Genomic DNA, 71,591 nt, shown 5'->3' with positions numbered 1-71,591 from the left:
AGGGCTCACGGCAGCACAGTGGGAACAGCGACCTCCTGCTGCTGTTCTGAGGATTAGACTGGAGCGTGCAGGTGTTCAGAACACGCTGCCCCCAACTATGCGGCTCTAGCACGTTGATGTGTTTGAGTTAAAGACACCTCAAGGCCAACAGCAGCCACAAAGGGCGCCGTGACCTTCTCAGAAGCAGGAGCTGGAGCCCCCACGGGGAAGCGTCCCCCATGCACCTGCAGGAAGACGGACAGATGGACAGACGGTCCCATCAGCAGAGGGGAGGAACCAAAGCAGGGAAATCTGGCAGACACAGCGTGTGGACAGTCCTTATGTCCTAGCCACGGCTCCACCGCTGACTGCCGAGCCAGCCCCCTTGCCTGGCCACGTGCTCGCAGCTTACTACTCTTTGTCCACTCGGCATGGGAGCGTTTGACTCCAGCTGCTTCTCTGGGTCTTCGTTTCTTTATGAGGGCTCCCAAGTCATGAAAAACTTACATTAAGTGTAAGTGTGTGGGCTTTTCCCTGCTCCTCTGTCTCACATCAGTTTAATTCTCAGGCTCAGTCAAAAAACCCTGAGTGGGTAGAGGTAAAATTTTTCCTCCCCTACAATAGCAAATGAATGAAGTTCCTTGAATGCAGTGGATGCAAAGTTATACATACACAATTATAACTTATATATAATGTTAAAGACAATGTACATAATTGCTATATAAATTATAAATGCATATGTAATTTTACCCATCGATTTGGATGTTTTTATAACCACTGCTGCATGAGGTTCATGCTTCCTGTCTGCCTAGACTCTATTGTGAGTAGAATATCTGGGCAGACAGAGGAAATCTCAGAAGCAGCAAGAGAATAGGGCTCGTCACATGGGAAGCACCCACCACAATTGACAGCTGACCTCTCATCGGAAACCACGGAGCCAGATGCCGCGGGTGATGAAGTTCTGGAAGAAGAGACCTGTCAACCAAGAATGCCATACCCTGGAAGACAAGAGCAGGAAGTCAGCAGGTGCCCCCGTGCCCACCACCTGCTGCACTGACAAGCATTTCTCGCTGCCATGATAGGCATCGTCTGAGGGTCTCCAGCCACGGACTCTGCCCCCCAGTGGTTCTGGTTCGTCTGGGCTGAAGCTGGGAAAAGAGGCCCCCATGTCCACCTTAGTGCAGGAGGACGTCTCCGGATGCTGGTGTTGGGGAGGCTGGGGCGGGGGCAGGGGGCTCTTAGCCTGTGAGGTGCCAAGTGACCCCCATGCATGTGTCAGTCCCATGCACGAGGCACCAGGCTGTCAGTACTGCCTGCAGTAAACACCCGGCTGGCAGGTGCCCGTACAGCAGTCCATGATTACAGGAACATTTCAAATAGGGCATCTTAGTAAAATTACCAGCGCTACCCGAAACCCAGCTCTCTGACCCAGCTTAATCTTTCCAAACAGTGTTAGCCTCAGATATGTAGGAACCGCTGTCCACAAATGTGGTTTTCCTCCTTCTCGGCCCTAAACTGTGTCCTTCCAGAACCTGCATGCTCAGTGCAGAGGCAGCGCCAGCTCGGCCGGGACTGGCATCTGCTGCAACGACGTGTGGCCCCAGAGGAAGCAGAAGAAACACGACCAGCGCTGCCCACAAAGAGCCACGGCCTCGCTCTGTGGATGAAGCAGGATGCGCTTCTCTAATCGAGGAGGCAGCCCACGAATCCAGTTAGCAAGTCATCGGATTTGAAGGTTTAAAACGTCACGCTGGAGAGGGCAGAGGGAATCCTCAAATGTGACACAGCAGGTAAAACAGAGCCTGCCGGGGAAAGAGAGACAGTTACCCGCAAACAGCGGGACGACAACGAGCAGAGGCGGCGACTCCACCTCTGCTGTGCACTTGCAGGTCTCCCACCTGCGGGCCTGGGCCTGTGGGCCGGCGACTGAGCGCTCGGGCGAGGTCGGGGCTGGAAGCGCCTGTTCACCTCGGATCCAGCCAGAGAGCCAGGAAATCAAGTGAATCTGCCGGGGGCAGGAGTGGAGGGAGAAAGACAGAGGGAGGGGAGGGGAGGGGGAGGGGAGGGAGGGGTGGGGGAGGGGAGGGGAGGGTGGAGAGGGGGAGGGGAGGGGGGCATGTGGGACCCTCCACGGGACCAGGGTTTTACTCATTATTAGGCTGCCGTGTTCATGGGGAATCAGAATGAACAGCATCAGACCTTTTGGGGGTGATGTCACACAGGACCTTTAGTGACTTTGGGGCAGGCTCACTGTTCCGTCTGTTCAGCCCCTCCCCACCCCACACGACCCTCCCCCCACAGCACCCCCCGCCCCGTGTTCCTGGTGGGACCGACCCCGGCGGTGCCTGCCCCAGACTTGACACTGGCCACTGGCCCCGCGCCTGGTATTTTCTGTGCACAGTGGAAAGCTCCCCTCTGCTGTGCGCTGTCACACGGAGGCGATGCATGTGTCCTTCTGCCATACAGGGAAGAGGCCTGACCTCGGGAGGAGCTGGGTCTCCCGGTGGCACCCCAGGGCTGAGGGAGGGCAGGGGAAAGCCGGTCCCACCTGCCCGTGTAGGCTTCAGAGCCAAGACCGCCAGGGCCGCTCCACTTCTGTCCTTGCCAGTTAAGTGAGGCCGTGAAGTCCCCTTTTCCTCAAGCGGCTCCGAGGGGGTTAGGCTTTTCCTCACAACATAAAGTGCTCCAGTAGGGCAAGGTGGCCACAGAACCCCCCTCAGACCTGAGCCACCGCAGGCCCTGGGTCCCACGCTGTCCTCCCTGTGGGCTAAGGGGCCTGGGGGTCAGGGCACCTGTGCACTTGCCCTTCTGGGCCAGACCCCAGAGTCTCCCGACCCAAACCCAGGCTGCACCCAGGGACAGCCCTCGTCACTGGGTCCGTCTTCCAAGGGACAGAGCACCTGCAGGTGTGTGACCTCCTGGGCTTGAACAGAGTCGGGTGGGGGGAGTAAGGGGCTGGGTTTCCACTGGCCTCTTCCAGGACTCACAAATACTGGGAGGTGCGGGAGGTCAAAAAGCACGAGGTCAGGACCACGACGCCTTCCGCAGGTGAGCCTGCACAGGAATCAGTACTTGGAGGAGGACACGGTGCAGCCAGAGGCCGGCTCTTGAGACGTGGTGATGTTCTCTTGGATTTTTTTATCTAAAAGCAGAGCAAAATATCCCCACACTTGCAGGGATGACACAACCACCCCTGGAAGAAGTCAAAGCTGGAAAGGACACCCCCAGGCAGGAACCCCCCCAGTCAGCTCCCAGAATGGGCCTGGCCCCCGGCCCCCAGCACCTCCCTGCCAGCCTGTCTGCGCTGGGCCCCCAGGACTTGGACCTTCCCCTTCCCTGGCAAGAGGACAAATTGACCAGCGACCACTTGGTGTGGGTGTTTGTGACCATCCCACCCCCCGCGTCAGACAGAGCTTGCTCACGCAGCATCTTGCCAGCCAGGTCAGGTACGGGGAGCTCCTCACGGGACACTGAGTGGCTCCCAGAATTCACAGGAGAGATAGAGAGGCGAGCCCAGAGCTCATTCCCCAAGGACAGGAGCTGCCCCTGCCACAGAGCAAGCTCACGATGGCACAGGGAAGCCCTAACACAGCCTGGGATGCAAGCCCCCCGGAGTCCTCCAGGGAGTATCTCCAACGCTCTGGCACCTGGGAGCGGGCCGCAGGCTGTGGGGAGACGTCCCCGCATGTGTCATGCCCCCATAGCCCTTCTCCACGGGGCCCCGCTCAGTTCACTGACCACACCCGGCCTCCGCACGGGCTCCAACAGGCCTGTCCCTGAAGGCCACAGGCGTGCGCGGTTTGTGGAAAATGGAGCGCAGAGAAGCAAAGGCTGAGTAGGGCCTTAGATGCAGTGGGGGAGAAAATGTCCACGTCCGGGTAAGAGGACATCCCACCTGGAGACGTTTCCCTGGCACCTTACTCAGGGACATACCTGGCTCCTTCTCGGCCTCACCCCTCCTGCGTGCTCTCACCGTTCCCAGGAGCACCTGGACTCAGGACTTTCCCTTGATCCTCTCCGACTGGCTGATGACGAAAGGCGGCTCATCACTGTCCCCTGCCACAGTGTCTCACGTCCACCTCCCCCGGGATGTCCTTCCTGAGGGTCATTGGGTCCCTGTCAACCACCGGGCAGCCCATGCCCAGAGAAGCTACAGTGTATGTTTTATACACTGCATTTGTGTGTAACTTATGCATAAAATATATTGTTTTTAAACTGTGTTTGTCTACAAACAAAGGACGGATACAGATGCAGACCCAGCTGGGGAATGTTTGCCTATGAAGGGAAGAAAACGGGGGTGGGAAACACCGATAAAAAGGAACAAATAAATGAAAATCAGAAGCCAGTGTAGGGTCTTGTACAGGACAGTGATGGTTCATGTGCCCTGAGCCAGGACGTGCGGTTAACTCAGCCCTCTGTGTCTGGGGTAAAAGAAAAGTCCAAAATTATGAAACACGAAGACTGGGGACTGATCTTTTTTTTTTGCCACACAATGGATTCATCTATTATAGAGTCTCTTTAAATCACAAGCTTCTCCTATCTGTTAAGGTTTTTTTTTTTTTAAGGGTTTCCCGCTGAACTATAAATAATGCATCTGTCAGAGGGGGCTGTACCCGTGTGCCCTTGGGGAGCGGTTTCTTTTTCTTTCTCTTTGGGGTAATAAATGTATCACAATTGTTTGTTATCTTCATGCTAAAAAGTCACTTTTGTCTAATGTTTAGAGAGTTGGTCTCCAGGGTTCGGGTGCCTCAGAACCAGTCATGACAACCCACTGCAAGAGGGAGAGAAATGCCAGAAATTTAGTCAATGTTTATCCTACGAAATGAAACTTTTTTCTTTTTTCACTGCATGACGGATGCTCTGCTCCTCCTTTCTCTGCACATCAGGCTGCCCCGCCCCGGGTGGGGCTGGTGCCCGGATGTCCTGGACGCGCCTCCCCTGGCACAGCAGAGGCAGGACGGACGCATCTCCCGCGTATCTTCCACGGTTGACATGAGGATTAAATACAGCCGTTTGCACGGAAGTATCTTGTAAGACGTAGAGAACTTTAACACTATTATCAGATGAAGTCATATGAAACTGTCTATTTTGGAGGTAAAAGCAGTTGGATATTAGCAATATCATATGATTCAACCTAACAGTTGTCACACAGTGCTTGATTCCTAGATGGGACTTGGAGATTCCACGGTGGCCACTCAGCTCCCTGCTTAGGGACAGAACATCGATCCCCACAGCTCATGGGACTGTAGCTGGCTGCTCTCGCCTCAGGGCTCTCTGGTGAATCCCTTTCTAGGACTTGACCTCCATGGACAAGAGCCTCCCTTAAGGCCACCTCTCTGTACTGTAGGCAGCCCACTTCCAAGTCGGGCTGATCCCAGAGGTTATGAGCAAACCACGACCGGCTGGAACTCCCTGTCCTGCCCTTGCACTGTTGCTGGCATGGCCGTGGTGGCCGTGCACCAGAAGGGGGCCGTAGGGTGGGCTAAGCCGACTGTCTGCGTCCATCCCCCTGCCGTCTTCTGGCTGGACTTTCCCAAGGGCTTCACTCATCCACTACCCTGGACCCTCCCTGGCCTCTCCCTCCAGTGTCCGGGTGGTCAGACGCTTAACAGAGTCCTGGGCCTGGCTCTGGATTGCATCACTCAAAATGCACTTGGACAACCCGGGAAAAGGCACCCTCTGCACCTTGTGGTCGAGGTCAGCACAGACCTCGCACCTCCACCTAATGAGCTGGACAGAAAATAGTGTGTGTGTGTGTGTGTGTGTCTGTGTGTGTGTGTCTGTGTGTGTGTGTATTTAAATTCTCTTTGTTGATTGCTAAATAGTGCCTAAGCCTCCTCCCTTGGTCAGTCTAAAATCACTGAAAAGGACAGATTGTGAAGGTGGATGAGCACAGCCTTAGGTCATCATCCCAGGAGCTCACCCTATGCCCTGCAGATCAGCTACATGCAGCCCACGCTTGCTCCCCAGACATTTTGAGGGAAGCCCCAACGCTACCAGAAACACTTGGAACTTGACTTTTAAAAGAGCCCTAAACCCCATGACAGCTCCAGAACAGCCCAAACCTATGCCAGGTCTTCTGGAATAATAACTACATGAAAGTGGAACAGCGGCTTTAGGGAGGAAGAAAGCCGGAGTAGAAACTGTTGTCTACCAGAGGCAGTGAGGACATGTTCATACCGTATACAGGTATGTATGTGCATGTGCATGTACACATAGGCTACGTGCAAGACACTGTACTAGGGCAATTAACTATAATGTGGGGGAATTATAGACAGGTTAGTAGGGCCTAAATTTGGAGGTATTTGAAAGCCAGCTGTCGAAAAAAGAATACTCAACATTAAGTCACCACCAGAGAAAACTGAAATTGATTTGGAATAACAGTAGAATTTACCCCACAAATAAATACTAAAAGAAAGAGAGAAAATTAATTTCTAATGATTAAAAAACCCATCAGTGTGCATGTTTCACAAACAAGAAAATTCAGTTGGGTGACTGAATTTAAAATTAATGTACGGAAATAGCTAATTCAATATCCTTCAACACGTACAAATCACAGCCAGGTAGAAGATATATTAAAGAAAAGAGTACGTTACAACAGAAAATAGAAAAATTACTTTAAAAAACTTAAGGAGAAATAAGTAAATTCTATATATGTAAAAAAATAAATAAAAAAAAAAAAACCTTTAAAATGTTACTATAGGACACACAGAAAATATCCTGAGCAGATAAAAAAGTATATCGTATTCTTGAATTGGGAAACATCATAAATGACATTTCTGCCTAATTTAGTCCATAAATAGCCCATAAAAAAAAATCCCAATAAAATAAGATTTTTCTACTAGATAAGCTGATCCTAGAGATCATTTATATAGAAATATAAAAACAAAGCAGTCAGGAAATTTCTGAAGAAAAAGCTATAATGGGTCATGCCAGCCAAATACTGATATTTTATAATTAACTGTTGCAATGGTGTGGTACTGATGGAAAATAGACAGGCAGATAAATGGGACAGAATAAAAAGTCCATAAATAAACCCGAGCATAAGTGAAAATTTAATATATGAAAAGAACAGCCCTCCAAGTCAGTGCAGAAAAGGAGGTGCTGGAACAATTGGGCGACCATCTGGGGAAAAAACAAAATTGAATTCTCTCCTCGTATCTTACACCAGGATAAATATGGATTTGAATTTTTATTATAAAAAATTAAATCATGAAAGCACTAGAAGACTCCATGGGATACATTTTTAGTAATCTTGGCATAAAAAATATCTTCCTAACTATGAAACAAAACAGAAGCCATAAAAGAAAAGATTGATCGGTTCAACTCCATGCAAATGTTTCATAGTCCTCAGGGCACGTCAATACACTAAAGACAAAAGACAGAAGACAAACTGGAAGACACATTTGCAACGCGCATCACTAGCAGAGAGATAATTTAGCCTTATATACCTTATATATCAAGAGCTCCCTGTAAATAAAAGAAAAAAACATAATCTAGTAGAAGATGGGGAAGCGGGGCTGGCCAGTTAGCACACTGGTTAGAGCGTGGTGATGCTAACAAGCGGTCAAGGGTTCGGATCCTTGCACCAGCCAGCAGCCAGAAATAAAACCAGAAAACAAAGGAATGGAAATGGGATAGGGAGAGTGCAAACTGTTTCTCCAAAAGAAAATAAAAATAGATTTTAAACATATGAAAAGATGTTGAAATCCATTTCTAAGAAGAATGAAAATGAGAGTTTCAAGGGGACACCATTTTTTCACCTACAACAAGGCAAACATCAAAAAAACTGTTCCTCTGTTATGGCAGCAAGGATGTGGTAAAACACGTGCGTGCAGGTGGACATGTCCATTGGTGGTACCCATCAAAATGCCAAAGCTCATGTCCTTGGTCCCAGCGATGCCACCTACTTCTGTATATACATTATAGTGGGAAAAGTTTAGGGCCTGCCCGTGGCTCACTCGGGAGAGTGTGGTGCTGACAACACCAAGGCCACGGGTTCACATCCCATATAGGGATGGCCCATGGCTCACTTGGGAGAGTGTGGTGCTGACAACACCAAGGCCACGGGTTCGGATCCCATATAAGGATGGCCTGTGGCTCACTTGGGAGAGTGTGGTGCTGACAACACCAAGGCCACGGGTTCATATCCCATATAGGGATGGCCTGTGGCTCACTTGGGAGAGCGTGGTGCTGACAACACCAAGGCCACGGGTTCAGATCCCATATAGGGATGGCCTGTGGCTCACTTGGGAGAGTGTGGTGCTGACAACACCAAGTCGAGGGTAAAGATCTCCTTACCGGTCATCTTTAAAAATAATAATAATAATAATGATAATGGGAAAAGTTTGGAAATGACCTAAATGACCATCTACGGGGGTGATGTCATTAGCTCAATGACAGGCCATGTGGACCACGGAGCACCATGCGGTCACAGAAGGAATGAGGCGACTCCTCAGGACAGGGAATGAAGCAAGGCAGAAAGCAGCCTCTGGGGTGAACTGGAATTGCTTCTGACAATGAACTAGAACAGGGGCCTTAGCACAGGTGCTCCAAAAAGCCCGTGGAGAAATAGAACCGAAAAATAGTACAAATCTTTTCACGAAGAGTTTGAAGTGCCCTCGTGTGCAGAGACCATCTGTGGAAAGACTCACGAGAAACGAGAAGCAGGTTGCCTCCAGGAGCAGGTGACTGGCTGGGGAGTGGCAGGGACACTCTGCCCTTCAGCTGCGCGAGGGCGTCATCTACTGGACAAGCAAACGCTGAGTGAAAGTGACTGAGAGACGAGGAGACGCGGCCCCTCTGGAGAGCTTCGAAGTGCCCAGCCCAGCAGGGGCGTCGCCTCCTGCCAAACAGAGGGACCACCGGGTTGGGGGAGGATGCGGCGGTTCTGGGACCCCTGGTGACTCCACAGGCCCGATGAGAGAGACCCTCAGGGGGCTCCAACACTGCACTAGTGAGGGCTCCAGTGCAAAGCCTCGGGTGTTATTACTGCTGCTGTTGTTTTATTATTATTATTGGGACCCACAGTCCAGTTTTTATCTGCAGAAAAATGGGTTCTCTGATATTTAGGAAATCCCTCCCCAACCCCATCAGCTGGAGCCAAACTCTCTAAACCGTGTGATTTTCCATTCGTGTCCTCCCTTCCTCGGGCTTCATCCCAGCTCAAGGCCACCTTGCAGCGCTCCTGGTCGACTATGGGCTCCGCCCTGGAGGGCTCCGTGAGAGAAGGGGGCTCTGGCTGCTTTTGCACTTGGTCGTATTCTTGGTGCCTCGCAAGGGGCCTGGCACACACGTGGCATCCAGAAAACATTCGGTAACAAACGGATGAATAACCTCAAACGCTCTGTGAGCTTCGCCCCCCATTTCGTCCCCGTCCTTCCCTTTACCTGGTGCTCTTTGTCTGCATGACCTGACTCCTGGCTCCTCCTTTGCCAGTCTGTTAGGAATGGTTACATCACCATCGTCACCTCCGCCACCTTCCGTGAGCCACTCCCTTTGTGTCAACAGTCTTACTGCTGGGTTCCTGGGGGGATGGGATGACTCGGAGATTGTCTCTGAGGACACCACGTCCACTGTGTCAGTGAAGAGACACAGGGAAGAGCTGAGGTGTCCAGCAAAGCAAACGTGGGACCCTCCCTGGGTTTGGGATGGTAACTTAATCCCAAACCAGCCCCAGCTCCTGCCTCAACAGCTCAGAGTTGAATGTGCACAGGGAAAGGATGGCCAGGATGGGCCAGGGGCTGCAATAGCAGGTGAGGGACAGTCCCTGAAGAGGCATGCCACCGAGATCATGAGCAAATCTGCCTGGAGGGCATCCGCCAACCATCCGAATCAGAATGATCTGAGAGGCTTGTGGAAAACGCACATCCTTGGGCCTTGCTCCCAACCTCCTGGGGCAGACTGCCCCTGGCGGGACCCCTGGACTGTATTCTAAACACCCTGGAAAATTCTAGTGCAGACAGCTGAGAATCACACCTGACGAAACACGGTCCTAGGAAGCCCATAGCCCGTGCTTTTTTATTTTGAAATAATTTCAGACTTTAAGGAGAGATTCAGGATAGCACAAAGGACATACTAATCCCCTTCACTAACCAATTATTCACATTTTACCAATTTGCTTCCTCTCTATATCTATAATAAAAATAATAAAATTATTATTATTATTTTCTGAACCATATGGAAGTTTCAGGGGCATCATTCCCCTTTACTCCCAAATACCGGAGCATTTACCTCCTAGAAAAAGGATATTCTATTAGAAAATAACAGTATAATTTTCAGACTCAAGAACTTTAGAATGTATACAACTATCTGTTCTAAAATCCATATCCCAATTTCTGCAAATGTCCAATAACATCCTTTATAGCAATTTTCCCTGATTCAGGATTGAATCCAGCTACAGAACATATTGACTTGGATGTCCCCTCAATGGAACATGACTCAGCCTGTCTGTGCCTTTCCTGAGACAGACGCTTATGCAGGCCACTGGCTTCGTAGCAAGTGCTCAGTTAGGATGTGTCTGCCATGTCCTCTGCAGAGACCCTCCAGGGCCTTATGCCAAGTGTAGGACAGAAAATGCACAAAGAAGAGGGGATGAGCTGAAGGCAAGATCCTGAACCTAAAGCCATCTCACTGTGATGATCACGGCTGACCACAGCAGCAGAGCAGAGGACACGTGGACCTGTCACAGGTCAGAGGGCAGGAACCAGGCTCCCCCAGCACTGCTGCCCTGAGATGCTATTATTTTGAGGTTACAGCAACTGAGGAACAAAGCTGTGCTATAAGTAGCAGGCAGAAAAATCACTCCCTGCAGGCAGCTAAACTAGAAGGTCAGGGACCTACCTAATATTATATTCCTTAAAACATAGACCATCAACCACCTACCACCCACCATCCACCTTCTAACATCTGCCATCCATCATCCAACACCCTCCATCCTCCATTCATCAACTTCCATTCACCACCCGCCATCCACCATCCATAACACACAATCCATCATATACATGGCACCACCTACCCACCATCCTCCATCCTTCATCCATCATCCACCACCCACTATCCGCCATCCTCCATCCTCTATCCACCATCCCACATTATGCATCATCCATCCTCCATCCCGCACCCACCATCCTCCATCCAACACCCACCATCCTCCATCCTCCATCCTCCATCCTCCATCCTCCATCCTCCATCCTCGAAACACCATACTCCACCCACCATCCTCCATCCACCATCCTCCATCCACCATCCTCCACCCTCCACCCTCCATCCTCCATCCACCACCCTCCACCCTCCACCCTCCATCTTCCACCCTCCACCCTCCACCCTCCACCCTCCATCCTCCGTCCTCTATCCTCCACCATCGGTCATCCATCCAGCATCCTCCATCCTCCATCCACCATCCTCCATCTGCCATCCTCCATTCACCATCCTCGATCTGCCATCCGCCACCCTCCATACTCCATCCGCCACCCTACACCCACCTTCCTCCACCCACCAACCATCCCCCACCCACCATCCCCCATCCACCATCCCCCATCCACCATCCTCCATCCTCTATCCTCCATCCACCATCCTTCATCCACCATCATCCATCCTACATACACCATCCTCTATCCACCATCCTCCATCCACCATCCTCCATCCCCCAACCTCCATTCTCTACCCTCCATCATCCATCCTCCATCACCCATCCTCCACCCTCCATCCCCCATCCTCCACCCATAATCCCCCGTCACATCCACCACCCAAATTCCTCCATACAACATCCTCCTTTATCCATCCTTCACCCACCATCTTCCATCCTCCACCCACCATCTTCAATCCCCCACCCTACATCCTCCATCCACTACCCAACATCCTCCATCCACGATATTCCATCCTACATGTTCAATTCTCAACCCATCACCTTTCATCCTCCAACCTCTATCCACCATTGTCCATCCACCATCCTCCATCCTCCATTATCAATCCACCACCCTCCATCCTCCACCCACCATACTCCACCCACCATTTCCCACCCTCCACCCTACATCATCCATCCAACACCCAACATCCTCCATCCACGATACTCCAGTCTACATCCTACATCCTCCACCCACAATCCTCCATCGTCCACCTACCATCCTCTATCCTCCATCCTCCACCCACCATCCACCATCATCCATCCACGATCCTCCATACTCCATCCTACACCAACCATCTCTCACCATCCTCCAACCATCCTCCATCCTCCATGCTCCATCCTCCTTACTCCATCCTCGACCCACCATCCTCCATCCACCATCCCCTTTCCACCATCCTCCTTCCTCTACCCTCCATCCTCCACCCTCCATCCTCCATCCTCCACCCACTGTCCTCCATCCTCCACCCACTGCCCTCCATCCTCCACCCACAGACCTCCATCCTAGATCCACCAACCTCCAGGAACCATCCTCCATCCTCCATTCACCATCCTCCACCCAACATCCTCCAGCCACCACCAACCATCCTCCACACCCCATGTCCCACCCACCATGCTCCACCCACCATACTCCTCTTACCATCCTCAATCCTCCATCTTCCACCCACAATCCTCCATCCTACACCCACCATCCTCCATCCTCCAAACACCATCCTCCAGGCTCCACTCACCATCGTCCATCTACCACACATCACCCTACACCCACCTTTCACCATCCTCTATCCACGGTCCTCTATCGTCCATTCACCATCCTCCGTCTTCCACCTTCAATCCCCCACCCACCATTTTCCATCCTCCACCCTCCATCCTCCACCCACCATCCTCCACCCATCATCGTCCATCTTCCATCCTCCATCCTCCATCCAGCAACCTATATCCTCCATCCTCCACCCACCATTCTCCATCCTCCATTCTCGACCCACCCTCCACTATCCTCCATCCCCCATTTTCCATCCTCCACCCTCCATCCTCCATCCACCACCCGCCATCCTCCATCCACGATACTCCATCCAACATCATCCATCCTCCATCCACCACCCTCCATCCTCAATCCTCCACACAAAATCCTCCATCCTAAAACCACAACCCACCTTCCTTCATCCTCCACACTCCATCCTCCACCCCCCACCCAACATCCTCAATCCACAATACTCCATCCTATATTCTCCATCCTCCATCCACCACCCTCCATCCTCCACCCTCTATCCATGATCCTCCAACCACCATCCTCCATCCTCAACCCTCCATCCTCCATTCTCCATCCACCACCCACCATCATCCATCCTCCACCTTCACCCGCCATCCTCCCTCCTAGATCTTCCATCCCCCATCCTCCACACACCATCCTAAATCCTCCATGCTCCAACCGCCATTCACCATCCTCCATCCTCCATCATCCATCCTCCATCCTCCCCTCAGCACCCACCATCCACCATCCTTCATAGTCCATCCTCCATCCCCCACCCACCATCCTCTATCCACGATGCTCCATTCTACTTTCTCAATCCTCCATTCACCACCCTCCATCTTCCGTCGACCAAAAAAAATCCTCCATCCTCTCTCCACCACCCACCATCCTCCATCCTCCATCGACCATCCTCCATTCTCCACCCTCCATCCTCCCTCCGCCACCCTCCATCCTCCATCCGCCACCCTCCATCCTCCATCTGCCACCCACCATCCTCCATCCACGATACTCCATCCTACATTCTCCATCCTCCATCCGCCACCCTCCATCCACCACCTACCATTGTCCATCCACCAACCTCCACCCAACATCCTCCATCCTTTATCCTCCAGCCAGCATCCTCCATCCTCCTGCCAGCCTCCTCCATCCTCGAACCTCCATCCTCCACCCACCATCCTCCACCCTCCATCTTCCACCCACCAACCACCATCCTCCACCCATCATCCTCCACCCAACATCCTCCATCCTCCACCCACCTTCCTCCACCGACCATCCTCCATCCACCATCCTCCGTATTCCATGCTCCAACCCAAATCTCCCACCATGCACCCACCACCCTCCATCCTGCATCCTCCACCAACCATCATCCACCCTCCATCCTCCTCCCACAATCCTCCATCCTCCACCCCCTATCCACCATCCTCCATTCCTCATCCTCAACCTACCATGCTCCCTCCTCAACCTATAGTCCTCCATCCCCCATCCTCCACCCACCATCCTTCATCCTCCATCCTCCATCCTGCATCCTCCATTCTCCATCCTCCACACACCATCCTCCATCCTTCATCCACCATCCTCCATCCTACATCCTCCACCCACTATCCACTATCCTCCACCCTCATTCCTCCATCCACCACCCACCATCCTCCATTGACTATCATCCATGCCCTATCCTCCACCCACCATCCTCCATCCTCCAGCCATAATCTTCCATCCCCCATTCACCACCCACAATCCTCCATCCTCCATCCACCATCCTCTGTCCTCAATCCTCCATCCTCCATCCTCCATCCACTATCCACCAACCTCCATCCTCCATCCACCACCCAGCATCATCCGTCCTCCATCCTAACCCCCCATCTTCCATCCTCCATGCATAACCCTCCAGACTACATCCACCAACTATCCATCATCTTCCATCCCCCATCCTCCACCCACCATCTTCCATTCTCCACCCACAAACCTACACCCCTTCCACCACCCACCATCCTCAATCCAGCATCCTCCATTCTCCATCCTCCATCCACAATCCTACATCCACCATTTTAAATCCTCGATCATCCATCCACCATCCTCCATCCCCTATCCCCCATCCCCCACCGACCATCCACTATCCTCCACCCTCCATCCTCCATCCACCACCCACCATCTTCCACCCACCATCCTCCAAGCCCAATCCTCCAGCAACAATCCTCCATCCCCTATTCACCACCCACCATCCTCTATCCACCATCCTCCATCCTCCACCCACCATCTTCCACCCTCCAGCCTACATCCTACATCCACCACCCATAATCCTACATCCTCCATCCTCCACCCCCTATCCATGATCCTCTATCCCCCATCCACAGCCCACCATGCTCCATCCTCAACCCTACATCCACCATCCTCCACCCTACATCCTCCACCATCCATCCTCCATCCTCCACAGTCCACCCTCCAACCTCCACCCTCCATCCTCCATCCTCCGTCCTCCATCTTCCACCCACCATCCACCATCATCCATCCTCCATCTTTCATCTATGTTCTACCATTTACCATCCACCATCTACCGTGTACCACCCACCATCCGCAGCCAGCCCTGTTTTCCCGACCTGTTCTTACCACCAGACACATCCACCGCACTCCGCTCCGAAGTCACTGAATGGTGCCCCAGGAGCAGAGAAAAAAATGAAAGAGAATCTTCAGAGAGCAAGACAAACATGATTTTTCATCCCTGGTGCAAGAGTAGTCCCAAGGCTATTTACAGCTTCCTTCAAAACGTCAGCAGGCACTGGATGACTTCATCTGTTTACCTGCATGGAGCCCAAAGTCCACGTCCCGGTGGTGGCCATGGCTAATGTCCCTGTCCTGCACTCACCCAGCATCAGTCCTGTTCCTGCCCGTGGTCAAATCATCTGCCCCTCCCCCAGCCCCTGGCGCCTAGAGAAGGATGGGGTTGGGAGGCCTGACAGGAGACCCGTCCAGACGACCTCCCACCTAGTGTAAACTGTGGTATTTAAACTAAATTAGCAAGGGAGTCAAGGAGAGAAGCCGCGAAGTAAACACACAAATCCTCCAAAACCGGGAGCCCAGTTGCACATTTTCTTTGGGGCAGGCCAGCTATTTGTTCTTTTGGCGCGTGTGTAGTTTACTTATATGGGAAAGAGAGCTTGATTTAATTGTGTGTGTGTGTGTGGGTGTGTGTGTGTGTGTGTGTGTGTGTGCACACGCCCTCACATGTGTGTGTCCATGTGCACGTGGGAGGGGGCCATAGAGTCTCTGCAGCTGGTCAGAATTTGTGCTCTCAAGTCGGAAGATAGACCAGCAGTCTGAAGTCGATGACCGAGCCTGGGGTGATCTTCTTTACGAGTATTTGTGTTTCTGGAAAGTGTAAAAGTACCCACTGCTAAATGCCTGCTCTGACCGCGGAGGTGCTGGGCAAAGCTTTAAATATTTTGGACAACAACCCACCATAAGAAATACATTTTTATTGTAGCCCAGTGTATAGCTCACACCCACACACGTGCATGCACACACACACGTATCTCATGAAATGTCTACCTCACCACATGTGAAGCAGCCTGATATTTTTCACGCCATTTTTCATATCTCATTTTCCCTTGAGTTCTAACATACTATAATAAAGCTCGCAATTCCCGAACGTAGACTTTGATGGGTTTTTTTAGTGCTCTCTAATCTTTTTTTTATAAACAACTTTATTGAGATATAATTTATATACATTCTCCCATTTAAAGTGTACAGCTCAATAGCTTTTAATATATTTCCAGAGTCTTGCAACCATCACAATAATCTAATGTTAGGACATTTTCATCACCCCAGAAAGAAACCTCATCTTCAATATCTATTGTATTTTACATCTTTTTTTTTTTTTAATTGATCTCAACCCACCAAATTTATTTCATCAGCAGGTCACCACTGCAAGACTGTAAAGCCAGGGTCAGATGTTTTAGTGAAATGTCTCGTTTCCTCCTCACAAGCGTCCTGAAAGATGTGTTCACCACACCAGGTCTCAGAGAACTGAGGGGCAGAGAGATGCATGACTTGTCCGAGGCCACACACTCTGAGGACACAGCTGAGAAGTTCCCCTCAAAACTCCCCACTTACAGAGACAGTGAGAGCCACATCTGTCCCCTGAAGGGTGAGTGCAGTGGCCACATAGATGTGATGACAACAAGCAGATCTTGCTCCGGAAGAGCTCCACGGTGACATTTGTGACTGGTGGGGCCGAGTGCCACTCACGGTCACAGAGTTTAGGACGTTCTCTGTGTTCTTATGCAAACAGAGTGAAAGACAGCTGTACTTTATAGTTGCTGAGAGCTTGCCGTCCCTACAGACTGACTCGCTGTGTTGCCAGGGCAGGGGAGCTGGCGTGTGTCCACTGCAAGGATGGGCTGGACGTCTGCATGCGGGTGTGAGGAGAGCTCTCTCTGCAAGACAGACTGCAGGGTTGAAGGGCACAGGCTGATCCCCTAACAGAACAGTGCTGGTCTTAGTGGGGACTGAACCCCAGGAGCCCAGGACACTGACACTGAGAATCGGTGACAGGGCAGGGTGCGGGTTAGGGCCGCTGGGCCCAGGCCAGTGGTGACTCATGGCCAGACTCCTGGGCACCCTGAGACCCGGGGCCTTCGCTGCCAGAGTTCCCTAGGAAATATGCTCCTTCGAACTTTTCGAAGGTCTGAAAGAAAGTGTCTCTTTTCATGAGTTCTGCTGCTGGCAGAGGAAGTGACTGTGTGTGCGGCGGAGGCCAATTAGATAGAGGCAAAGGTCGGCTGTGCCCGCCACTGCGGACTTGATGCTGCCTGCCCAGACCAGGGTGGGGGAGTAGGAGCCCCGGGAAGCCACCCCAAGGCACCGTGCTCGGGACGAGTCCACCCTGATCACTCCTGCTGCCCTGGAAGTGGAGAGAGTGGCCTGGCCGGGCTCCCGTGCATTAGGTGCTGTGTTGTGAGGGATGTTAAGCAGAACAACCATCAGCTCCGGCAGAGAGAGGGGGGGACCGTCTCCTCCAGGGGAGCCGTATTCTCAAGTGCCCTGCCACTTCCAGGGCCACACAGCTCTCGCAGGGATCCAGCCTGAGACGAACACCTTACATGCCACATCCCACGAGATGGCCAACCCCACCAGTGTGCCCAGGACTGGGGCGCTCCCTAGGCTGTGGGGCTTTAAGCAGGACAGGCTGGTCACCCTATCCACAGGGCCCTCTCCCTCCACTGAGAGACCCAGGCTCTCACAGGAAACAAGCTAAGCTACCCCTGTGGATGGAAAGCCTCCAGACCAGCTACCCCTCACTTGAGGTTTAGAGGCATGGAGCCTTCCACACCTGTCCCCAACCAAACCACCAGCGTCCACCGAGGCCTGAAGGGTCCCCTGAGCTGAGATGAGCCAAGCTGAGACGAGCCTGGGCACGGACCTCTCGTCCGATGCAGCTGGGCTAGGCCACCATCCCAACCACCCACCCCGCTGGGGCTCCTGGGCCCCTGGACTGTCCCCGCTCGCAGCCGCCCAGTGAGGTGCCCAGATATGGTGAGCTTGTCCACACACTCCAGGTCTGTGCGCTGAGCACGAAGGATGCTCTTCTGAGGTTTCATTCCTGCTAACATCCCTCAGCCCTGGCAGTTCCAGTGGCAGTGGCGGTGGGTACGGTGAGGGGCTTGAGACTAATTTTGCTTCAAGTGACCGAAACCAGATGAGGTTTGTAGAGCGAGGGGAGTGGCAAAGGGTTTCCGTCGTCTTCCCTCTCCCGTGTCAGGTACGAGCCTCCCCTCGTGCCTGGCCATGATGGCCTCGCCCGGCTAACACAGCGAGTCGGTCTCATGACAGGCGTAGGGACTGCGAGCTCTCAGCAGCTACAGTACACAACTTCTGTCCTTCACACTCTGTTTCCGTAAGTGCGCGGGGAACGTCCATGCCACGGACGTTTTCTGTCATCCTGGCTGGGAACAGCTGGCCGGAGCCCCTGCCGGCTGCTCTGGGAGCATCAGATGACGTGAGGACAGTGACCAGGATGCTTCACAGGGAACAAAAAGAAGCCACCACACTAGAGATCGGTCTGTGTCTGGAACCTGTAATTCTGGAGCCATGAGAGGATCAGGTCAACATGACCTGTTTCCTACAGGAATGCTGGGAGCGTTGTTCCCAAAGTGCAAGTGACCTTCAGACTGGGAGGTCACAATGGCAGGTAGATGGAGCTCACACAGCCTGAGCTCAAAATACAAAGACGAGAAAAGAAATGAGAACTAGTCCTTGACTAAGAGTGAAACAGTAATGAACACTGTGCATAGATGCATAGAAAATGTTTCGACAACAGCTCCAGAGCTGGCCGTGGCCCGGCGCCATCCCAAGAGCTTGACCCTTGTTGTCTCATTGGCTCTGCGCAGGAGTCCTTCACGATGGCGTTATTGATCTACAGACGTGGAGGACGGGGTGCAGCAGAGTAGAGTGACACGTGCAGGGCCGCACGGCTGACAGGGGCAGAGCAGAGAACACACGGTAAGCAGAGGGACTCGGGGACAGGCTGTGTCTGCTGGGCGAGAAGGCCAAGAGCAGAGAGGTACTTGGTCTGTCTGTCACTCTGTCTTTACTCCTATTCCCAGACCCCACCAACTCCCCCTCCCAGAAGTGGAATTTCTGTCCCTGCACCATGAAAACATGAGCTCACCCCTGAGCTGCCTTAGGCGTGGGGCTATTCCACTGTGGTTTTTAAAAGGAATTTTGCATTCCAAGGGGGGCACGTTTGTAAATTGGCCAAAGTACAGAGACGCCTGGGTCTTATCCCTTGGCTCCTAATAGCACCGAGAGGTCATTTCTCCCACCGTTTTCTGCTGAGAGATGCTGCAGAGCCCCTGCCTAACAGGAGAAGCATGTGACGAAGTTCATCACAGATGACCTCGGTGTGACTCTTGGTTCTTCTGTAAACAAAGCCTGAGAGAGTGCGGAACTGAAGAGAATGCAGAGGAATAATCGCTCCTGGTATCGATGGCAGGGGGTTCTTGCTTGATAGAGGAGCACTGAAGACCCCAAGCCTCTGCCCCAGCTGCAGGGAGGAGTTGAGCTGGGGTGGGGGGCGGGCAGCTGCAGAGAGTAAGTTTTAAAACTGAAAACGTCCAGGGTTGTAGCCCCATGTCTGCCTGCAGCTGAGGCCCTTCCAGCTGACCTTCCGACAGGGTCCCCACCGCTGTGCAGGGGCAGACTTGAGCTCTTGGCGCCGGCTGGAGCACAGACATGCTGGAGACATTCTGTAGACAAAGCACACATGGCCCAAGGAAGGAACGAGCCTTTCTCGTCCACTGCTGACTGCGCTCCACTGTGTTCACCCAGCAAAACAGAAATCGTTTCATGAAAAGTTCCCATGTCCCCACCACCGGCAAAGTCAAATCCGTCCAGAGACAGAACCTGAGCCCACCGGGGAGCTCTGCGAGGAGGGGCAGGCCAGGCTGCCTGAACAGCCCCCTCCCCTAAAGGGGCTTTTCCCCTTGTCTGAGCAGAGCAGGAGGGACCAGCTGCGGAGGAGTTCACTGGGGCTCCCCTGTGCTAATTAATGGAGGCTTCTCAGGCTCTGAGTGGCACCAGCCTCCTACCTCCTGATAATTTATATTCTTGGGGCTTTAAATCATGGTGACAACCCCGCCAGCCTCCGACCGTCAAGGGCTTCCCGGGCCCCTGCCCCCTCTGGGGCCCTGCACTGCATCTGGCACCCCCACCTGCTCCAAACTCCCTGCGCAGCGAGTCACCCACAGAGCAACGACCTTCTGTTCTCTGACTTCGAAGCTCCTTCAACCAAAAAAGTTACAAAAGTTAGAAAAAATGATTGACGTCGTGACTCACCTCCACCTCGTACCCTTGCTAAGCTTCAAAATAAGCACCTGCTGCTGTAAACAGAATAAATGCTAAATCACTCCACACTGAAGCTCTTTTTAAAAACAAATTCTAGCACAGCGCTTAAATCTGACCAGGCTGGAGGAATTTACCAATTGCCCGGGGCATCTGGCTGCCCATGATTTCCACCCCACCTTTAAATGTCACACCAAACGTTTGAAGAGTCCTGCCTCTTGCAAAAAAAAAAAGAAAAGAAAAGAAATAAAAACCACAGCGCACTAGAAAGCCTGGTTATTTTTGAGGAGCACCATATGTTTAGCTCTGTTGAGAGCGTGAAAAACAGCCCAGGCAGGAAATGAAAACCAGGCTGAGGAAATCGGAGAAAGGCCTGAAGGATCGAGGTGGCAAAGGAGAGGGCAACGAGCAGGCGACTTCTCTAAGGTCGGAGCTGCATCCCACAGCTAAGCCGAGGCAAGCCAGGCAATCGTCACACAGCCAGGAAGCATCTATTAAGCTCTCACTGTATGCCGGGGCTTGTGTTCAGAATCACAGGTCACCTCTGAGTTTATCTAGGCTCCTCTAGAAAAAGAAATCCACCCTTATAAACCTAAATCGCCTGGATGGCCATGTGTCCTGCCTGTGACACTGGGGTCCTGTCCCGGCCACAGGGAGGCCAGAGATGTGCAGGGACCCATGGGTTCATTTGGCCGGGGCATGCCCTGATCTGCTGTATGGAGCTGGACTGTCACGCCACCGTTCTCCCCAAATCTCCAAGCAGGAGGTGAGAGCTGCGATGACTTCAAAGGGCGCAGTGGTGACCACGCTGCCCGGAAACAGGCTGCAGGAGGAGCCCCTTCTGGCAACCGCAGCACCTGACGCCTCCTGGGCAAGTGACTTGAATTGTACCCCAACACCATGAAAGCTGAGCTTTGTATAAAAAGGGGGTCTGGCTAGGACCTCATGAATTTATATTCTAGTTGGGGAAATACAGGTTTAATCGTTGATAGCCCCAAACTCTCATGATTCTATGATTATTGGAATTAGTAGGAGACACATCAAACCAAGAATCACGAAGTGACCAGCCGTGGGCAGTGTAGGACTTCAGGGTCCCCGTGAGGAGGCTCAGGCTCGACCTCTGGGGGACGCGGCCAACTTTGGACTGGAAAAAGCAAAGGCTTCGCTATCGGGGCACTGTGAGCAGATACGTGACGTGGAATGAAGCTCACAGATGTCCCAGGATGAGACGGCAGGTGAGCTCAGCCCGGGTCGTCAATAGCGCAGGGTCACCAGGGGCTTAGAAGGGGAAATGAAGACTTCACAGAGGTCCCCACAAAGTACAGTCTCCACAGATCAGAGAGAGAAGATGTGAAAAAATACATTTTTAAAACTCAACAAAGTGAAAATGGAAAAAGAAAAATTTAATGTTATACGAGGGGTCTTCAAAAAGTTCATGGAAACATTTGTACTATCTTTTCATTCTGTTTTTCCATGAAGTTTTTGAAGTATGTGGTAACACATTAGCTAATTTAAAGAAATATGAGACCTAACAGAATGTCTAAATTTGGAGGTCTGTAAATACCAAATGTCCGTGAAGATTTAAAGCAGCTGAAGCTGTGCTACGCTGCTGTGCGGGGTGTAAATTCTCTTTTGGTTTTTGGAAAACCGTTTGACATCATCCACTGACGTTAGACACACACACGCTGACCCAGTAATCCCACGGCTGGGTAAATACCCAGGACAAAATGAGCGCGTGTCCACCAGAGGACACATATCTGAACACTCGTACCAAGTTTATCTCCTGGAGCCCAGCACGGGAAACAACCCAAATATCTGTTAACAGTGGGTGGATATTTCCCGTCTCTCGGCTTTTAAGGCCTTCTATGATTTCCTGTTATTTTACTGATCCAGATAAATTTCCTGTTCCTAGTACCTAAAAGCTCACGGTTCCAAACAGGTGACACCCCTCACAGTAGGAAATGACATGAATATGTTCATGATTCTGCACCTTCAGGGACAGCCGGTCAAAAGTTGAGGGACTGGAGCACAACCACTGAGTGTCAGAAACAGAGAATTAATTACCCCGGCAAGGTCTGCGGGGTCATCTGCCCGGAGTGAGGTGTTTACACTTCAAAGGGTAATAAACCTGGAACCACTCACTTCCGTTCTAAAGGGGTTAAGAATGCGGGGAGGCCAGTACTGGGATTTAAAAGAGGAAGGAATGGACTCACAAAAAAGCTAATACACACATAAAAATGTCCAAACTCACCAATTCAGAAAAAAAAAAAAAAATGCACCAAACCCAATACCATTTTTGTTTATCAACTTGGCAAAGAGTTTTTAGGATTTTAAATGTCCAGTGTTGGAAACGTAGACGTAAACCTTCCCACACTGGGAGGGAAGGTACTTGGGCAAGGAGTCATTAAATGTCTTAACTCCCGCACACCTGTCATCCCTTTTTAGGATGATCCAAAGGAAACTGGATGCTTTGCAACACTGCAACTCCAAGGAGCTCATCACTGCATTATTTTTTGATAGAAAAACCCAACAGTCCAACAATAGGAAGTTGTTCAAATAAATTTTGGTCTATCTACCCATTGTGAAATGCTGTAGGGAAATAGTTAATGACATGAAAAATGTTCATGATATATTGTCAAAGGAAGGGCAAGTTGTAAACATCATGAAAAGCGTTTGCAGACGTGGGCATCTGTGGACACGTGCACACGCAGTGTCAGAAGGTAAAATCACAATACGTTTAGTCGCAGATCTTACTGGCTTTCATTCATGACTCAAAAATCAGGGCATCCATCCTACAAAACAGAATAGGAGCCCCCAGGAACCAGCAGAACAGGGGGTTTTGTAAGGTGGGACGAGGAGACAGAACAACAGAAAAAGAAGCTGACGGGTTAACAGCGAGTTGCTTCAGGTCACTTTTTTGCAGCGGTTAAAGCAGAGGGACTTCCTTATTATGCTGGCTCAGGTAGTCTGGAATCTCCTGTTTTCAGGAAAAACAGGTCTGTTTTGGGATCTTTCTGCTTCCTTATGGTTTTGGTTTCGTCATGTGGCATTTAGCAGGCGAGACCCCACTCTGCTGGGGCCTAGGGCAGGAGCTCAGCCCCACACAGTGGCTTCCCATAACTCTTGTTTAACAAGAGGAAAACTCTGGAAGTCCCTATTACTAAATTGGTGGGAATATGGGATATTTAAATCTTCTTCCTTCTGCTTAGGTGTATTTTCTAAGTTTTCTAAAATGAGGCCTCATTAGTGCTAGATTAAGACAAATAGTAAGCACTGTTCTATGTAATGACATGAAGGTCCCAGCACAGCTCCCGCCCGTCCCTCAGGCCCAGAGCCAGCCCCCCCCTCCCCAGCCCCTGACCCCTGACCCCTGACCCCGGCTTCTCAGGCCTTGAAAGTCTTTTTTTCTGCAGAGAGAGATGGGGTGGGGAGGGAGGGGGTTTCTGCTGCTCCTGCCAGGTCAGTGATACAGTGAGATGTGATCCCACCAATGTCTCTGGATCCCTGACGCCGCCTCCATACCTGGTCAGGCTTTGCCGTGGGTTAAATAGGTGTCCGCGAGCTGGCTGCCACCTTACCACAGCGCGTGACATGGTTTCTGCCAGTGCACGTTCCGGGTTCCAAGCCACGGACTGTTGGCGGCTTTTGGCACCTAACGCACAGGGACATCAGGAGATGCCTGTATCGAGCTCCATTCAACCACAGCCCTCAAGGAGAGCTCCTCAGGAAAGGGCTGTCTGTCCTCCAAGGTCCCGCTGCCAAAGCCACCTCTTGCTACAGCCACAGCGGTGACCCTGCGATAGAAACCAGTGCTTCTGCAGGGGAAGGCCCATGGCTGCACCACGCCGGGATCAGCAGCCTGCGAGGAGCTTGCCCATCACCTGCCCTGTCACACCACCGTGTCAGTCATGCAGCACAGTGGTGACTCCAGGCACCCGTCGGGCTGGGTCTCAGGGCCTGTGCCTTGGGCGGTAGAGTCCTCCTGAGGTCAGGGCCAGAACCACAGAGAGGCTGGCCGGGGCTGACCACACTGCAGGGCAGCTGGATGAGACTGTGGCCCCCAGCCCCCAGCCACCCTTGCTGGCTCTAAAACCACCTCCCTCTGCCCCTGGCTGGCTCCCAAGGACCACTCACCCACATGAAAACAAAGCATTTCTCTGTTTTCCCCAAAGAAAGTAAATGTGGATATGAAAAGTGGGCCCGGTGTGAGAGTGAAGAGGACAGGGACAAGAGGCCAGCGTGGGGTCTGGCTGGGCGGTAAGCCAGGGGCTTCCATTGCGCATCCCCCAACTGACTGCCAGGCGATGAGTCGACACCCAGGATCGCTCTTCAGCTGATAATGAACAAACCTCTATCTTCCCGTCTTCACCCTCAGAAGGCCCCATTTTACCAAAAGAGAGGTGTGGGGAGGGTGGGAGGAATTAGGAGAGAAACCAGTGAGAGACCAGTGAAGACAATTAAGATCTTCAGAAAGACAGACGACACCTTAAATAAACCCATAAAATGTGTAACTTGATGTACAAAATTATGATCCTAACAAAGTTTTAGCTAGTGCCAAAATCAGAGCACGTCTGTTACAGACCAACGGGCATAATAAAAGCTATAACAGCACCTTGGATTTCTTCCGTAGCTTTCTTCTAGCAAGTTCAAAGCACTTCCTTCTAACTTTCATCCTCCTCCATAACATTTACAAGAACTGTTCTCGTTTAACAGATGCAAAACCAGGCAAAGCAGCGATACATTGGATTCGAGGTCTCTTAAACTTCAGATGACCATATAGCAATATCTGGTAAACAAGTCCTCTTTTGTGAGCGAACGTGGAGGGTGCGATTAATAATCACAGCAGGACGAGAGCTGTGAACCAGAGCCGTCCCGGGCGCACGTAAATCCCCACTTCCAGCACCTGCATTCCAGAGAGAGGCTGGAACGAGGGAAGCTCAGTGTACATGAGCCTCAAGTCAGGCACTCACAGACCCACCTCTCGGGAGTATGGAACGGAGAAGACAGAGGACAGAGGTACAGAAACTTCACAAGCCCAGGGTGCTAGGGAGTAAGTAGCTGGGCTGCTGGCTGCAGGCCTGGGGCCCCAAAGCTGTGAGCCCAACAGCCTGTCATTGTCACCAAAGCAGGAAGAGCCCGAAGGAGGGAAGGGAGTGGGGCAGGGGAGAAGCCTGGCCTCTGCACAGGGGGGTGGCCTGGAGCTCAGAGCCTGTGTTCTCCCACAGAAGGCAGGACAGCAGACACCGGTGCCTCGTGTCAGCAGAGAGAGCGAGGAAGAGCCAGGAAGGGTGTCACGAGCCTCTGCTGGCCGCTCTACTTCCTGCCATACAGGAGACAATGTCTGATGAGTGAGCAAGGTCGGACTCATTTCCCTGAAACGCTCTTAAAGCATGGAGTTACTAGCTCGTGCACCGGAACAGCACTCGTAGTCCTAGACCAAGGCGTCAGGAGCTCCACACTTGGACCGTCTTCCTCCACGGTGATCTGGATCCCTCCCCCAAGTCCTGTAAAATTATCACGACAGTCATATCTGTATGATTATATTATAGAGCTCATGTGCTAATTAAATGGGTTAATGCATACAGGGTTCTTAGAATACCTGCCCATTGTAAACATTGTAAAAGTGGGTGGTGATGGTGACAGAGCAATTTCAAACGGTCTAACATACATGCAGTTGGAGTCCCAGAAGGAGTAAAAAAGAAACAGAAGAACAGAAGAAACACCTGAAGATACAATGCCTAAAATTTTTCTAAGATGATTTTTAAAATGCAGATCCTAGAAGTTCAGAGAACTCCAGGCAGGATCAACACAAAGAAAAACACCCTTGACACACCACAGCTAACCTGCTGAAAACTCAAAGGCAAAGAGAGAAGTCTTGAGGGCAACCAGAAAAGTAATTACTTATACAAGGTAAAAAGTGATCATAATTATAGCTAAATCTTGGCAGAAATCATGGAAGTCAGCAGACCATGGAAAGACATCTGTCAGTACTGAAAGAAAAAACTTGTCGGCCTAGAATTCTGGAATGTTGGCCTGAAAAAGAGACTGAGGCTGAACATGTAAAGCACAGGATTTATTGCACCAGTGTGACGATTGCAACCAGAGAAACCCATAGGTCGGGTCACTCTGAGAAATGCACCCACAAGGGGTCCAGCTGAGCTCAGCATTTGATAATCACAAGAAGGGGGAAGGGTCACAGGAGAGGAGGAGGACAGCCCTGCCTTACCATTATACCCAGTTTTCTATTGGTCGTACATGACGCATAGATATGGGATTGTTACTGGGTTACATCCCACATGCAGGGATCTAGGGTAAGGGTGACAAGAAGCATTCTAGGTTGTTTTATGACTTTCTGGTGCCATCACACCTGATTCTAAGTAAAAATTGTCTTATGATAACGTTTTCCAGGACAGGTGGACGTGACTGTTGGCTTAGCCCAGATCTTCCAAGGTACTGCAGTTTAGCTGACCCAGTCAGCGCAGATTTTTTTTTTTTTTTTTTATCAATACGAAGCAAAAATGTCTTTCAAAAATGAAAGCACATGGTGCTGATAACACCAAGGTCCAGGGGTCAATCCCTGTGCCGGCCAGCCAAAAAAAAAAAAGGAAGGCAAAATAGAGCTTTTTCAAACAAGTGAAAGCTGAGACCATGTGTCGCTGGCAGACCTGCCCCACGGGAATGTTCCACGAAGCTCCTCGGGGGAAAGGAGAAGGAACCAGACGGAATGCGGGACCTCAAAACACAAAAAGAAAGAAGGACGTAGGAGGGTGCCAAATATGGTCAATATGTGGGTAAATACTTTAAAATCTTGCTCTTTCATACATCATTTTGGCTATCTAAAGCAGGATCACAAACTGTAGCCCACAGGAAAAATCCTATCTGCTGCCTGGTTTCGTACATATGTAGGTATTATCTGAGGCTGCTTCTGTGCAGGGTGAAGCAGGTGCAATAGGGGCTGTATTGCCTTCAAAGCCTGAGATGTTCAGTGTCTGGCTCTTCTCAGAAAGTTTGCCGACCTCTGGGCTAAAGCAAAAAGGAAAAACCCACATACTGTGGGGTTTATAAGGCAGGTGGACATAAACCGTATCGCAACAGAGACAGACGTATACTGGTGCATCGGGAAAGACTGTGATAGTCTGAGACGCATATGGTAGACGCTGAGCAACTGCTGAAAACTAATAATAGAACAGAAAGTGAATCAGCCAACAGTAAAGTGCAAAAGAATGCAGAAAAGAAGAAAAAAAAAAACGACAACAAGGGACAGATGTGCTAAAACAGGGGAAATGCTGTTAAATAAAAACTACAGGAAGCCGTTGTTTGGGACTAAGTTCCTGCACTAGCCTGAAAAAACCCGACTAAAAATAGAAACAGAGTCCCCACCCCCCCGCTGAGTTCCACATCACCAAACCTAAACTAAGTCAAGCAAAAGAGATAACAGCCAATGTCCCAAACAGGCCAGTTTAAATCCTCAATAGGTCTGATGCTAGAGCTCCCTCTGCTTTAATCCTTACACAAAAGAGACAGCCAGAAGAAACCTGATGCTCACTAGCCAGTTGTTTTCCGGCTGTTCTGTCCCCACCTCACAAAGAAGGCAACTTTGAAATGACCAATCCGCGTTCTGTTCTTTGTTTCTGCCTCCTTCAGCCTGTTTCTCTCCATAAAGCCAACCTCCTCTGCAGGACTCATTGGAACACTTATTCTGTTTTATGGAATGACATGTTGCCTGATTCTAGAATCACAATAAAGGCAACGGAGATCTTTAAATTTGTTGTAATTTTGTTCTTTGACGGTGCAAGACAGCAGATGGAACCCACCTGAATCAAGAACTGCATCAAACACATGGTCTAAACATTGCAATTAAAAAGCAGAGATTGTCAGGTTAGTTTTGTTTGTTTGGGTTTTTTTGTTTGTTTTTAACAAAGCAAGACCGCAACTATGCTGTCTATAAGAAACCAAGGATCTAGGAGAAGCATTGGGACACTTTTAGGATCAGACTAAATTTCAGACTGTCAGGATCAAACTCCTAGCATAGCGTGTAAAACTGTTCCCAGTCTGGCCCCTTCCTTTCAGCCTTCTCTAATAGCAACCCCCGTTATATTCTGGCTGCTCCAGTCCAAAGTCCTCCGAGCCTGACACACTTGTCCCCTCTCCATGGTTTATTCCTTTTCTATTCCTGGAAAACTCCTACTCATCCCTCAAAGCCCAGCTTAAACGTCACGTCCCCTACAAAGCAGATGGCCGTATCCCACTTTTCTGTGTCCCATGGTAGGGTACAGGCTCATCGCCTCCAGCAGACAGTCGGCTCCTTACGGGCAGTAACCCTGTGTGCTGTTTTTGGCAGCCCCAGCTCCCAGCAGTGCTGAGCACAGAACAGACAATCACTACATTTTTTTTTTTTATGTATTTGGAATCAATACACTGAAACTTTAACAAAGTGGAGTATCACATGATTGGACCTTGGGTAGAGACACTTTAGTTCTCAGAGCCTCAGTTTCCTTGTCTGTTAAAATGGGACAGAAGACTTCTAAAGCTGGGCACAGATAAGCTCTGTGGCTTCTCCCCTTGGATGCCAAAATGTTAATGAATGGAAGACGGAAGAGTATTTTCAGGTGTGGCATCACACCGCCATGCCTCAGACACCCTGGATCCCGGCGGCGTTTAATCAAAAGCGGGGTAATTTGCCTGCTGGTGGCCATTCTTGCAGAAAACGCCACTCACTCACTCACTCACTCCACAAATACACATCGAATACCCAGCCTGCGAAGTGCCAGCGACAATAGCGTCGGAAAGGCACACCTGATGCCATCACGGACTCGGTCTAGTGGCGTTAAACAGGCAAGTGTGTGAGGAATTACAGCACAGCCTGGTGGTCACTGTGGAACACATAAAGGGCCCCAGGAAGTCACGGTGCGGCTGCCAGCTGTGACCAGGGCATCCACGAGAAGCTTCGTGGCAGAGGTGACACTCTGAGTCTTGAGGAAGGAACACGCGATCAGAGCACAATGGTCAGAGGAGAAGGTGGGAGATGGGGACGAGATGGGAGGGACGAGGAAGGCCCTGTGCACAGCCCACGCGTGTCTGAAAGCGCACGTTGCTCTGAGGCTCTGGAGCGAGTCGGAGGAGTCGCCTCTTCCAACCCCCCGCGCGCTGGGCCCCGAGCCAGCCACGTGTCAGCGCCGAGCTTCCCCTTATCTCCACAATGGGGACAATAAAACCTGCTCCTCGCGGGGTCTTCTGAGGGTTAGAAAGAGAAGACAGAAGTGCCTACCTCACAGAAGACACTCACTGTGACGACGACATCACTGTTATTAAACTAAGTTGGAGTCAGGCGATGGCCACGCCAAAGAGCGCGTTGTCCTATGGCGGTGGGGGCCACGGAAGGATTATAAACAGATCGGGCTCTCACAGAGTTCTCTGCTACCTAACCTTGGAGCCTCCTGAAATGCCACCTGGAACGTTCTGTGTAAACTCATCTGTGCTTTACTTGAAGGAGGGTCCCTAGTCTTCATTAGGCTGGTCACAGTGGGGTGGGCAGGAGGGGCAGACCCGAGGAGGGGACTCAGGGAGGCACCGCAGCCCCCGCAAGGCCGTGTGAGGGCATCGCCCAGGACGGGGACCCCAGCCCCAGTGACTGCAGCCCCACAAGAGACCCCAAGCCAGAAGCCCCCAGTTCAGCTGCTCTAGATTCTTGACCCGCAGAAATTATGTGAAATGATAAATGTTTATGGTTTTAAGCCACTAAGTTGTGGGGTGATTTGTTACAGGGCGATGGATGGTGGGACATCCCCTCAACTTGTCACACCTTCATTCCTGACACCACTGCGTGCAGCTCATTGGAGAATAAGTCTTCACGATAAACTCTTCCACGATACTTTCACTCACAGACCCAGGCAAACTAACTGCACAGCCTCGTTCTTAACCACTCCTGCCCCTTCCTGCATGTGGTGATGGAGCCGTGCCTGGTGCTCTAGGATGGACGAAATGATTTCACACACAATGTCACACTCATCCTCACAGGAACCCTGGGGTCGGAGAACAGTGACTTCTGCATTTCTCCATTTTTCAGTTAATAACACTGAGGCTCAGAGAAATCGAAATGATCTGTCCAAGGTCACACAGCTGGGACTCAAACCAGGTCTTCCGGCCCCAAATTTCTTATTCCTCCTGTTCTCAGTCTGCTCAGGCCGCCATAACAAAGCACATCAGGCTGGGGGCTTAAACAACAGAAACTTACTGTCTCGCAGTTCTGTAGGCTGGAGGTGCAAAATCCAGGTGTCGGCAGGTTGGTTCCTTCTGAGGGCCCTGAGTGGGACTGTTCTGTGCCCCTCTCCTGGTTTCTGGTGGTGGTGGCCGTGCTTGGCGGTCCTGGGTGTGTAGATGCACCCCCCTGCTCTGTCTCTGTTGTCACGTGGGCCTTTTCTCCCTGGGTCTCTCCTCTTACAAGGACACCTGTCATAATGACCTCATCTCAACCTACTTCCTCATTACACTGCAAAGACCCTTTTTCCAAATAAGGCCACATTCACAGTAGCCAGGGTTAGGACTTCACCATATCTTTTGCGGGGGACACAGCTGAACCCACAGACTTCCACAAGTTACATTCTCCCTGGGCAGCCCATCCACAGAGCGTCACTGGGCTGGGCCTGAACCGTGAACTCCCCGCAGAGCGCAGCCTGGAAGACAGCAGCAGTGGCTCCCACCAGGGGGCACCACTTGACCAGAAAACACTCGAAATTACCTGTGGTTTTATTAAATTCCCATAATGAATTAGTTCATTAACTTGATTTCTTCAATTAGGGTCTTCAGACTTGATAACCCAGAGGCATTCAAGAATTTCCTGATTTTTCAATCACAGACTTCACAGCAGCTTTAAAACCCATCGCTCTCCCATACACAGCAGTGTCCTGCTAAGAGATCTACCGGATCCTTGAATCTCTCTGGAATGCCAGGGAGAGCCAAATTAGAGGGATCAGGACCTTTCCCCAGGATCCGAGATTCAAGGGAGATCATGCATCTAAGTTGAAGAGTAGGATGACCAATCTCTCCAGGGCTGGGACCAATGTCCTGTCTCTGGGAGGCAGCTTCAATGCAAAGCAAAGCCACGCAAGCAGAGAATCTTCATCAGGCAGGATGCTAACTTGAGTGTTATTTTCTATCTTGAGGGTAACCTGCATGAATGCTTAATTAACAGATGTGCTCTGAGAATTTTTGCTACCATAAACACGCTCTCGCCCATGTCTCTACACGTATCTGGTGCCATAGTTCAGTATAGAGCCTGGGCTTGGATGCTACACCATGGTTAAGTGGGGATGAGGTGAGCTGCCTCTTCAGCACTGAGAGGGCTGACGGACCCAGAGCAGAGCCTGGCTCGACGGAGCACTGTTTTCCTTGGGTTCTCCAGCATTAAACAATTCAATGCCATTTAAAGCCACCCCTCTGAGTTTTCGATTTTTTTATACTGCTTTTCCCCCCTCCTCTTACATGTTATATATGAAAAGGAGAGGTGTCTAGTTTGGTTTGGTGTGAGAGAGAAATTCGGACCTTGACGCACACCTGCTGTGAGGACCAGGGCGGAATATGTAATGTGTGCAGAGCTTTGTTTCCTCGTCTGTAAAATGGGATGACGCCTACCTCGTGAGTTTGTCGTAAGGGCTGTGTTTCATGATACGTATAAAGCACTTAGCACTATACCAAGTGTTTATTAAGTACTCAGTCCTCGGAGTATTGCACGGTACTTTTACACGGTTTTATTATAGCCTTTCCACAATTACATGGTAGCCTATAAAAGATCAGCTTTTACATATCCTGTAAAGCAACATGTTTAAAATTAGGTTCATTACAATAAATTAAATTCACATTAAGAGAGAGCACTGGGGCCGACCCCGTGGCTCACTCGGGAGAGTGCGGAGCTGGGAGCACAGTGGTGCTCCCACCATGGGTTCGGATCCTATATAGGGATGGCCGGTGCGCTCACTGGTTGAGCACGGTGCGGGTGACACCAAGCCAAGGGTTGCGATCCCCTTACAGGTCACAACCAAAGAAAAAGAAAAGAGAGAGAGCACTGAATTTTATGTCACCCTTCAGTCATTCAACAACTATGGAACGATTGGGGGTTTACTGTGTGCCAAGGGCTATTTCAGGCATGGGGGGCTCAGGGTATGCAGCAGATGCATCCCCGACCTTGAGGGTGTCCAACAAAACCCACAGGAGGCCGCTGGTTTGGACTGAGCTCCGGCACCAAGGCCCAGCAGACCAGACCAGACCAGCACGGAGCACACTTGTGCTAGGTGCCTACCGCAGCATCAAACTAAACTTGGAAACGGGCCAGTTTTCCAAACATTAGGATATTCACGGCAACCAATCTGAAGGGGCCAGTTTGCCTGAGCCGGCAGGATAAGGAAGTCTCCTCTGTTTTAACCCAGTGAGGAAAATGGCTTTGAAAGGACCAACCTGCTTTTTGTTCTGTTTCTGCTTCCTCCGTCGTTCTCTGTCTATAAAACCAGCTTCCTCTGCGCGGCTCATCGGAACGCTCAGTCTGTCGTATAGGACGAGGTGCTGCTGGATTCTAGAATCACAAATAAAAGCCAGGTAAGATCTTCTAACTGAACTCACTGTCGTTTAGTCTTTTGACAAGAGCTCATGTTCTAGATCAGACATTCAACTGCCATTGAATGCCGTGGAGAGAGGGGAGAGTGACATGGGGGTGAGGGGGCCTGGGACAAGGGGCCGCTGTCCACACGAGGATGGGAAGGCTCCCAAGGGGCCGGGCAGACATCTGGGACCAGAGCACCCCGGGAAGAAGAAAAAGCACGTGCAAAGGCCCCAAGGTCAAAGTCCGCTTGAAGCTTTCAAGAAACAGCAAGATGACCTGTGTGGTCAGAGCCGAGAGAAAGACGGGAGCACGAGGAGCCAGGACAGGCGAGCAGACCCCGGAGGGTCTATAGCTGTTGGCTGAGCTGTGGGTCTGAGCAGAGGCAGGCGTGAGGAGACACAGTTCCCTCCTCTACCCTGGCTATTTTAAGGAAAATTGCTCTCTGGTTACGTTTTCCTATTCACTTATTTACAGTCTGATAGGCCTGCTCCAGTTTCAGTGCTGAGAGCAAGCTGCAGGGGGACAAGGATAGAGAGAGGAAGGCTGGCAGGGGCAGGTGCAGGTACAGGGCTGCGGGCACACAACAGGGCCAGGAGGACTTGCTGGTGGGTCGGATGTGGGCGTGAGGGATGGGGACATGACGGGGACAGCAGCAACTGCCATTTACTGAGACAGGAAAGGCTGCAGATGGCATAGATCTGGCCAAGAAATTTGAACGTGTGGTTTTAATTTTGATTGTCTTAAAAAGTTTAATAGGCATTCGAGTGGAGATGCCAAGTAAGCAACTGTCTGCAGATGCCTAGACAAGAGATAAATCTAAGCCTCATCAGCTTCATAGGGTATTTAAAGCCTTGAGACTGAATGAAATCAATGAACGCATAAGTGACTGCAGATAAACTGACCCAGAGACTGAGCTCCGGGCCAGGGACAGGAGGAGGCAGCGCAGCCAGGGCTGGGGAGGCCGGGGAGCTGTGCGGAGAGCACACGCACCAGGGATTTGCAGAGGCTTCCTTTCCAGTCCTCCCCTGCTGATCCGTGCAGTCATGTGAGGAAAGCACCCAGGGCCAGGCAAGGAATCACCTGTAGAGATTAGAAGAATCCCCAGCACGCCTGCAGGGCCCAGGAGAGTTCCTAATCCCACTCATCACCGTGAAAAAAATTCATAACTCAGGGACATTGGGTTCAGCAGGATGCTGCACAGGGCCCAACAACAAAAGCTTAAAAACAAGACCTGAGAGCATTATCCTCTCTCCAAGTAACTTATCGGCATCCCAGAACAAAGCTCAAAAATATTTATAAAAATCACACACACACACATATATATACACACACACTTCTCAATGCCTGGCATCCCATCAAAGAATACCTGGCGTGTAAAGTAGGAAGATACCGCCCACACGAGGAGCCAAGTCGATCAATAAAAACTATCTCAGAAGTTACTTAGATGATAAAATTAGTAAAACATGGCATTCAACCCATTATGAGAACTGTGTCCCACATGCTCAAGAAGCTAGAGGAGAGACTGGGAACACAGACGCTACACATGCACGAACAGACACACGAGCTGAACTTTAGAGACGAAAGTACAGTGCCCGAGAGGGAGACACACTGGACAGGATTAGCAGCAGATTAGATACGCAGACAGAAAAAAATGCGAACTTAAAGACATGGCAGAAGAAATTATACTAAATGGAACACAGAAAGAAAAAAAGGCCGACAAGATAGGAACGAAGTACCCTCAACTGTAGAACACATTCAAGTGACCTAATATTTGTGTAATGGAGTCACCAAAGGAAAGGAGAGGGAGGGACAAAAAAAATAAATAAATAACTGCTGAAAAAATTCCAGATCTGAGAAGTTTAATGAAACTCAAGGCAAGGTCAAGAAAACTACATCAAGGTACATCATAATCAAAGTGTTTAAAAACCTATGATAAAGATAAGATCTTAAAAGCAGACAGAGAAAAAAGACATGCTGCATACAAAAGGACAAAGAAAAACAGTAGACTCCTTATCAGAAGCAAAATAAGTTGAGAAACTGTGAAATATCATGGAGTTAGAAAAAAATTGAAAAACCTATTAACCTAGAAATCTAAACCTACAGAGTAAAAAATACTCAAAAGCAAATGCTGAATAAAAACTTTAGAGATATAAAAGCTGAGAGACCACTCACCAGCAGCTCTGCCTTCAGGCAAAAGGGAAATGATACTGGGGAAATCTGATCTGTACAGAGAATGGGCCACCCTAGACATGGTGACTCTGGGTAAGGATGAAATACTTTGTCCTTTTCATTTAAATCTATTTAAAAGAATTGGCTGAAAGTGTGGTATATACACACAACACTTTGAAAACTATTTTTCCTTAAAAAGGAAGGAAATTCTGATACATGCTACATGGATTAGTCTATTTCTGTTGCTTATAACAAAATATCTGGAACTGGGTGATTTATAAAGAAAACTAAATTTACTGCTTATAGTTTTGGAGGGTGGGAAGTACAAAGTCCAGGGAACACATCTGGTGAGGGTCTTGGTGGTGGCAACAGTGACCCAGGTGTCTCACATAGCAGAAAATGGTGCAGCAGAGTGAGACTCACCTCTCATGTGCTCTTCTTCTAAAACCCTCAGAACCGTGCCCCTGCCATTTTTAATCCATTCACTACTGCACGGTCCTACAATCCAGTCACCTCTTCAAGGCCCCACCTTTCAATGACCATAATAGGATCTCCCACCCTCGACAGTCACAGTGGGGATTAAGCCTCCGTGAGGTGGCGGGGTGGGGCATCTAATCTACAGCACTACAACATGCATGATCATTGAGGACACCAGCTAAGTGAAATAATCCAGTTACAGAAAGACAAACATCATATAATTCCACTTTTATGAGGTCCCTTGAGTAGTGAAATTCTTAGAGACAGAAAGTAGGATGGAGGTTGTGGGGGGCTGGAGGAGTCGCTGTTCGATGGGTTCAGAGTTTCTGTTCTGCACCAGGAAAGAGCTCTGGAGATGAACAGTGGTGACGGCTGTACAAGAGTGTGAATGCACTTAATGTCACCAAAGTGGACACGTAAAGATGGCCGAGGTGGTACGTTTTATGTTATGTGGACTTTACCACAATTACAAAGAGAGAGAGAAAACTGGCTGCTTAAAGCAAAAGCAGCAGTGCACAAGCACGTGGGGTGCATCACGTAGGCAGAGGTGCTGCTGGGGCGGGAGGGAGGGAAATGCTTCCTACACGCTACACGGAGTGGTGTCAGGTCACTCGGAGGGCGACTGTGATAAGTTAAAGGCCTGTACTATAAACCCCAAAGCCACCACTAAAATAACCTCACAAGAAGTTACTCTAATTAGCAACAGTTTAGAGCCTGGTTCTGGTAACACCAAGGTCCAGATTTCGATCCATGTACCAGCCAGGGCCAAAAAACAAACCTAGCAAATGACAGAGGAGGTTAAAAAGAATCACAAAAATGCCTCTGTCCACTGAAAGGTCCTAGAAAAAGTGGCAACCCCTTAGCAGCAAGCACAAAAGCCATCGATGTGTCCTCTCTGATATGTGCAGCTATGTCCGTTGTCCCCAATAAATTTGTTTCAGATCAAAGCAGAAGGAGCTGCCTGGGCAGGTGGAAACGGGCAGGTGGTGGTGGTTGTCACACCTGTGCATGTGTGTTTTCTCTTTTCGTCGTGGGACATCACAATACTGTTCTTCCCGTCCTCTGAACTTAGTGTGGCCATGTGACTCGCTTAGGTAAGTGGACGTGATTCTGTCAACTCCTAGTGAGTCTTCCCCAGCTAACGCATGAGCGGTCCTGTTTCCTTCTGCTGAGAGCCCGCGGGAGACGCGTTTACGTGAGACTATGGTCAGCCTGGGTCTGCGGGGCCTGTGCTGAGCCCGGCCTCTGTCACTGGGAGTGGGCAGGTGGTCTGAGCGACAAATGAACTCTGCTGTGTTAGTCCCAGGTGTGTCAGGGGACCGTTGTTACTGCAGCTTACCATGCCTGCCCTGACTAAAGAGTCCCTGGCAACAGACGTGTCTGATCAGAGACATGACTTTGTTCCACAGTGGAAGGCAAACAGTCTGGTGGCTTCTGAGGTCCGTTCTGACTTGAAGATGTGAGCTGTTTGTCACAAGCTCCCCCAGCCTGGGTGTTTAATTGAGCTCACATTTTCAAGCCTCTACCTGCATGTGCAGAACTTGGCTCCTTTTTGAGGTAAACGCAGGTGCTCTGACTCCCTCACGGTGCAGGCACAGGTCTGCTCGTGTCCTTCAACACTTAGGGTATCAAGGAAAGTCATGTGCCACTGAGGCTGTGACCAGTGCCCTCTGCCAAGCCTAGCTCCAAAGGGCCCTGTGACCAAGTCCAAGGCCCCTCTTTGGTCATTACATGTAGGGTCCTCCCGCATCCTTGGGCATTGTCAGGGATCTGGAGGGAACAGGTACTGGAAGGACCCCACTGACCTGCGAAGGGGTCGGATCTGGTTTCAGCTGGAAGAAATCCGTCTCCATGTTCTCTTAGAGAAGTCTCTGATGTGCCAAGGCTTTTTGGAAACCTGTTTTCACTCCGCCATGAGCCTCCCTTGAAGAGAAAGGAGAAGATAATTGGAGAAAACACAAATAAATTTTGCAATAAGTTTTCCTTCCACACCACAGTACCTCAGAATCAAAGCAGTCTGCAAGAATATTTAGAACAAATTTACTTTCTGTCAAAGGTACAAGTTACTGAGATGCCAAGAATCTTTCCTAGCATCATTCAAGGATGTTGTCTCCTTCAAACCTTGGCTCTTGTGTATTTCGTGACACTGACTTTACATCTGCAAATTAAATAATCTCTTCCAGTGGTTTTTCCAAAACAGTCTTTCCCAAAGGCCTAGATCTTTGTGCTCCAATAGAAAAATGCTCACAGCTTGAAATGGCAGCTGCGGTTTTTATTTCCACTGCCCTGTCCCGGTTGCAGGGCTCTCAGGGCCCAGGTTCAGTCACTGATGCCAACTGTAACTGCATTTCAACATCTTCGTTGTCCGAAGCCGCCTGTGGCAGGAGGAAATGGGAAGAGTTTGGGGTGGCACTGTCCCCTCCGTCTTCTTCCCACTTTCCGGGACCACTGTCCTTGCTCTGAAATGGTCTGGTCAGAGTCAGTCTGCTGGGCTCAGGAGCCTCAGCCGAACCAAAGGCCAGAAAGAATGACACGAAAGCCACAACGTGTCCCAGCCACTGAACAAGAAACATGCAGAATAATCCCAGAAGTGACAACTGTCCCAGCAGTCCAGCAAGGACGTGGACTTAGCAGCAAGGACATTTACTCGCCATTAGGATCAGAGACAAGAGCACACGTGGAGCCAAACGGCCACCGGGGAAGGGTCCGATGCCAGCCTCGTGCAGGGACGAGAGAGGGACCGGAGGGACGCGCCCGGCCACCTGGAGCTCGGCCAGGACGTTTTGAGTGATCCCCTAGTATGTGAACAAGGCCGGGCCGCATGAGACACGATGTGGCCCTGGACACGCGCAGGTGGCCCCAACTCCCTACCAAAATTCTCTTTCCGGTAAACGTTTACCTTTACGTTCCCAACAGAAGGGGCGTCTGAACTCGGTCTCGCTCCTTAAAGCGAACACCCGGACTCCCACCCGGAAACGCATCCCAGCGGGGGCCAGGGGACAGTCCCCGAGGCCGCCGTCCACGGTCCCCGGGGCCACCCTGGCTGGACCCCCGACCTGCCGCCTCCCGGGGACCCACGAGCCGAGGGCGGGCACCGAGCACAGCGCTCGAAGGAAGCGCTTCCCGGCTGAGCCGCACATGACGACCGGCGACACCTGCTCTCCCGGGGCAGCCACTTCGGCAGAAGGACCGCCTTCCTGCCACTGTCGCCGGTGCACCGTCACCTGAGACCCACCGCCCTCCTGGACCTGAAACCGGCTCGGCCGGACTCGGCCCTCGGGGCGAACGGCCAGGCCGGGGACAGCGCACGTGTCACAGCGCGCCGGGTCCCCGCGCCACACCCGGGACCCCGCGACCCCGCGTCGGACTCGCGCCCCTTGTCCCCCTCCTCTTCTTCCCGCTCCTCCCCTCCCCCTCACCCCTCCCCTGCTCCTTCCCCGCTCCTCCCCCTCCTCTGGCTCCTCCCCTACCCCTCCCCCTACTCCTCCCCCTCCCTGCTCCTCCTCCCCCGCTCCCGCCTCCCCCAGCTCCCCGCTCCTCCCCTCCCCTCACCCCTCCCCCTCCCCTACCCCGCTCCTCCCCTCCCCTCACCCCTCCCCCTCCCCTACCCCGCTCCTCCCCTCCCCTCACCCCTCCCCCTCCCCTCCCCCGCTCCTACCCCTCCCCTCCCCCGCTCCTACCCCTCCCCCTGCTCCTACCTGTCTCCCTGATCCTCCTCCCCCGCTCCTCCCCCTCCCCTCCCCCCACTCCTCCCCCTCCCCATGCTCCTCCCCTCCCCTCACCTCTCCCTCTCCCCTCCCCCGCTCCTCCCCCTCCCCCTGATCCTCCCCCTCTCCCTGATCCTCCTCCCCCCTCCCTTCCCCTGCTCATCCCCCTCCCCTCCCCCGCTCCTCCCCCTCTCCCCCGCCCCCCCGCTCCTCCCCCTCCCCCGCCCCCGCTCCTCCCCCTCCCCATACTCCTCCCCTCCCCTCTCCCCCACCCCTCCCCCGCTCCTCCCCCTCCCCCGCCCCCGCTCCTCCCCCTCCCCTGCTCCTCCCCTCCCCTCACCTCTCCCCCTCCCCTCCCGCGCTCCTCCCCCTCCCCCTGATCCTCCCCCCGCCCCCGCTCCTCCCCCTCCCCTCCCCCGCTCCTCCCCCTCCCCCCGCCCCTGCTCCTCCCCCTCCCCTCCCCCCCACTCCCCCCTCCCCCTGCTCCTCCCCTCCTCTCACCTCTCCCCCTCCCCTCCCCCGCTCCTCCCCCTCCCCCTGATCCTCCCCCTCTCCCTGATCCTCCTCCCCCCTCCCCTCCCCCGCTCCTCCCCCTCCCCCTGATCCTCCCCCTCTCCCTGATCCTCCTCCCCCCTCCCCTCCCCCGCTCCTCCCCCTCCCCCACCCCCCTGCTCCTCCCCCTCCCCTCCCCGCCCCCGCTCCTCCCCCTCCCCATGCTCCTCCCCTCCCCTCACCTCTCCCCCTCCCCTCCCGCGCTCCTCCCCTCCCCCCACCCCCCTGCTCCTCCCCCTCCCCTCCCCACCCCTCCTGCTCGGTCAGGGCTGAGGTCCAGGTCGTGCGCCTGCGCGGAGCCGTTGTCCCGCAGGGCCGCAGCCGCGGTGGCCGCGGTGGCCTTGGGCACAGCCGGGCCCTCCCTCCTCGGTCCCCCGCCCCGCGCCCCTCCCCCCAGGCGCGGACGGACCCCGGCCCTGCCCCGCCTGGCCTGAGCTGCAGCCGGCGACCCGGCGGCCCCACGATGTCGCAGACGGCCATGGCCGAGACCTACGGTAAGGGGGGCGCGGGCCGCGGGGTCCCGGGGTGGCGGGGTCTGGGCTGGGACCGCGGGGCGGGGCGGGGCGCGGTCGCCTTCGCAGGGTCCCCCGCCCCCCTCGCGCCCGCGCCCGCGTTTCCCTTTCGTCGTCTGCTTTGGGGCTCTCGGGGCTCGAGGAGCCAGGCTGGGGCTCCGTTCAGGGCGACGCTGTCCCCAGCGAGGGACGCAGCGGCTCAGGGACACCTCGGCGTGTCGCTCGCAGGCTCCGGGCGGGCCGTCCCGGCTGGAATTCTGTGCTCTGCACTGGGGTGGCCGTGAGGAGGCGGCGACAGACGGACCCGTGTCCCTGGGTCCCTTTCCAGGAGCATGGTGGCAGTTTATAAATGTGCCTTGTCTCCTTGCTGCGACCATGGACACTCGGAAGCGAGCTCGGTCGGCTCAGTCTTCGTCTCCCTGCAGCACCCACACCTGCAGGCGCTGGGCAGATAGTTTTGGATAAATGGAAGCGTTCCGGTGCACGGGCTGTCACTCTGCGCTGCCTTCCCCTGCTGGCAGGAGTACACGACGTGTGCCTCGTGTCAGGGCCGAGCACATGTTGACCGAGCCCGAGTCCCTCTGTCAGGCGTGTGCTTCTTGGACCGAGTCCTGGGAGCGGCTGAAGGTCAGAAGTTTATCCCTCCAGCCCAGTCACTCTTGTCCCCCCTGGGTCCCGGGTTGTCAGCAAACACGGTGGGGGTGACCTCGGGCTGCAGGTGCTGCGGGACACAGCAGAGTGGGCTCTGAGCGGCAGCGCCAATCCAGTGACATGAAGACACATGGTTAGGACCCAGCAAGAGTTCTGAAGGAATGTGGCCTGAAAGTGTGTTAGAAAGAAACCTGTCCCAGACCCGGGTGACGGAGGTGTCAGCCCGTGGGGACGGCCCTGGAGGAAGGGCTGTGCCTCGAGCTCCACAGCCAGCAGAGAGGCCTTGGGAGGTCTCGGTCTTTCTCCTGAGAGGGTTTCTGTGCTGGGATCACTACACACACCTTCACCAACTCCTGTGACTGGGACTGCCCTGTTCTTGGTGACACAGGGTGTGACCGTTTATTCCTAGAAGGCTTAGAAAGTCATCCAGGAAGTGCTGGCTTCGTCAGGATGGTGCTGTCAGAGCTGCAGATGCTCCTGGAAATGGTGTCCACGTCGTCTGCATCTTTTTTCTCCCCTTTAACCTGGTGAAGATCCCTAGGGAGGGGTGGAAAGTCCAGAAAGAAAACCAGGTGGGGGTCATGAATGAGTAGGAAAGGACTGCAAGCGTTCAGGAGACGGAGTTTTTACTGTCACCTCTCTTAGATGACAGGACAGCGTTGATCCCATGGAGCATACCTTTGGCAAGTCTCCTTCACCTCACACAGGCGGCAGAACTTCTGAGCATTATGGATTAACTGATTAAACCCTGCTCATAAGGTTTTGGCCATTAGTATTATTTCATGGTACCTTCCAATGTGTTTTTATTTTTTAATAACTGAATTTAATCTTTTCTTCCAATAGAGGAAATTAGAGGAAACTAATTGAAAACCAACAGAAACTAGTAAGTAGAAAATGAGCTTTAGAAAGAGAAAGTTTAGCAATTGAAGCTGCCAACCTAAAGTGAAAGTCACCCAAAGCCAGGTCCTAGGCTGTCACCTTTGCTTACTGTTGGCCGTGTTTGCACGGTATTGTTCTCCAGAGGTAAAGCAACCAGGTCCTTCCTTCTGGACCTTTGCCTCTCAGCTGGCGAAGGAATGTCCGCCTAGTCTTAATACCCTTTGTGCTCTGTGCTGATTCTCTCCCTCCTGTAAAAGCAGGCTCTGTGTAGCTGGGTGGGGACGGGATGGAAAATAAACACCAGAGCTTATTTATAAATGCACTGCTGGTGAGGTGTGTCTACCTGCTTTTCCGCACATTAAAGCTGTATTTCATCTTCCGTAGACTGAGTAGCATTCAGCATTGTGTTGCTCTAAAGCCACTAACCACATGAATACTGTAGTTTTATAGCATTGTAGTAAAAAAGTGAAATCTTAAACAGATAAGTTTCAGATTGAAACCTTCGGTCTGAATATCACTCCCCTGAAACAGAGTTCTCCAGATGTCGCTAGAGTCACAACATCCTTAAAGCCACAGCCACTTAGTGTGGTTTGGGACTTTCTGAGGAACTCCACTGCAGCCATCCGAGACCTGGGAGATGGCAAATTGGCCATAAGTGATTCCTGATGTCAAGTAGTGATGTTTAGAAAGGAGCTAAAAAGTATACGTGGTGGGAAATGCCAGAAACTTTTCTTTTAAATTTAGGTGCTGAGGCAGTTTGAGAATGAGGAAAAATCTAAGACAAATTTGTCCATGTTGGAGTTTCTGCCGTCTACAATGGAAACAATTTATGAGACAGAAGGACACAATTCAAGGCCCTGTGCTAATTTTATTATAATATACTCTCAGTATTTTTATTTTGTGCTTTGTTTTGAAAACAACACAGTATTATGGTATTTACCATATACTTTTAATAATTATCAGAATATTTTCTCTTAAAAATGTTTCATTGTAGGCTATTGTGGGTTGAATTGTCCCCCCCAAAAAACATATGTTCGATTCCCAAACCCCAGGACCTGTGAACAGGATCTTATTTGGAAATAGGGTCTTTGCAGACGTACTTAGTTAAGATGAGGTCATTGGGTTAGGGCAGGCCCTAATTCAGTGACTGGTGGCCTTATGAGGGGACACCTGGTCACAGACACATGCAGAGAGAATAGGATGTTAAGATGGAGAGGCAGCTACAAGCCAGGGAATGCCAGGGAATGCCAGGGATGGCCGGCAACACCAGAGGCTGGAAGAGGCAGGAAGGACCCTCCGCGGGGCCTCCAGAGAGGCCCTTGATTCCAGGATTCCTTGATTCCAGACTGCAGGCTACTGGGACTGTGAGACGATAAACTTCTCTTGTTCCAAGCCACCCTCTTGGTGATACTTTGTGACAGCAGCCCTGGGAAACTCATACACAGGCGTTAGTCAGCACAACGTGAGCGGTGGAGAAATTTAGGCTTGATAAGGCAAGAGGGAGTGGGGGGGGTGTCCTCAAAGTTGCCCATTTCCAACAAAGTATAAAATAACTGCTGTTGGGGAAATCACCACAACGACCATTACTCAATTTCGTAAAGGACAGGACAGGTAAACGTGTCAACAGAGGAAGCGTTAACATCACAGCAAAGGACAGTTCTTTAAGTTGAACACATTTATGATTGTAAATGTTTGTATTTTTCTCATTCACTGAAAACTGGCGAGCGTTTCAAGGAGCAGAGTTTAGAAGCTGCACCAACGCTTCTCCAGCTACGGAGCACACGAGCCCCCTGGTGTGTTAAAATGCAGATCCTGATTCCACAGCTGGTGGGGGCAGGGGGGGAGATTCTGCATGTGACCAGCTCCTCGGTCGTGCAGGGACCACCTTGAATAGCAAGACGCTGTGCTACATAATGGCTCCATGCCAAAGAACTCTGAAAACAACGTTCCTTAGAAAAAGAAAAGCTCATAGTCATTTTTACAGTCACGTGAACTATAACGCATTCCAGTTCGTGCCTGTGATTTTGCTCCTGATGTTCTGGTGACTTCCAAATCTATTTCAGTTAGCGCCTTCGCTTCAAGCTAAAGATTGTATTTTCAACTCCCTACCTTGTCCTCCACCTGGGTGGCCTAGGGGCATCCAAACACAGCTTGTCCCTGATGGAGTTTGGATGTTTTGTCCTCCCAGAACTCATGTGGAAGTCTGATCCCCACTGTAGCAGTGTTGGGAACCGATTGAGTCATGGGGGCGGATCCCTCATGAATGGGTTAATGCTCTCCCCGGGGGTGGGGGGCCTGAGTGAGCTCTAGCTCTGTTAGTTCCCAGGAGTCCTGATTGCTTTTGGGTTTTTGTTTGTTTGTTTTTAAAGATGACCGGTAAGGGGACCTCAACCCTTGGCTTGGTGTTGTCAGCACCACGCTCAGCCAGTGAGCTAACCAGCCATCCCTATATAGGATCCGAACCCGTGGCCTTGGTGTTATTAGCACCACACTCTCCCGAGTGAGTCATGGGCCAGCCCGAGCCCTGATTGTTTAAAAGACCCTGGCACCTCCTCTCTCTCTCTCTCTCTCTCTCTCTCTCTCTCTCTCTCTCTCTCTCTCTCTCTCTCTCTCTCACTCTCACTTCCTCTCGCCATGTGATCTGCTTGTACCCGCCGCCTGCCACTTTCCACCATGAGTAGAAGCAGCCTGAGGCCCGTGCCAGATGCAGCTGTCCCAGAATCGGGAGCCACATAAGCCCCTGTCCTTTATAAATCACCCAGCCTCAGGCATTCTGTTATAGCGACACCAAGGAGACTAAAACAGTCCCAAACCCGGCTAAGTACTCCCTCCTCTTCCCCGGTCTTCTCTCTCTCCCGGGTGCCCATTTGCCTGGGCAGAGTTAGACCTATTTTGTTTCTTCCTCATTCCTATCTCCCGAGTCCAGCTGATTTTTAAGTCTTTCAAGCTGACTTCCACCTAGTTGAAGTTACTGTTTACCCTGGAAGAGGCAAAGGAAAGTCAAATTAGGGCCAGTTTAATGGATTTTAAGGCAAGAAAACTGGGATCCATCGCAGAGTTCTTCGTGGCAGTGACGGGAGCACTTGCCCCGAGCAGCGCAGCGTTGCAGCGCCGGGGTCAGAGGGCACACGCGCTCCCTGGCCTGGGATGCAGGGATTTCTGGTAGGGCCGAGCTGGAGGGAGGCTGGGTAGCATTTATTTTGGAGCCCAGACTACTAGTAACTTTTGCCACAGCTTTACAGGGCAGTCATGATGATTTAAGTAAATGGTATTTCCAAAGCTTTTTGAGCTTCTTGAAAAACCATTTCATGTAAGCATAAGTGTGAATTTTTACTCCTAGCTGTAATAATGGTAATATCTCTTTTATTAAGGACCACGCCACTGACTTTTTTAAAGAAGCTTTCACACTTTGGGCCTCTTTGTACAGAGTTATCCATAACAGAATTCCTTTGCAAGATTCAATATTATAGAATCACCCTTGCAGTGCAAGTGTATTAGTGAGCGTTGCTCCAAATATTTATTTGGAGTGAAAAGGAAGCTGATGTTGTTTCTTTAATTTCTTCTCTTAAAGTGTCCTCTAGAGATTGTCAGACTGATGTGAGGGATTTTTTTCCAAATTCTGATAACTCTATTAGAATATTCACTCCTCTGAAGGGAGCCTTTGAATGTCCTTTGATGCTCATCCTTGAACATCACGGCTCTCTCTGCCAGTCTCATTTCAGTAATAAACCGTGTTCCATATGTTTGAATACTTGACATTTGCTCCTCGGTAACTGTGAATACAGATTAAAAGCTAAAATGATGTGCAGGGTACTTTTAATTAAAGGATGAAAAAAATAAGGCACATCTAAAGGATAGCAAACCATAGCACAGATGTAAGTCAAATAAACACTGTATATCTACACATTTCTTCCTTTGGAACCCTCCTCTAAGGGGGTTTTTAAGGTTTGTTTGATTTTCAAACAAAGTAAGTTTATGTGGAGAGAGATTTGACTAACACAGATAAATCCATGTCGTGGGTGTGCTACCTTGAGAAATCATGCTTTGTAGCAATGTCACAGCCAGATGCTACCCTACACTACTGAGAGTGGCACGTTCTTATACGACAGTACTTAGTGCACATAGTCTTTTAATTCTTTCCATTTCTCTTATGTGTGTTTGGCATTTAAGCATCTTAAAAAGCATCTAACAATATTGAGACTTGGGGCAAGAAGAGATGCCGTGCATAACATGCTAATAAATTATTAATGAGAGGATGTGTTTTAGAGGGAGGTTTATCGTTTTCTTTTCAAATGTGAATTTCTAATCATGCAGAAAAGAAGCTGGTGAGTTAAAAAGAAAGCATCTCTCTCCTTTGTTGTAATTAAGACTATGTTACAGAGTGTGCTCCTTTAGTTACAACGTCGTTTCTGCTGTCCATTTGCTTACACCAGTCACTATGTGAGTACAGCACTCACAAAATAGTGCCATGTCTTTGCACTGCCTGTGGGGACTTTTGTAGATCTGTGTTGTTGCAGGTTAGCCAACCCTCAGTTGGGATCAAAGCAGATCTTTCTCTCAAGACTGAACTGTAAGCTCTTTGAAAGCAGGGGACTGCTTAGGTGACCTTCTGTCCCCAAGTGCTTTGAGTAGCTCCTGAACGTAGCTGGCTCCCCAAGTGCCTTTGACTTGATTGCACTGAGAGGTGATGCATTTACCTCTCAGTTACAGAATATGAAACGAAAGCCAGGATAAATCGAGAACCTGACTTTACGGCATAGTTTAGTTATTTTCTTTATGGTAGAAGTTGAACAGTTGTTACACTGTTTTAAAATAAGTATAATATAAATATAAAATATTCGTTGTATATATTATTTTAACATAAATGTAATATAAATGCAACTCTCATTGTTCTATAGACTGCATTGTTTGGATTAAAGAGGTCACACAAGTCATCCTTTCAGAGCTTGAAAATAAGGAAAATAAATCTCCCTTCTGAGAATTCCCATCCGACACCAGTTCACAGTGCATCACGGCAGAGAGCGGCAGAGGTTCTTGGGTTTCTGGGCTGCAGGGCTCCCATGCTGCCCGACTGAATGTCACTTTGTTCCTGAAGAGACAGCATGATCAAGCAGGAGTGGAAGAGTCACAGAGACAGGCTTTGGCGGTGCCAGCCACGACGGTTGGGGGCACTTGCACCCTACCCGGGACACGGCCTGGGAGCCCCCAGTGGCAGACGTGTCCCCATCATGGTGACAGATGTATCAGGTGATCTGAATTTGTGGTCATGAAGCATTCAGATGTCTGTCTTAGTAGCTACTAAGAGGATGCTTATTGAGAAAACTCCCCTTGTTCTAAATCCATGCTTAATTAGCAACCTTTTGATTATAATTTGACTCTATAGGGCCAAAGATAAAATTTCAAAACATACTATGCTTAACAGACTTTCTGTTTGAAAGATCTTGGATCCTTAGCTCTTTTGGTTATTTTATCAGGTGGAATGTTTCTGGCTGCAAGTGACAGAAAACCCAACCCAAAATGCCTTAAATAATAAGAAAATGTGATGTTTCAGGCACTTGTAGAGCAGGTTTCAGGGCTGGTTGATTCAGAGGCTCCACGGTTCTGTCCAGGACCTGGGTCCGTCCCATGTCCCCGCAGTGCTGCTCTCGTCCTGTCCGTCAGGTCGTGGAGTGGCTGTTGGTCATCAGCTGTACCTCGTCCTGTCCGTCCTTGGAGAACAGGGGGCCTTTCTTGCATTTATGAAAGTCCTTCCCCCGCCTCTGGCTGGGGCCGTGGTAGGTCAGGTGCCCACCTGGACCAGTTCCATGGCCAGGTGATGCCTTGCACGGAGCAGTTTAAGCTTGTATTTCTAATCTGGTCTCTGGCAAGGGGAGGGGGACTGGGAATGACCGAGACTGGATTAAAATAATCAAAGTCTGTCCTAGAGCTTTGGGGTTGTTTCCCTACGTTGCTTTGGGGCATTGGCTGGTAGGCAGACCACCCGCCACATCAGCTACAGTCCCCTTGTGTCCTACACATCATGCTCGTGACAGTTATCTGGTGACCTCAGGGTTAGTCCTCATTCAACGTGGTTACCCCAACCCCCAACTGACCTGGGGGACCGCGGTGTGCTCGCAGCGGGCCGGTCAGCAGCTCACCGTCCCTGTCCCTCGACTTCCAGCCTCGTCACCCTCTGAGCCGCTTCAGGCGCTGCTGTCCTAGCTGCTGCCCGGCGTCACCTCCCGCTGGTTGAGATCTTTCCCACTCTGCCCAGTCTTCACTTCAAGAGCTCAGGCTCCTGGTCCTTCTTTCCAGGGGACGAGCAGCTTCCTCTCCAGATGTGACACCCAGGGCTTTCCTCCACCTTTCCTTTCTGTGTCCTTCAGCAAAGCCCCGGCCCCGGCTACACAGCCTCTGCCCACCCTGTCGCACGGAGCTCTCTGTCACCTGGGTGGCCTCTGCATCCTGCTGGCGCTCGGCAGTCATCGGCTGTCCTTTCTCCTCTCCCGGCCACCCCTGCCTTACTGTCAGCCCTCAACGCCTCTCTTCCAGCACGTTCTCGCCCCACTGGAGGGTCAGGAGACTGTCCCCTCCCTCCTCCTGCAGCCTGCGGACGCACCTCCCGGCCTGAGCTCACCTCCTGCTCCTCTCGCCTGCACTGACCCTGCCCTCTGCTCCGGCCTGTCCCAACGTGTCAGGCCGCCTCGCCCTGCGTCTCCTTTCGCACCAGCCCCGGCCGTGGGCCCTCCACAGACAGCCACTCCAGCTGCACCTGCCCCGACCCTCTTCGGCCACGGCCTCTCTGCCTGTGCTCCTCTGCCGACTGCAGTTCGGTTCTGCCCCCACCTCAGGTGGCGTGGACGTCGTCAGGGCTGCCCACGTCAGGCATCCCCCGTGCCCTTGGTCTCGGGTTCTTTTCTCTACTCAGCCCCTGTGAGACCTGCCCCCGGAAAGCTGCACCGCGGGCTCACGAGTGTGTCTAGTTTAGTCTCTCAATGTGCAGCTCATTTCGCTGCAGGATCTGCTCCTTCCCAGAACCTTCAGTTTCTCGGTTCTGGGTGTCGATCCCGAAGCCTGAAACCGAGGATCCTTCTCAGAATGACTTCGTTCTGCCCAGACTCCAACGCCACCCGAGAGGTTACCCTCTTCTGCCAGGAACTGAGACACGCAGACCTTTGGAAATCACAAAAGCCAGGCCATGGCTTGGGGCAGAATCTAGGAAAGCAAACGTCACCTTGTCTCCTGAGTGTGACTTACATGACGTGTCTTGCAGACTCGAGGTCATTATTGGCTATCAGTTGTTGAACAGAATGTGCTGTGGCTATGGCCGGTCCCCTGTGTCAGCGGCCACCTGCCTTAGGTGACCGCCTGCCTGGGGCTCTCAGTCCTGCCTTAGCATGTGCTCTTAATCTGCTGTGGTCTGGGAGATTAGGTAACAGAGGTCGCTGGGGGTGAATGTCCACGTCAGTCAGTGCCACATGAGGTTCCTCCTGTAGAATTGATCCTGTGGCCTTGTGCTATTTCAGGGGCTTGGAGGCCAGTTTTTCCTGATCTGCATTTTGTCTCTGTTCCCGAATGGTTGACATTTGCCCAAGGCTGATTTCTAATTATTTGATACCTTTTCTATGATTTCATTTAACATTTCTCATATGAAATTTTAAAGTTCATTAGTGGGATATAGCTGTTGTAGGTTTTCTACTTTGGGATACGGTCTGTCCCCTGCCTTCCTGTTTAATTCTTTCCTGGGGAAACGCTCATCAGGTGAATGTGATTGCCTTAAATTGGATGAGGAAATTTCTTTGTGTGATTTTGAGCTCTCAAATGAGCACTCATTATAATAAACACCAAATCTAATTAAATAGACGTAATTATTTAACTAGTTCACCTTTAGTTATCTAATACGACCCACCGAAGCATTTTGCTCTTACTAACTGCTCTGTAATACGGCTGTTCACCTGCTGCGGTAAGGCTTTTTGTAGTTGTTAAGCACAGGACACTTCACGTCTAAAACATGTACGTGATATGTGATGTGTATGTCATCCACCTTCAAGCAAGGGAAAAGAAAAAGAAAGAAATCCCAGGCTCTGAAACAGAATAAATCCGTAAAAGCCACGCACATTCTACCTCACCCTGACGTGGGGACAGGAGGTGTGAGGCCATCCCGGCTACCACCCAGCAGACCTCCAGCACTCCCAGGAGAGAACGTGACGCTGCCGCACATTCCAGCCGGAACGATTTCAGAATTAATCCAGATCATGCCACATTAACCAAAAGTCCTCATAAAGCTGGGTTCTTATTACCTATGAGAATTGCCCCCTGTGACACTTAGCTTTATCTGTTTTAGCCAAACATGTGTCTCCCCAGACAGAAAATGTGGCAGTGGACAGCGTGGCTGCATCTCTGCCCGTCTTCCTTCTGTGGTCTTTCCTTCCTGAAACGCATCCTTTGGTGATTTTTTCAGTTTGGGGACGGTGCGTAGTAAACTCACAGAGTCATTGTCTAATAATATATTTTATTTTTTGTTAAACTTTCTATTTTGAGATTCTTATAGATTCATGTACAGTTTTAAGGAAAAAATACAGAGATCACCCAGTTTTTCCCAGTGGGAACATTTTTTAAAAATTTTTTATTGAATCAAAAGTGATTATACATATTTTGGGGGTTCAACATTAAGATATGTTGATCAAATCAATATTACTAGCACATATATTGTTAAAAATCGTACTTATTCTCTATGCCCCTTGTCCAATCTCTCCTGTTCCCCTCTCCCTGCCCCCTCTAATTACCCTAGATTTCTTCTCTCCCTCGGAAAGAGTAATGGTTACTCTGTCGATTTGTTGCCTAGATGATCTGTCCTATGCTGAGAGGTGTGATCAGGTCCCCCAATATTATCATAGAGCAGATGCATCTTCTGTCACTCTGGAATGGGCTTTGTGGAGAGAGACATCCTCTTCTTTATCTCTGCTGGTGACTCTCCTTGTGTCAATGCACTGCAGTGGCTGTGAACCATCTGCGTGGTAGTTGTGACGTCTAGCCACTTTCAAGGCAGCCAAGGTTGTTGTGGTGGCTGTGCTGGGCCACCACATGGAGGTGATGTTTTTGGCATGCTCCTTGGTGCTGGCAGTGTGCTTGGTTGTGGAGAGTGTCCAGGCCCCGGATCCATGTCTCGCGTCACCAAGCAGGCCCCGAGGTGCTGGTGTGGTGTGCCTGGTTGTGGGAGGGGGTTCCGGTCCCCTTCTCCATGACTTGGGTCCCTGGGTGGGCCCCAAGGTGCTGGCACGGGGTGCCTGGTTGTGGGAGGGGGGTCCGGTTTCCCAGTGGGAACATCTTGCAACACCATTGCACAGTATCACTTGATGTACAGAACATTTCCATCACCCTAGAGGTCGTTCCTGTTGACCTTTTATAGACACACACACTTTCTTCCTGCCACCACCCCTCCCACTCCAGTCCCTGGCAACCGCGACTCTGTTCTCCATTTCTATAGTTTTGACATTTGGGAAATGTTGTCTAAACGGAATCTGGCAGTTATAATTTTGGAGGATTGACTTTTTTGCTCAGTATAGTTCTCTGGAAGTCGTCCAGGTCACTGCGTATATAAACATCTCAGTCCTTTTACTCCGTGGTGCGAATGTGCCACACAGTTTGTTTAACCATTCACCTGTTGAAAACATCTGGGGTTTTTCCAGTTGTTGGCTGTTATGAATAAAGCTGCCGTAAACATTCATATGCAGGGTTTTGTGCGACCCTGGTCTCTATTTCTCTGGGGTAAATGCCTAGGAGTGCAGTTGCTGAGTCATGCAGTAGTTAAATGTTTAGTTTTATAAGAAGCGGCCAAACAAACAGTTAACGTCTTACTTAACAGGTCCTTTCCGTCCCTGGTCATTTTCTTTGCTCTGAAGTCTGCTATTAATGCAGCCAGTCCTGCTGTCCTTTGCTGAGTGTTTGCAGGATGTATCTTGCTTCTGTCCTGTATCATTACAGTTGAAGAGAGTCTCTTACAGGCGGCATAGAGTTGGGTCGTGTGTTTTACACGAGTCTGCCAGTCTGTTATCTAATCGGCGTATCTGTTCGATTTTCATTTAATGTAACTATTGATATAGCAGGACTTAGGTTCAGTTTACTTTTTTGTTTTCCGTTCTATTTCTTATTATTCTGTCTTCCTTTTTCAGCCTGCCTGGGGATGACTTGACCAGTGTTCTAGGATTCCACTTGGTTTACTTAGTGTTTTTAAATGTATCTCTGTCGATAGCTGTTTTTAGTGGTTGCTGTAGGTGTTACGTTGTATCCAGTCGTCCCTCGGTATCCGAGGGGGATTGGTTCCAGGACCTTCCATGGATACCAAAATCTGTCCCTAACCCTAACCCTGATAAAAGCGGTGCAGCATTTGCACACAACCTATGCACGTCCTCCTGTATACTCTAAATCATCTCTGTGCAACTTATGATACCTAACACAATGCAAATGCTATGAAAATAGTTGTTATATTCTATTGCTTATTAGTATATTTTTATTGTTAAATTATTTTTTTATTCCTTTTTCCAACTCTTTTAATCCGAGGTTCATTGAATCCACAGGTAGGAAGGGCCGACTGTATACATAACTTATTACAGTTAACTGTTGTCATTATTTTACCAGTTAAGGTGAAAAGTAGAAACCTTCCCTTCTTTTGCATCTCTTTATGCTCCCCTGCTTAGAATGTTCTTCAGTATTCCCTTTACGTGTTTTTAGAATCATATTGATGTTACCATTTCTTCTTAAACCGTCAAACACAATTTAGAGAACAGAGGAAGCAAAGCCACATGTTCACCTTCCGTGTTCCGAGGTTCCTCTGTTTACCCTTTCCTTTCTGTTTGGAGAGCGTCTTCAGCCATTCTTGCAGGGTAGGTCTGTTGGGGATAAATTCCGTTAATCTTTGTCTTCATCTGCGAATGTCTGACTCACTCTGTATTCCAGAAGGGTATTTTCACTGGGTACAGGATTCTGGGTTCAGAGTTTGTTTGTTTGTTTTTTTCCCAGCCCTTGAAAAATGCCGTGTCGTGCCCTTCTGGCTCCGGGGTTTCCGATGGGAGATCTGCTGTCGTCTGGGTTGCTTTTCTCTGTAGAGAAAGTATTTTTTCTCTGGCTGCTTTCAAGAATTTGTCTTTAGTTTTCAGAAGTTTAATTATGATGCGTCTTGGCGTGGATTTCTTATGTTTGGGGTTCAGTCGGCTTTTCAAATGTGAAGATTTATGTCTCTTACCAATTTAGGAAGCTCTCGTCCACGGTTTCTCTGAGTGCCTTTTCAGAGCCACCCTCTGTCTCTGCTCTGTCCGTGACACCAGTGACTCAAGTGGCAGATCTTCTGGTGCTATTCACGGGGCCCTGAGGCCCATTCCTTCTCTTTGCTGTTGGGATTGGATGCTTCATACTGAGCTGCGTCCAGCTCACAAAGTCCTCCCCTGTCCCTTCCAGTCTGACGTCGAGCCCACCCAATGAGCTCCTAATCTTGGTTGTTATACTTTTCAATTCTAAATTTTCCATTTGGTTCTTCTTTACACCTGCTATGTCTTGGCTGAGACTTTCTGTTTTTTCACTGAAGACTTCTGAGTTTTCATTTGTTTCAAGCATGTTTACGTTGCTTGTCGAAGCATGTTCCTGATGGCTGCTTGAAAATATTTGTCAGGTAATTCTACACTTCTGTCAGCTCGACGTTGGAATCTATTGTCTTTTTTCTTTCCCTGTGAGATCGTCCGCTGGTTCTTGGCATGGTGAGGGATTGTCAGCTGAAACCTGGACGTTTTCGGGTTTAAGTCTTCTGTTTAACTGGCTTCCTCGTGGGCACTAACACCCCCACCTGGCCTCCACCGCACAGGAGAGGGTGCTCCTTTAGGACTGGGGATGGGAGCGTTCTGGTCCCCTTCCCCGTGGTCTCCACTGACACTGTGGCAGGGCAAGAGAGGGCCCATTGCCCGCCAGCAGGGATGGAGGCCCCAGCTGCCCACCTGTCCTCTCTGACACCACCTCCATGGAATATTGGGGTGCCTCGCCACAGCCTTGCACGGGAGGAAGTCCAGGCTCCCCATCCTGCTCTGCATCCAGCCAGAGCTGGCATGGGTGTCACCGTGGTGGCTGACTAGAGTGGAGCAGGTGTCCTGCAGAGGCTTTCTCTCTCGCTTGGCAGCCCCTTTCCTGGTCCAGGGCTGGAGAGAACAGGCTTCTGTTGGGACATTTTTGTCTGTGCCTGTTGGCATTTCTGGGTTATCAGCTTGTTCTGCTCCAAGTCTGGGATATGTGAGGCCAGAGGAAAACCCACCACTGTGTCATTCTCAGGCCTGCAAGGCCCTGGCCACCTGCCTTCTCTCTGGCTCTCAGAGTCTTGTTTCTTTTACACGTAAGGTATGGGTTTTGAGTTGCGCTTAGTGACATTAGTAGGGAAAGTGCTTGTACTCCCTACGCCTGGAGGCTGAGGTCCCCTTGGCTCTGGGGATAACGTCTTGCTCACCACGTTCAACACTGGAAAGGTTGCTCTGTTCTCTCCTCCCAGCCCTGTGAGGACAGCGCCCCACTGCCTTCTGACCTTTGGGGTCCCCACACCCAGTGTCTTCACGGAGAACGTCTTCCCCATTCTCAGTGTTTCACGGTCTTTTCACAATTATCCGTCTACAGTAGACTTACTTATTCTTACCATGATTCAGTTATTTTTCACTCTGATGATTCCTTTTGTTTCCACTCTGTAAAACTCTCAGCTGTTGTTTCTTTTAACCGTGGCTCTCTGTCCCTGCTCTCTTGGCCTGAACCCCAAGTGCCCATCAGGCTCCGCCGACCCCCTCGGCTCTGCCCGTCCTGCTCTTCAGCCCGTCCACGGGTCCTGCGTTTCGTCTCCGTGCCTGTGATGTTTATTTCTGGACGTTCTGGGTTCTGGAAGTCCGTGCATCCTTTCAAGGCATCCTATTCTTTCTTTCAGGAGGCGGTTCTTTTTTATGGAATTGATCATTTTGAAGATGCTTTCTCGGGCTGGTCTTTTGTCAGATTCCTGAAGGGCTCGTGTACCACCTGCGGTGGCCAATTCACACATGGTGGTGGACTGTCCCCTTGAGTGTTGTGTAGTTTTAGGTATGAGCTCGTCTTCGGAGGAGCTGAGTGGTGGGATTCCCTGTATGTGGGGCTGAGGATGTGTCCTTACAGGCACGCCAACAAAAATGCCTTCTAGAGCCATTTGTATTCCTGCTAATTTCTTGGTTTGGGGGTTCCTTGTGCACATGGTTCTTTAAATTCGAATTTCAAGCCCACCCGTGGTGCCAGCCCACAACTTTCAAAGGGGAATGTTTTCCCCATTCTGCTGAGGGGCCAGGCAGAGGCAGAGAAGGTTCTTTGTCCATCTGAGCTAGTGAGGGGTTTTTTCCTAGCCCACCCCAACTCAGCTCTAGGCCCGAAGAGAACTCAGACCCAGCTCTGTACTCTCTCCTTCCGGGCACAGCTCCTGTCCCCTGTCCCACACAGATATCAAAGCCCATGTGTCTACAACCCGACACCGACAGCCCCACCCCGTGCCCCCTTGGCTTTTTTCGGTCCCCTCCATGTTCCAAGTGACTGGAGATTTCCTTTTCTTTCCTAAAAGCTCGACTATGCATTTTTTTTAACTTATGATATATTTTATCCAGCATTTCTAGATGTTTGACCCAGAAGAGTTTTCAAACAAAAAGGTTTTTTATTTACTACAAATTCTTACCTTTTTGAGCTTCAGAGTATGGAGCATTTGTTGGAGGAATTACCATTCATCCAGAAAGGTGCAGTTCAGTCGATGTGTCACCCTTGGCCATTCGAGGCTGTGGTGCCAGCTGGATGGCGGTTCCCATGACGGGATGGGCGTGGCGAGGAGCAAGCTGTAAGCCACAGTCCACGGAGCGTGTGAGCATGAGCGCTGGGGTCGCGTGGATCTGTGAAGTCACCTCCCTATGTTCCTGTGAACAGAAACGTTCGAATCTTTGAGCTGTGCTGTGTGTGATCTCTTTTCTTTCTTAAGACTCAGCCTTGCCGGCTTCCTCGCCTGTGTCTCCTCTTACCTCTGTTTACAACTCACACAGTGGACTGAGCTCTATTTCTTAAGTAGAAGAGGATTTCAAATGAGACGGAGAAGCTCCGGTGCCCTTTCCAGCTGGCAAACCTAACCATCCCCCCTTCAGTTTCCTGGGTTGTAAACGCTGTTCAGTGAAAATGATTAGGCGTGGCGTGTGTTAGTTATTTTTCCTTATTTTTATTATGGCAAAATGTACATAACATGCAATTTACATTTTAAGTGTACCGTTTAGTGGCATTAATTACATCACGTTGTTGTACGTCACCAGCATCCGTCTGTGCAAGTTTTCATCTTTCCAAGCTGACATTTGTACCCACTGAATAAGACTTCGCTCCCGTCCCCTTGCTCTCAGCAACCCCCATTCTACTCTCTGCCTCTGTGAATTTGACGACTCTGGGGACCTCATACAAGTGGAGTCGCACAGTGTTTGTCCTTTTGTGACAGTGTCCGTGCATGTGGCAGCAGGTGTCGGAGTTCCTTCCTTCATGAGGTTAGGTAGGATTCCGTTGTGTGCATACACCACAGTCTGTCCATCCGTCCACCCGTCGATGGACGTGGGCTGCTTCCACCTCTCGCCTGTCGTGAATTGTGCCGCTGTGAACTTGGGCGTGGCGTGCTTTTAAAACACGCAGTGAGAAGCTGAAACTGTTGGGATTTTTAAATGCTGACGTAATTCTAGCAGCACCCTTCCGTGAGTTTCATTGTTTATACTATACGAGTGTCACAAGAGGCCGAGCAGGCTTCACCTGAGTGATGACGGATGCAGTTTTTAAGAAACAGGTGACCAGGCTGGGCCAAGCGTCAGCACAGACACAGACTATTGCAGCTTGACTAGGGGAGGGAAGGCAGCCAGGCGAGGGTGTGCTTGGTCTGATCTGGAGAAGGGCTGTGGCATGACCCTTCCAAAGGTGCAAGGGATCGAGTGTTAAGGGTGGACTCAGCGGTAAGAGGGACAGGGAACTGCTTCTGAGCACCCGACTGCAGAACAAAGGTTCTTCACTAGCAGAAAAGCAAGTGACTCACGGAGGGTGACGTGGGCGGCTGACGCACCATCGTGCCAGTCCGTCATTTCCATTTCGTGGAAAATAATATACCAAATTAAATGCATTGCTACATGTAAAGAAGAAATGAGGAGCTTTCTCTACACTGAATTAGACAAATCTCACTCTAGAAATGCCGACCCAGACCTGACCTGAGCCGTCCCTCCCACACGTCACAGACCAGGGAACAGGCCCAAGGCCACACCCATCTGCAAGTGCAGACGAAACTCACCACCTGCGTTCGAAAAAAAGTAGGAAGGGGGCTCCTCGACGTCCACCAGGCTTTTGTACAGAAAACACTTGAAATTTCTAGGATATTTTTGCTTGCAAGTGAGTGTGCACATTTCTTTGAATAGTGGCAAGGAAAGGGACACGTTTTATTCCTTCGAAGAGTAGTTTTCAAACTTCCAACTTCGAAAGAAACTGTTTGAAGAACACAGTTTGGAAAACTACTTAATAACTGAGTAAGCCAAATAGCAAAGACATTTAAACGTGAAAAGGTAAGTCAACATGTTTACTGTCATTTTCACAGAAAACTCAGGCCCCTCTTTTTCGTGTGAACAGCTAAGGTTCCGTTCAGTTTGACGATTGTAGTCTAAGAGTAAATCCACAGCGCCCGTTCTGAAGTTGTTCATGATCTTCTTTGTCTTTCAGACTTTCTGTTTAAGTTCTTGGTTATTGGAAACGCAGGAACTGGCAAGTCGTGCTTGCTTCATCAGTTCATCGAAAAGAAATGTAAGTGACCTCCGATGGCCATGCCCTCCCGCCTGTCTTCCGAGGCTCTCCTGAGATTTGCTTCCTGTAAATCTTCCCCGTTTTTTTTTTTCAGGGAAAAAAGGTCGTAGTTTAAAAGTACGTTTAAATAACTTGGAAAGGTCATGCAGTCGAGTTTACATTGTTAGCATTTCAGTTTCCAGGGGTCCACCATGGAGTCACTCACATGGTACATTTTCCCAACGCTGAGAGAGAATGGGACATTGTAGGCAGCACAGGGGTTCTCTGGCAGGAATCCCATGTCCTGGCAGAGCAGCCAGAGAAGCTCTAGGAGTACGTTCTGGGTAAAGTAACAGCGTTTGGTCCTCATAGTGGCCTTGGATTGTAGCAAAGGAGTTCCAGGCCTCGGTTCTGTTTGGCAGGCCAGGAACAGAGGTTTAGGGCGGTTGGAGTGGGCTCTTGGGCACAGGCTGGCAGGCGCTTGACCACAGAGCCAGTCTCTTGCCGCTGACCCGCACTGTTCTGGTAAAGGAGGTTGAATTTTTTCTTCCAAATTGTGGGAGACCTGGCAAGATTGTAGAAGACTGTAGGTTTGAAAGGCGCTTAAAATAAACAGTGCATTTATAATAATGGAAAGAATTGTGGAGAGTGACCTGTCTGTTAGTGGCAGTCGGTGTGAAGGCTCAAAAACAGAATTAATTTGGTTTAATGAAGTGTGCCCTAGGCAAGCACGCATGAGATCCCCCAGACGGTGTTGAAGGGGAAAGAGGCCGCATGGGGCGTCTTGGTGGAGAGTTCTCAGGACCCATAAATTCTAGAAATCTATTCTGCTCCCACGTTCATCAACCCAGAGCTTGCTGGAGCCTCTGTTTAGGGACATGGACCCAGCGGGTCAGTCACACACCCCGTCCTTACTGAATTTCACAAGGATTCATTCTCTGGTCATCCGAGTTTATTTACAAGTTGCTGAGACTTTGCTTTGTAGGGTCTCAGAAAGGACCCCCAGAGGATGATGTTGGGCCAAGTGCCCAGCCCTGTCCCCCTTCTCTCTTCCAAGGAGAACTCCCTGGAGGGTCCTCCAGCTTCTCACGACGTAGTGATGATGGGGCTTCACCTTGCTTCTCCCGTGGCTGTGTAGTATCAGTGGCCTCTGCCAGTCGTCACCCTGCAAGGGCCCCCCCTGCCCCGCAGCTCACTTCCAGCCCGGTTCCCGCACGAGTTCTGCACCGTCTGTGCCCGAGACAGACCGGCCCGGTCAGCACCACCTTGTACCCCCACCCCAGGAAACTGTAAATACACTTGCCCCGCAGCACCCCTTGCTCTGGAACAATTGGATTTTGTTCTACAGTAATAAAATACACTCTAGTCAGTGGCCCATATAGCCTTGGTAGTTGATTTAAGTACATCCTGTCATCGTCACAGAAATTTTCTTTTACAGGCAGTGTCATCCAGTTGAGTGTAGCAGAATGCTTACTTTGTCTGTCTCCTGCCTGTTCAGACAGAAGTACTGATTTCTCCCACAAATTAATTCCAAGTTATTGCTATGAGACGCCGAAATTCATGAGACCCTAACCCCTGCAACATGCACAGGGTTTTGTTTTTTGCTTTGTTTTTTATTTTTAGTTCAGTTGTTTGCAACTTTTCCCTTAGTCTTTGGTGTCTGTCATGTTTCCTTCGTGGGCTACAGTGTTTTTCCTTTTCCTTTTATTTCTTTAGAAATTTATCTGTCCAAATAGGTGAAACTAGGACCACCTCATTATTTACCTAGTTCCCAGCCTGTCACTGGGCATTAAGCCATTCAGGGTGGCACGCTGGTATTTAGGTGGCCCATCTGTGACCACCCCAGCAGTGGACGGTCGGGTATGGAGCTGATGTGGTGTGGCTGCCTCCAAGCCTGGGCTGTAAAGGGCGTGGTTTGTTTATGGGTTTTGAGAAAAAGATTTATTGTCTCTTTAAGAAGAGGGGCTGTGTGTATTCTGTTCAGAACAGTGAATGCTTCTTATCAGCCAATGGTTGGAGGAAGGAATGGCCAAAGTACATTATGTTTTCCATTGACGTAACCCTTGATTTAGTGTGATTTGTTTAAAGCTATAAGCCTACTACCTTAATACTCTATAATTAAATAGCTTGCTTTTCTTTTTCTTTTTTAGTCAAAGATGACTCAAATCATACAATAGGAGTGGAATTTGGTTCAAAGATCATAAATGTCGGCGGTAAATATGTGAAGTTACAGATATGGGATACAGCAGGACAAGAACGATTCAGGTAGCTTTTTCTCTGATTTAATAAAGTATTTTAAAATTGGATTTGAAATAATTAATCATGTTCTCTCAACCTTCCTTGCACCAATTTCAGAAAATTCACCTCTGGACAACTAAAATTGCGCTCGGCTCCACGCAGCGCTGATCTGCTGTGGAATCCAGTAGAAGCCTGAGCCAGTGCTTTGTAACCTAGAGGCCGACCGCCGTGGGAGGGCGGGAATGTATACTCTACCGCACACTTTTAGATTAAAGTCAAGGCTAAGGAATAGCACAAACAATTTTTTTTATATTTCCCTTTTAAAGAAGAATTTTTTAAAACCTCTCGTGAGGGTTTTGTTTTGTTTTACATTAACTAGAGCACGTTCTGATGGCTGATACACGTTCCCCAAAGTGTTCACTCCTCCACACGTTTATCACATAAAGTCACAAGTGATGCTCAGAGCAAGGACTTGTGATCACTGCAAATGAATTACATGTTCAGTATTCTGTGACTGCTAAAGCAAGGAAGCGGATTAATGTCTCAGTTGTGCTTCTCGCACAGATGTACAAAGTCAGAACAGAACGGACATTTATCATTTCAAAATTCAATGAAATAAAACCCATGCCCACTGCAGACATTTCATTTAATTAAAGTTGGGTACGTATTGCATACTAAATGGTCAGTAATTGCTTAGAAAACACTAACCATCTTCAATCACCGCTGTTCTCCTGCAAGCACTGAATACAGGTGGTGAATTTAATCAGACGTGTGTCTGCTCCGTCTCAGACCCCACTGCCATGACTAGGAAGTGGCTGACACAGCATTAACTCCGGAAAGCCAGGATTGGGAGCCTGTGTGGTTATGACTGCGTGGTGATGACCACATGATTTCAGAGTGGAGTTAAAGACGGGACGTGCCTGGCTGCGGGGGTGGGGGAGCGTCAGCTCTGCGGGAGGCAGGGTGGAGAGTCTGTCATGCAGGGCACCAGGTCCCCTCTCTGAGATCAAACAGGATCTAGAGTCAAGGTTGTGAGGCACAGCAGAGGTCAGGGTGTGTGTGAGACGGATCAGATCGGATGCAGAGATGGACAGGAAGGAGCCGAGGGTAAGGGCAGAGAGGATTTGCTTTAGACACTGGGTGGGGGCTGAAGAGGGGCTCTGCCTTGTAAATGTCCCACCTGACGCATGTTAGGCAGTTCCGCAGGGATGGGAGCAGCAGTTGGGTCTTACAGAGGCATTCTGAGCTGGAGAGAAAATGGGTCGAACGTTAATGGAATAGGGAACGCAGGACCCAGCTCTGGGGAAGGGCAGCCCAGCAGGGTGGATTTGGAATGATCTGGCAGGAGAAGACAGACGGGGCTGGCACAGGGAGGAAGATGGGGGACAGAGTGGGGATGAGGCGACTGGACAGGCTGTTTAGGGGTGGAGAAGGGAAAGGAACATAGTGAGACCTTTTGGTTTTGTTCTCTAAGACGGGAGGTACCAGAGCAAATTCTGTTTTGCTAATGGACAAATCGAGCAAAGGGGAGAGGTCAGAAGGCAGGGGAAGTGAGCGTGGAGCAGGTGAGGGCAGGGGAGGTGAGCATGGGGGAGCAGGTGAGAGCAGGGGAGGTGAGGGCAGGGGAGGTGAGGGCAGGGGAGGTGAGCATGGAGGAGCAGGTGAAAGTGGGGGAGGTGAGTATGGAGCAGGTGAGGGCAGGGGAGGTGAGCATGGGGGAGGTGAGGGCAGGGAGGTGAGGGCAGGGGAGGTGAGCATGGAGCAGATGAGGGCAGGTGAGCATGGAGCAGGTGAGGGCAGGTGAGCATGGAGCAGGTGAGGGCAGATGAGCATGGAGCAGGTGAGGGCAGGGAAGGTGAGGGCAGGGAAGGTGAGCATGGAGCAGGTGAGAGCAGGGGAGGTGAGCATGGGGGAGGTGAGCATGGAGGAGCAGGTGAGAGCAGGGGAGGTGTGGGCAAGGGAGGTGAGAGTGGAGTAGGTGAGGGCAGGGGAGGTGAGCATGGGGGAGCAGGTGAAAGTGGGGGAGGTTAGCATGGAGCAGGTGAGAGGAGGGGAGGTGAGGGCAGGGGAGGTGAGCATGGAGCAGGTGAGAGCAAGGGAGGTGAGAGTGGAGCAGGTGAGGGCAGGGGAGGTGAGGACAGGGGAGGTGAGGTCAGGGGAGGTGAGCATGGAGCAGGTGAGGGCAGGGGAGGTGAGGGCAGGGGAGGTGAGCATGGAGCAGGTGAGGGCAGGGCAGGTGAGTGTGGATGAACCGGGGCAGCGGGACCCCCTTTCCAGGCTGGGGAGGGGAGGTGCGTCCTGGTAGGAGGAGCAGGACCAAGCCGGGCTGTGACAATGGTGGGCCATAGGGACAGTGCCCACCCCTCCACGGGCACTTTCAGGAGAGCACAGCCACCAGGCCCAGCCCAACATCCCCAGCTCCCGCACGTCCGTGACTCCGTGACATGCTTTTGGACAGGACACCTCCCCTCACATGTATTCAGATGTTCAAATTATTTCTCTTTTAGTGTCTGTTCCCAGTTGGGTTCACGATGCAGAACTGGGGTGTCCCGTGGGTGGGTGGTGCTCGGCAGGAGGGGTCTGCGAGGCCTGAAGTAAGCCCGGTGCGATTCTTCCAGGTCCGTGACGAGAAGCTACTACCGAGGTGCGGCCGGGGCGCTCCTGGTCTACGACATCACCAGGTATGGTGCCCGCGGTGAGGCAGCTCTACCCGTGGCCTGGCGGGCGGGAGGGCGTGGGGCTGCCTCCGGGACACCCTGAGCCCTTCCTCGGGTCCTGGAGTCGCTGGACTCGCCCCTGCCACGACTCTCCCACATAGAGAAACGTCTGAAAGGTTTCAGGGAGAAACAGCAAGCCCTCGTGTTTCGTTACGTTTCCGAGGGTGCTGGGACACTTTGCTGGAGGTGCCCAGAGCTCCACGTGTGGCGAGTGACTGGGAGAGTGGAGGGAGGTCGAGGACACAGACTCTGGGCTTAGATTGCCTGGGTTTAAATCCCGGTTCCACTTTCCGGCGAGGCCATCTCCTGAGGCAGGAACTTCAGCCGTGTGTACCTCAGTGTCCCCATCTGGAACCCTCACGAGGCTGTTGGGAGGTGCAGATGAGTTGGTACAAAGCCTTCATGTGGCAGCTGTTATCCACATGTGGCAACTTAATTGAAATAAAGTTAATCCAGTTCCTTGGTTGCACCAGCCACATTTCAAGTGTTCAGTAGCCACATGTGGCTGGTGACTATCACATCAGATAGCACAGGTCATAGAACATTTCTGTCCTTGAAGAAATTTCATCAGACAGCAGGAGGTCAGGGTTCGCGAGCACTCTATAGAAATGTGTGATCTCAGCAGTGTCCCCTGTAGGTCCTTTCTGGGCAGCTGCCTGTCCAGTGACAACTCTCCCACAGCTGCCTCCCTCCCAGGCTGTGTGTCGGAGCCAAGGGCCTTGTGAGGAGGTGGCAGCTCCCAGCCCAGCCCTCACTGCACCTGCCCAGGTGTGCAAGGCTCCACTTGCTAACATGTGAAGTCATCAGATTATCAAAGTGCCACAGGAAGGGATATGTCCTTACATACCAAGGGTGGAAAACAGCGGGTCTGGAGTCAGACAGATCTGATCAAGTCCTGGCTTTGCTGCTGGCTGCTGTGCGACTTTGGGCAACTTAATTCACCTCTTGCGGCCTTGGGTTTCTCGTGGAAAAGGGAGAGAATAGCAGTCTATGTCACAGAGTCCCTATAATCAGTGTGACAAATTTCTATAAAAGAAAGTACAGCACACTGCCAGGATTCATTAAATGGCAGCGATCTGCTAATCCCTGCCTTCAGATCCGGCACTGTGCCCTGCACATGCCAAGAGCTCAGCAGACATTCATAGAATGAGTGAAGGAGCCTGTTTCCTTTTGCACCTGACCAGGCAAACAAAACACGGCAAAATACCTGGCTTGTCTCGTATCTCTGGAAACAAAAGGAGACAAGCCACATGGGTGTGGAGGGTCCGCAGTGCACTCAGGCCGCGGGACATCCCGTAAAGGTGCTGCTGCCTTTGCCCTGCAGAGTGGAGAAGCGGTGTGTGTGGTGAGGATGACGGGACAGAGTTGCTGGTGTTATAAAATACATGTATTATTTCCACAATCTTGTATTACGCAGCCGAGAAACCTACAATGCGCTTACTAATTGGTTAACAGATGCCAGAATGCTAGCAAGTCAGAGCATCGTGATTATCCTCTGCGGAAACAAGAAGGACCTCGACGCCGACCGCGAAGTCACCTTCCTGGAAGCCTCCAGGTTTGCTCAGGAAAACGGCAAGTGACCTGTACTCCTCCTGCTTTTCAAGTAGCAGATCTGGGGGTCATGAGTTTAAAAATCCACTGGAGCTGCAAGATCAAACCACGTTTAGGAAACGTGGGCTTTCCTGTTGTTCTGGCTGTAAATTCAGACTTCTTTAGCGTATTTTCACTACAGGACATTCTGCCTACAGAAGTTACTGTCATGATAAAAGCAAACACATTAACATTCTGTAATGACTTTCAGTCTGTGATCTTTGAATATTCGAGGTCTTGGGTTAAAGCGGAGTTTATAACAATAATTTTTAAAGGCCCTAACCAGATGATGTCATCAGTTTTTAATGCATTTTGTAGCAAAATTGGTGAGATGTTAATACCCCATAGAAAGGGAGGTGGCGGAGAGACACCTGGCTTGTCAGCTTTATTTTACTTCCACTGAATTTGAATTATTTGGTTATAGGTGACTCCGAAACTTCTCTGAGTTTCCATATAGAACAACTGAGAATGCCGTATGAAGTAACGGTTACTTATGGGTAATAGAATCATAAAAATTCAGCCATTTTAAATAACTGTAGTTTCCAGAACCAATCAAGAGCTAGAGGATCCTGTATCAATATTTGATTGGATTCTAGGACTACCAGATTATATTGTTATAACTTGCCTGGTTTTCTGCTAAGGAAATAAACATGAGAGAAACATGGCAGTTTGTAAAGAAGCTGTTTAGAAATGCAGAAGCGGAGAATGTTAAAAAGCTCAGAAGGAATTGAGATGCCGTTTGAATGGACTCCCTCTTACAGGGGGTGTGGTTTGCCTGAGAGCAGGTGGCCAGTCCTCGCTCTGGAGGGGAGGTATTGACTCACGTAAGACCTCCTCATGCAGCTACGTGACGCTGCAGTGTTGTCCCCTAACGAGTGTGGGCATGGTAGGTTGTATCTGTGGGGACGTGCAGCTGTCTGGAGAAGGAAACAGCTCCTTCACCTGAGATGGGCAGCAGTCGCTCAGGCCAGAAGCCACGCTGCTCCGTCAGCCTTTCCACAGATTGAGCGCTACCATGAGACGACGGCTGCATGTCAGAAAAGTCTAGAAGCCTTCGAACGTTTAAAAAAATATATTGGCATATATTGATTTCATATTTACAGAAATATTTGGATCTAAGTCATACAGTATATTTTGCCTGCAATTCTAAGAGATTCTAAACAGGCTGTTAGTAACTGGAGACTATGATCTAAACGTGGCTTTGTATTTTGTTTGATGTCCCTTTTAGAGCTGATGTTTCTGGAAACAAGTGCACTCACAGGGGAGAATGTGGAAGAGGCTTTTGTACAGTGTGCAAGAAAAATACTCAACAAAATTGAGTCAGGTAAAAGCCTTCCCATCAGTAAACTTTTCTTCTGTATGTTTAACTTCCTAGCTCAGTGCTATCATCTTTTAATATTGTCAGGAGTGATTTGGTCGCAGGATATTCACCCTGCACTTGCCAACCTAAAATGGCCACTTACGGGCTTGGAGGTCGTGCCCGTGGGGCTGGGGTGTCAGGGCAGCTTCCGCGGAGCTGAGACGGGAGGGCAGACTGGCTGAGCTGCGGGGGCAGCCAAGCCTTCAGGGCGGGTTTGCTTTCAGAAGTACAGTTGTTGGTGGGTGGGTCACTTAAAGTAGAACAATAGGCCTCTGTCCAGTCTCTGTCTGCAACATGCTGATTCTGTCGGACTGGGGTTGTCTGTCGTGACCAGAGGATCAGCTATGCAGTGCAATGTCGGTGCTTGCAGGTTGGGCCTTGCCAAGCCGTGCAGTCTCGGGTCATTTTATTTCTGACGCTCTCTGAGTGCGCCTCTGTTGTATCTGTCACATTGTTGCAATGGCTGCTTCAGTAAAAATCATTTTAAATCGCCCTAATATAGGCAGCTGACAAAATACTGTGCAGTTGTCATTTACTAAAGTTGATTTTGATTTAAATATCCCCCAAATTATAGGTGGACATTCACCTTTTAATTAATTCATTTAAGTATCTGAGTGCCGGTTTGTCAGGTGCTGAGATACAAACATGAATAAGTCACAATGGTCACCCCAAGAAATGGTCTTTTGTGGGAAGCAATCAAAAGATCATTGTAACATCGTGAGGTCGATACAGTAATTGAGAGATGCAGGATCTCAGGGTAACCTAAAGAGGAACCTACGCCAGCTGGAGGGTGGAAGGGTGTCAGGGAGGACTTCCAGGAGGAGGCGACGGCTGAGCTCAGTCTTTTAAAACATCAGGAACAGCGAGCCAGGCCAGGGAGGGGGCAGAGGGACTCGCGGGAGGGAAGGCTTGACAATGGCAGGAGCCAGGCCAGGAGCGCCTGGAACTTTACCTTGTGGGCCGCTGATTCTCTGCCCAGCAGTCAGCTGGGGCGCAGAGAAGACTCCCCGGGCCCCGCGTCTGCAGAGGCTGAGCCCGTGGTGCGGGAGCGTCATTGGGGCGTCCACGTCTTTACATGCTCTCTCGTGTGAGTCGTCGCCCACCCAAGGTTGAGAACCGCAGCCGTTGGGTGGGGGGTGAGCGGGCAGTGACGGAGAGAGGGACGGGGCCAGAGCCAGGACGCCAGATGAGGCACTTCTGAGTAATCGGAGCAGAGACGGCTGATGAGAGCTTTAGCAGGGTGTGGAAGGGAGTGGAAGGGACAGCTGAATCTGGGACGTATCTAGGCAGTAGCATCACACGACTCCTGTGCTAAGTGGCAGGAAAGGGCAGTTGAGTTTTGAGTCAGGGACGGTGAGGACGAAGGTCAAGAGGGAGCCGGGGTAAGCCCAGACCGGCACACCTGGGTCACTAGGAGAGACGTGGAGCCAGAGAGGGGCGGGGGTCCCAGGGAGCACAGCGTTCTGCGGTGGCTGTGCCACCTTTGAGGTCACGCTGGAGCGTGCACAGAGCTCTGGGCTGGTGGCAGCTGGGGAGGCAGGTGCTGGTCCAGAGCACAGTCCGCATGAGGACAGCAGGGACTGAGAGCAGACCCCTGCAGGGGAAGGATGAGACCCAGGGGCCACGTGCCACCTGTGCCCGCACCGTGTGCGCGTTGAAGAGTGTCCCTTACCAGATGTGGCCCAGGAAGGCCTCACAGCTAAGAGCCGAGCTGGAACGTGTGTGCTGGGGCGGGCAGGGGACGTCAGCGGTCGTCTTCATCAAGGGCAGCATCTGCAGAATTACAGAGGTGGGGACCTTCACAGAAGCCACCGTTACGGAACAAGTAGGCAGAGGATGGAGCCGGCACTGCAGGGCACAGAGCCGGAGGTTTGGGCGAGAGAGGACCTGTCACACACACGTGTCGATGCTGAGAGCACAGGGCAGGAGAGCAGGGCACGGGGCAGGTGGCACTGGGTGGGGTGAAAGGAGGTTGGGGCCCAGGTGATGGGGTCTCAATAGGAGCAGCTGTGGCACCCTCTTGTATTTTTCTAATCAGAAAACAAATAAAATTGACTAACCTTGGTACAAAAGCTGTTATTTTTCAAGACTCTACAGGATAAGTATTTATGATTAAGATTGGCGTGGTGCTGAGTGTGGTTGGGCTGAACGTGAGATTTGAGTGACTTTGCTACTTTTACGTGGAGCCCGTGAAGGTAGCCGATACAGCTCGATCACGTGAGACTTTCAAGATGCGTTTCTTCTGAGAGCACCAAAATCAGAGTCATATCTAGGTGAAAAATACAAGGGTCTGCGTTAAGATTCTTCAGCATACCTTTGAATTTTAATTTTTCAAGTAGGTAGTACATTCATCTGGTTCAAAACCCATCTCTTCCCCCACTTTTACCCAAAAGCACAAGGGAGACTGCTGCCTCTTGCTGTTTTCACTGACTGTACCCCCAGATCATTACAGATCAGCATGTAGAGTTTTATGTGAATGTGTGTGTGTGTGTGGCATGTACTATTCCATGTGTGTTTTACCGTGATTTATCGAGCCAGTCTACTCTGGACATTTGGGTTGTAGACAACATTTTGCTGTGTAGACAGTGCCGCAGTAATTAACTTTGTATGCACCATCTTACACGTGCACAAGTGTACACGTAAGGTAAGTTCGCAGCAGGGGACTTGCCGGGTCAAAGAACACATGCATTTGGGACTTAGGCGGGGACTGTCAGATTCCCCTGTCGACAGGCTTGTTTACCAAGGGCCTGTCCACAGTGCATGTTATCACACCGGGATTTTTACCAGTCTAAGTGAAAATTGGTATCTCCCTGCTTTAATTTTAAATTTATTTATTTTTGTATACCTCATGTGTTTGTGTAATCCACACTTAACAAGTTCAGAGTGTGCAGAGAAAAGCCGCCCCGCCTTACCTGCGTCCCCTGGCCGTCCAGAGCTCCCACTGCAGCCTGAGGTCATTGCTAGTCCTCTGGGCCTGTGCAAGCAAATACACACGTTTTTTTTTTTTTTCCTCTTTATTAAATATGAGGGGTCTTCAAAAAGTTCTTGGGAAGATTTGTATTATCTCCTAATTCTGTTTTTCCACGGACTTTTTGCAGTGCCTCGTACAGTGACGTGTACACGTGTCATTTTTTACTTTGCTTTTCTTCACTTGATATATTTTGGGGATCACAGAAACATGAAAACCTTTTTGCCAGGTGAGCTGGACCCAGAAAGAATGGGCTCGGGAATCCAGTACGGGGACGCCGCCTTGAGACAGCTGCGGTCGCCGCGGCGCGCCCAGGCCACCAGCGTGCAGGAATGTGGCTGTTAGGGGCTGCACAGGCTCCCAGGTGAGTACTTGCCACCCGCTGCCTGCGCCCCACTGCCCAGCAGTTAGCATTAGTGTCCCGACAGAAAGGACGTGTGCCCTCCACGATGTTCCCTGCTCGTGCTCAGAGAGGACGGCCAGTGCTGGACGCAGGGATCCCACCCTTTGTGTCAGCGAGAGGACTTCGTCGCATTAATTGAGGTCTAAGTGGATGTGCCTTTGCTAAAAGAGAAGGCTCACTTACAGAATGGGCAGGTGTCTCCATGTAACCTGTAAAGCTTCCTGTCTTTCCCCGTTTCCCATAGGGGACTTTCCATGTGTCGCGGACATTATCTGACAGCACAGGCAAGAATTAAACAAAAGACAAAGGATGGCGAGTCGCTGATTCTCCTGTAGGCTTTAAGCTATATTTATCTTTCTGCTTATAATTATGCAGATTTCTAAATTGTTCTTAATATTTTTAGGTGTCCATACGGTATGTGGGACACAGCCATGGGAGCCTGAAGATTCTGAAGTTTTTTACCACCAACTTTTTCTACTCTTTACGGAAGTAGATCTCTGTGGGGAAGAAATAACTTGGGGTGTTCTGCAGCGGGAAGTCGCGGCACACGGAGCCCTGTAATAAATCTGATTCCGTGGACACCACCTTTAGATGTATATATGTATGTAAAAGTCTCCTGTTCCATGTCTTTCCTCTCACACTCGGTTTAAAGCACGGCTGTGTACTGTGTGTGTTCTAGCCCGGCTCGTCTCCACAGCATGGGCTGTGATGTCCGATGCGACAGAATGCCGCACTAAATGCAGTTCACTGTTTCTTTTAATCATATGAACTAAAATGTGTTAATTGTGAGTATGCTTTTCCCATCACGTCGGGTATATCGCACGGTTGGTTATACGTATGACCTGATAGTCAAAGGCTCTGGTATTGCTCGCCAGTGCATTTCTTATTTAATTGTTTACCACATTTACATGGTGTTTACATGACCCACACTTGAAATACGAGATCAGGAGTCATTCACTAACACACCAAAATAAAATGAAAAATGGAGTTTTTCCATGAGCTCTGCACTGTCCAAGTCTCCGTTGATTTTAGAGCATCTGCACCCGGATCGATGCGGGAAATACACGGCAGGGCCGGCTCTGTTTTAGGCGATGTGGTCAGCACCTTGAACCGCACCTACCAGGCACCTAATTCTGCTCTCAGCGGTTGGTGCAACGTGGTGGAACGTGGAAGCTGGGGCTGTCCGTCTATCTCCAGCTTGTTGGTCTGTCCAGCCTCCCTGCTAGAAAACAGTGTTTGCCACAGGCTGCCCTGGGAATTCAGTATAATGGTATCACTGCCTCTTTTTCAAATTTTTTAGTTTTGTGTTCATTTTAAGGAAACACACTAAGTCTAGTTAATATTAAAAGGATACGGCTCATTAAGAAATTCCAAAAACTGTATAGTTAAATGCCTTACTACAGTTAACATGTTTTTAATTCACATAAGGTGTACTGATGAATAATATAATATATAGTTATATACTATATATATATATAGTATATATTATATTACAAAGACTTGCTCTATTTTAAAATGTCAATGCAGAGAACATACAACAGAACCTTTCCTTTAGTTTAAACACAGTATGATGTAAGTCTGAAAGCGTTCTTCACCTTGTGTAAGCACTTCCACTGTTACTTTTTGGCTGCATATCAGTGAATTTAATTAACTTTCAGTTAGAGGCCACCACCTGCTTCTTTCATCGTTTTAGTTTAACCGACAGAGCACAGAGACACACACAAACTCTGAGAAGTTATTTGGATAAAAATATCAGTATGCATCTCTTTTAGATATTTGAAGATTTGCTTTTTTTTTTAATGCCTTGAGTATTCTATTTTGAAAAGTCAGGATCTGAAGCGAATTCTCAGACTGACCTACATGAACCTCGCTGGAAGAATGTCTCATTCAGTGTCTCATTTATGACAGCTTTGCAAGCTGCTCATTTCTGAACAGCTTTTTGCATGGGATAGAAGCATGTTCTAACACATAAGTTTATTCAAAAGCAAGAATTTTAAAAATAAGATGAATGCCACGTTGTTTCATAAATGAGCCTGTTAATTAAACCACAGATACATGTATCATTCCACATCCTGTAACCAATAAAAGCTGCTGGAGAACCAAACCATGGCGGATGTTAACAAAGGCTCTTGCCTATAGCAAAAGTGAAGAGGAGAGATAATTTGGTGGTATTCAGTTTGGTCATAAATATTATGTGTGCATTTCCCACAACTTCCTAAGTTTTCAGGAGGCTCTAATTTAGATTTCCAGATAACTTTCAGTTTTCCTAGAAAAAGTTTATGAAGTCCACTTAGACTTGAGATGGTAATTTATTCTCTTATAGTCCAGCATTTGGGTGAAGATGAGGACGTCCCAGTTGGGGAGACGGCCGTGGTTTTGTTGAGAGCATCGCTTGTGGCTTGCATAAGAGCTGCTGAAATCTTTGGGAACGGGGCTCCTAGCAGATCAATGGTACTGTTTAAGGAATCTGCTAAAACTGGAAACCTCATGCTTCCTTCCTTATCCTGTGGCGCAGCCGA

The 71,591-nt window shown here is 50.4% G+C and overlaps 1 protein-coding gene across 1 annotated transcript; it reads left to right on the top strand.

Moving 5' to 3' along the window:
• The first annotated feature begins 40,265 nt into the window (after window positions 1–40,265).
• On the top strand, window positions 40,266–71,176 carry RAB4A (RAB4A, member RAS oncogene family). Its single transcript, XM_063082733.1, has 8 exons — window positions 40,266–40,456; window positions 57,737–57,817; window positions 59,947–60,061; window positions 62,653–62,715; window positions 64,169–64,323; window positions 65,570–65,665; window positions 68,899–69,033; window positions 69,476–71,176. The coding sequence occupies exons 1-7, from the start codon at window positions 40,426–40,428 to the stop codon at window positions 69,012–69,014; spliced, it is 657 nt and encodes a 218-aa protein (XP_062938803.1). The 5' UTR covers window positions 40,266–40,425; the 3' UTR covers window positions 69,015–69,033; window positions 69,476–71,176.
• The last annotated feature ends 415 nt before the right edge of the window (window positions 71,177–71,591 follow it).

The sequence above is a fragment of the Cynocephalus volans genome, chromosome 18 (assembly GCF_027409185.1).
Source record: "Cynocephalus volans isolate mCynVol1 chromosome 18, mCynVol1.pri, whole genome shotgun sequence".
Classification (NCBI taxonomy): Eukaryota; Metazoa; Chordata; class Mammalia; order Dermoptera; family Cynocephalidae; genus Cynocephalus; species Cynocephalus volans.
This window is presented reverse-complemented; position numbering and strand designations above follow the sequence as displayed.

Coding starts and splice junctions, on each gene's coding strand:
- RAB4A (XM_063082733.1), top strand. CDS start 40,426: ATGTCGCAGACGGCCATGGCCGAGACCTACG. Junction 60,062..62,652: donor GCAGGACAAGAACGATTCAG/GTAGCTTTTTCT, acceptor CGATTCTTCCAG/GTCCGTGACGAGAAGCTACT. Junction 62,716..64,168: donor CTGGTCTACGACATCACCAG/GTATGGTGCCCG, acceptor TGTATTACGCAG/CCGAGAAACCTACAATGCGC.